This window comes from Microtus oregoni, unplaced genomic scaffold (assembly GCF_018167655.1).
Source record: "Microtus oregoni isolate MIOR12 unplaced genomic scaffold, Mior012 000004F_ref0000308, whole genome shotgun sequence".
In the NCBI taxonomy this organism is placed as follows: Eukaryota; Metazoa; Chordata; class Mammalia; order Rodentia; family Cricetidae; genus Microtus; species Microtus oregoni.
This window is the reverse complement of record NW_024543063.1, coordinates 44,115,615-44,186,965: the sequence shown is the minus strand read 5'-3', so window position 1 is coordinate 44,186,965 and position 71,351 is coordinate 44,115,615. Positions and strand designations below refer to the sequence as shown.

General features: G+C 49.4%; 1 protein-coding gene across 1 annotated transcript; it reads left to right on the top strand.

The window, feature by feature from the left end:
* Positions 1-16,323: 16,323 nt before the first annotated feature.
* On the top strand, positions 16,324-41,927 carry Calb2 (calbindin 2). The gene is made up of 11 exons (XM_041650332.1): positions 16,324-16,519; positions 27,339-27,415; positions 30,034-30,123; positions 32,294-32,374; positions 35,163-35,219; positions 35,813-35,890; positions 36,338-36,393; positions 36,675-36,714; positions 37,012-37,065; positions 38,073-38,144; positions 41,249-41,927. The coding sequence occupies exons 1-11, from the start codon at positions 16,426-16,428 to the stop codon at positions 41,363-41,365; spliced, it is 816 nt and encodes a 271-aa protein (XP_041506266.1). The 5' UTR covers positions 16,324-16,425; the 3' UTR covers positions 41,366-41,927.
* The last annotated feature ends 29,424 nt before the right edge of the window (positions 41,928-71,351 follow it).

Here is a 71,351-nt window from a genome sequence, read left to right as displayed (position 1 = left end):
AAAGAAGTCGGAAAAGGGGGATCTTTTCCCCAAGCACACAGCAAATCCACGAGGGTTCCCACCGGCTCTGTGGATGGTCTGAAAGTTAAAGTCCCCAAAAGTCCCAGGCCCCAGTTGGCCTCATTGTCAGGAGGCTGTGGAAACTTGAGGGGCTGGACAGAACTGAACTAAATAAACCATTGGATGCAGTTTTGAGGGCTATATTCAGACTCTTTCTCACCTTCCCTTCTTCCCTTTCTTCTTCCCTCCCTTCCTCTCTCCTCTCCTTCTGGGCCACCATGAAGTCATCAGCTTCCTCTGCCACGCCCTTTTGCTGTAGCATTCTGCAAGTCCACAGGCCCAGAGCAATGGAGCTCGACACACATGGATGGAAACCAGAAGCCAAGATAATCTCTCTCCCTTTTTGTCATGGTGACAGCAGGCTAACAGAGCCTCAACCCAACCAGCTAAAGGCACAGCCCTGTCCTGAGAACTCTGATTTCTCTGAGGCTGGGAGACATGAAGAAGCATTCTTCTAACTACAATCAAGCATGGATGAAGTCAGGACCAGGCTATGCATGGAACCGAAAGCATGAAGAGTGGATCTATGACAGGAAGAAGGGCCCCAAACACATGGGTCTTGCAAAGCTCCCAGGGCATTCTGGGTAGCAGCCCTGATGGCTCAAACAACATAAATCAACAACATCCAACCTGGTTTCTTTTTTGAGCCTCTTAAGGCAGTTTGTTGTGGGAATAAATCTTGCCTCCAAGATACACAGCAACAAGAAACATGACCTTATTCTTCTTTAATACAACTTAATCTCTATTCTGATCCCTCGCCACTCTAGAGGACAGATGCGAAATCTTGGCTGAATTGAGGACATCCAAATTCCTCTTCCCTGCGATGTGTGTGTTTGATCAGGGAGCATGGAAGGCTATGAATACAATCTGGAGCTGGTTGTCCCCTCCTCAGACTCAACCATCAGCCCACCCGTCTCATTGCTCCATCTCACAGAAGGCAACATTCATCCTGACCACAGGTTGTTCAGGGTCAGTGGCCCTCCATCTGGATTGGAACCAGATCCACAGCACTGACATCACTATGATGGCCAGGGTCAGAGAGGATTTGGTGACTTTCATGCCTCAGAACTAAGGAGTTTGGCCATACCCACTGCCTTCGGCCACACCTCTTGTCCTTTCCCAGACTTGATCCAGGGAGCAGAAGGTAAGGTCTTCTTTTCAGTGAACAAATAATGTCTACATGCCTGTTGCTTCTTCCCCCAACGGCCCAAGGAAGCTTTATTTAGAATGGTCTGCAGTTATATATTGTGAATTATCCAATATTCACCCATCCTTTTATAGATGCTACAAGTCCATTTAGTTCACTAAGCCCAAGGAGGTTTTAAGCATGAGAAGCTGGAAGCATTGCTCTTTTCCTATGTGGTTGCATCCCTTACCATGTTGTGTAACTCCGGAAGCTGTGTGCATGTGACCTGGATGGATTTAGGCAGTGCACGACCTGGACAGCTGTGTATGTGCATATAGTTCTTTGCTAACAAAGCAAAACAACAACCAAAACTGCCCTGAATCAGTCTAAAGAGGGTGGGCGGGCATGGGCGGTTCCTTGGAAATTTGTGAACGAATATCAAAAGCAAGAACGACTTTCCCCTCTCTGTTTTACCTTATGCTCTCTCCAGTCTTATCCCCTCGGCAAACCAAAGAAAACCTCAGCCTGCCTCATCTGAGCCTGAGTAACTTAGAATCCAAGAGGAGAAGCTGGAGGTATCTGATGTGGTCAGGAAGAGCCTTAATCCCTCCCCAGGGCAGAACGCACTGAGGGCTGGTGTGGGCTGTAAGGTAGGCTCTCACTGATAAGCTCCAGATACCTGCAGGATCAAAAACTGAGTTTCTTAAAATGCACCTGGCTTGCCTATCCCCAGTCCCCCAACTTCTAAAATGTATTGGTTGCCATGGCAGCCACTGAAATTCTTATTCAGAGAGATGTTGCTTCCTCGGACACAAAGGCTGCTTTGTCCAGAAACCATCCACAGAACCTGGCCTGAGAGATGGAGCTTAGATCCTGACATCCAGGCACCGGGTGACAATGAACAGGTTGACCTGCCCAGAGATGTTTCCACTGATGCCCACAGTGTCTGCTGCACCACCGTTGAGTCTCCCACTCGACAATACCAAACCCCCTTTCTGTGTCAGGCAAGGCACTACGAGGTACCAAGTCCCTGTGCCACCAATACATTTGGTCAGGGAAACTGAGGAGGAAACAGAATTAGAAAGTCACTTTATCAAAAGTGTGAGAGAAGGCACGTGAGGGCTGCCGAGGCTCCAGACAGGGGAGGAGGAATCTGGATGCTCTTCCGATGGGAGCTGAGCTGGGACCTGAAGCTTAGTGCTTCTAGTGCAAAACTCATTCATTACAAAAATTTGACTTTTAAATAGCAAGGGTAAATGGTCCTGTGGAGGGCGCCCCACTACTGTGTTCCGTGGGTGAGGCTGTGGAGGAAAAACAGGGCAAGGTGGAGAGGGGACCAGGTCAGTGAGATGACGGAGTCACGTCGTTCCCCTGCCATTGTTATAGCCCATGTCACAGATTCTCTGTGAGACATCCAGGGTTCTCATCATTTCAAATTACTGACTGTGAACGTGTATCTATGCTTGCTTCTTTACTGTGTCTAAGAATTCTGTAGAACATCTCCAAACGTTTCTGATTTCCCCAAGCATACCCCAAACCCCCAGTTCCACACAGAAATATGTAAGGGAACTAGCCAAGACTCAAGCCCACCCCTCACCATGGGCATGGGAGAACTGGCCCTGATGGCGTGGGCTGGCAGAGCTGGCTCTGCTCCCTGCCTGAGGGGGGCAGCCCCAGGGGCCCAGACTGACCAGCTGAGCTACTACCTAGGCCCACATCCAGGGTCTTGGGTTGACCCATCCTAATACCTACTGCATCTGTGACCTGCTGGAGTGTGTGAAGGAACGGGTCCTGTGGAATGATATCTGCAGGATCTCCATGACTTGGGTTGGCCAAGGGATATCTAAGAGGAGCCTCGGTGAGGGTCCAGTGATGATTGCGCGTCAGAAACCAGAGACCTTGAACCACACCAATGACTCTTTGCAATGCACAATGCAAGTAAAGCTGATTGGACAAGGGGTCTACTGTGTGGCTCACCACTGTTCCCAGTGCCACTAAGACAAATGAAGAGGTATTGGAGAAGCAAGAAAGTCAGAAGAGCAAAGAAGTTTTTTTGTTTATTTGGTTGGTTTGGTTTTCATATTTTTTTTTTAATTTTCTTTTGTGGGGGATGCTGCAAGTGTGAAGGACGGAAATATGGGAACTGGGAAAGGAGTGGGATTAGGGTGCATGATGTGAAATTCCCAAAGAATCAATAAAAAAAAATATGTTTAAAAGCAAAAGACAAAAAAAAAAAAGCAAAAGACTCAAGCGCAGAAGCAGCTCCTATGTTCGTATTAGAAAACGCGGGTAAATGCTCCATGCCTGGAAATAACAGCCACGATAGCAGCTCCCTAATGGCCACGAACTGGCAGATGAGAAAGTCAGAGATGTAAGTCATCTGGAGCTTTTCAAAGTCCTCCCAGGACAGTGTGCACAGGCAGGGAAAACTGCTAGCATGTCACGGAACCTAAGCAAGTTCACACAACTGCAAACCTGAAATATACGCAGAGGCAAAGGAAGTTGAGGAGAACCAAAATGTTGGTAACAGCTAACTCAGGGGTGAGATCATGGAAAACTTTTCTTTTGCTTAATAGCATTTACTACAGTGGTCAGAAAGGATGCACACGTTTGTCTGTGCTTGCGTGTGGGGCCATGTGTGTGAGCACACAGACCTGGCCTTGAGGCTGGCAGGTCGCCGGGTAGGGGGGCGGGGTTGGATTCCTCTTTCCCTCAACATGGGTAGAAAAGTGGATTTTGTTTTCAGCCCTATCAAAGTCAAGTTCGGGTTGGAGACGATAGCCTGGCAGTTCCCTGGCCCAAGCTTGGGAAATTCAAGGCCTGCTGGTGCCTACCTCCCTTTCCAACAGAGACTTCCTTCATGTGGAGAACTGGGATGGGGGAGGGGCAGGGGCTGTAGAAGCAGCACATTGCCCAGGGTACCAAGGCATCAGGGTAATTAGCTCCACTCTTGTCAGAGGATCTGCTGCTATTTTTACCATCTTTCTGACACATGAGCTTGGGAGAGGATTCCAGGAGTCCTGCCCTGTTGCCCAGTTCTTCAGGAAGGCCACGGAACCACCCAGAACCTAGAGGAAGATACCCATCACCCATCTGTATGCAACCTTTATTTCTGAAAATGGGGGTAGGGTGGGAACATCATCTGGAGCATTCCCATCTGTGCCCCTGTTGTGTTTAAGTGAGAAATAGCCCCCAAGTGTTTGAACACTCGGTCACCAGCTGTAGTTGGGCCTCAGGGTTGGGCCTAGAAGAAAGATTTAGACCAGTGGACGCAAGCCTTGAGGTTTCTTAGCTCCACCCAGTTTCTGCCAGTTTCTGCCACTTTCTGCCTCCTGACACAATGTGACCAGCCTCCACGGAGCTGCCTCACCTTCTTACAGCTATGCCCCTCCCCGCCATGATGGTTTGTATCCCCACAAACAGGCCAAATAACCCCGTCCTCTCTAAGTTGCTGCCTATTCGGTCACAAGGAGGAGAAAAGTTAACTAATACAACATCCTTCTCTGACACCCAGAGCCACTGACTGGGCCTGACTAAACCCCTTCCTCAGGGGGCATTTCAGTACAGTGACTTCAGAGCTAACCTGCTGGTCTTGCCACTCTTGAGTGTGTGACCTTTTTATACCTCCATTTCCTCATATATGAGCAGAGGGATATATTAGAGAAGCGGGCTTCTACAGAAGACTTTTGTCTTCAGCTAAAGGTCTGCAAACTGTGGTCCTCGGGCTAAATCTGGCCCTTGTGTTTTTATAAAGTTTTATTGAAAAACAGCTATGCACATTCATTGACAGCACAGCTGCAACTTCCATTATACTCCAGGGGCAGAACTGAGTCACTGTGATAGAGACCACAGAATAGCCCATCGAGTCTGGAATGTTAATAGAGAAAGCCTATTAACCCATCTTAGGTCAGATTCTTCCAGAAGTAGAACTTGAGATTTGGATACAAGTGACTTATCAAGGGAATGCTACTCAGAGAAACCAGTAAGGGACAGAGGGAAGCAGACAGATAAAGAAAGCAGGCCAAGCAAGGTCATGGGTTCATGCTCTTAAAGTCCCCAGCCCTGTGCCAAGAGCACCACCAGGCAAAGAGACTCTAGGGAGAAGGCAGCAGCGTGCATTAGAAGATCAAAGCCCACAAAGCTGGGCCAGAACAGGGCCCGGAGGGGAACTGGGCAGAGCTCAGACAGTGTTTACCCTGGGTGTTTGTAGCTGCTCCCATTAGTGAAGCTTGTCAGGCAGGAGCCAGGGTGCCAAGCACTTCGGGCCATTCCAGGGCATGCTCCTCACCACCCTCCTAGAATCAGGAAGTAGGTGATGCTGGGAAGTAAATGAGATCGCTGGCAGGTGCTGGGTACCAGTCTCACAGAAGGCACTGACCAAGAAGACGCTGCTGGGGTTGCCTGTGGACATGAAACCTTGTAGAGGGCAGACCAAGAGAAAGGAGTACCAATTTTCCTCGGTGGGTCTCTGCAGTTAGGTTGACATTGTACAAAGCCATTGTTTATACCGCTTGTGGAACAAAGACCAGATGTGGGCATCTGTCCAATCAGCTGGGGTCTGGAGCGCTGAACTGAGTTATGGGCTGAGCAGAGCCTCTTCTCCATATAAGACTGATCTTCAACTCCAGACTTGGGAGAAAAGAAGTGACAAACTGGGCCTGCTGGGCAAAGTCAAGCAGCTCATACCCAGCACATCTAAGACCTAAAGTCATAAAGCCAATTGCCACCAGGCCAAAGGCTGATGACAATAGGTAGGTTGAATTCCTGGGTACTACCATTATGGAGAGATAGCCAGACAGTGGTGCCCATTGCTGGGATTTGATCATAGACTTGCTGTCTCTCCAGCACCATCTGGTCTACCCAAGAAGCCTGATGATGCAGAGGGGCCTTGAGTTTATATCAATCTGCCTTCAGTGGCTGGATTTCCAAAGAACCTATTTATCTTTTTCTTTTGGTCCTGGGTCCAGAAGCATCTAACTTTCTTCCTCTAAGACTACAACCCTCACACCCCCCCAAACACACACCACAGTACCTCACGCTCTGCCACTCAAAGCCACATTCCCTTAGTCCAATCTCCTGGGAGAAAGAGGGTGCAATGCATTAAGTCACCAACACCTTTGTGTGAATGTTCTCATCAGATTCTTCCCTCTGCAGTAGCCAGGTGTTAAGAAAGTCCCAAGCACTGAGAAGGAAGGACACTGAAAAGAGATGGGAGTGGGGAGGAGAGCACAGAGCAGAAGTCGTTCCTGCTGAAGCCGATGCTCTGGAGAACGCCTGGAAAGGGCCGGAGACCCTCTGTGGCTCTTTATAACCACCCTTCTTCAGGCCTAGCAAAGACCAGTGGCTTCTATGGTGTGCTTTGTCCCCTGTACCTGGGGGTCTGCTTTCAAGCGTGGAGGCGGTGATGGTGACAGATCCGCTGGTGTGCAGGCCAGCCACTACCGGAGCAGGCTGCCACAGAACACTGGCCTTCGGGTTCACACCAGGCCGCCGAGAAGCAAGCCCAGGTGGGCTCTGCCTGTCTTCCCCTCCCTGCCCACACCTGGCACACGTTGGCCCATGTGCCATCCGCCCTGCCTCTGAGGTACCGCTCTGAGATCATCAGGGTATTATCATTATCATTTGACTCAGACATAGCACCCTGTTAACAAACTGAACAGCACTCAAGTCTTACCGAGTACTTAGTCTTTGCCAGCACTAAGCGTACTTGTCATAGCCACCATGCGGCAAGCAAGGCAGGCTTCATGGCAAGGCCTGACATTCGTTAATTACAGAGCTGCTATCCAGCTCAGACTTACGCATGAGGAAGCAGAGTGGGGAGAAACTGGTGACACTCGAGGCCACAGGGGCAGAACGCACAGGTCTGCCTGGCTCTGAAGCTGGCTTCTCTGCTACCCTTCCACAACAGTCTGTTGTCTCTCATCTCAAATGCACCCTGCAAGGTCAGACAAGGACCCTGGCTAAGCTCTGCAAGGGAGGGCCCAGGTCCACGGACGCACAGCTGAGGACTGGTGGTGGCATGCTTTGCTGATGCCCCGCTCACAAGCACCAAGCTGGAGCCACCATGCCATGCAGGCCGTGCATGATTCTGCTGCCTCCGAGACCAATGTCCTAGCTTCAAGGGCTGAGCACTAATGCATGGTGAGAGATGGATTTCAGTCTGAAGGAATGTCTTTGTCGCCTCTAAAAGCAGAGCCCAAGACAGGATCTCTTATGCCAGGAAGAAGGCCCCCAGGGACACCTATAAGGGCGTAAGGGACAGAATCAAGAGGAAGTCTGGTCTTTTGCTGATCCCAAGGGGGACTCTGCATCATGAGGCGAGGGACCAACCCTCAACCTCTCCTATCTGTCAATCATTTGCTAAGGACTTTCCTGCATGGGAGGTGGGAAGGGCATTTTAGGCTAAGTGACAACTCTCTAGAGACTACGGCTGTAAGTCTCAGCACCCAGCATGAGGAATGCTGGCAGCTGTTGAAGGACCTGGGTAAAAAGCCATAGGCATCTGCTGGGAGCAGGGGACTCAGAAGGCAGGGTCCTCACTGGCTTCAACTGCCACAAACGTCTAGGCCCATCCCTTCCCTCTTCCCCTTCTTCCTTACTTGTAGATCTTGTAGCACTGGACCAGATGGGCTCAGGTTTCTGGCTCTTATTTCTGGCCATCAGCAGTCACAGTTAGATCCGAAGAGCAAAGGGAGCATCCAGTTTGAACTCTTCCAAGCTGGGGCCTGCTCACCCCCAACCCCTTCCGGCAGTCTGTCTGTGAGGGGATTCCCAGTGACGCACTCAGGAAGGTAGCATCGAGCAGCAGCCGGCCCCAAGCCGGGCAAAGACATGGCCAGGCTGTTCCTCCTCACCAGCCGGAGCTGTGGGCCCCCAGCAGGGTGAGCAGCTGCCCTCCCTAGGCAGCCCAGGCAGGCTCAATGCCCAGCCCTCGATGGCCAAGAGCCGAGCTGGCCAGGTCCACACGAGAGGTCTTTTCTGTAGCTTCCAGAGGGGACCCCCGCTCCGTGTGCTGTAACCTCCTCGTCCTTCATTCTTCTGTGCTAAATTCATGTTTTCTATGATTATTCCCTAAGCTCGGACGGGCCACAAACTGAGAGCCGGGGAAGAGTGAAAGAGTAACACACATAAGGTCCTTTCCTGCGTTCCGGGTCAGGAGGACTAAGAGCAGGGCACTGCGTGCTCTTAAAGCGGCTCCCAGGAAAGGAAACTGGATTCCTCCGGTTTCGCATAGATCGGATTTTCCTCCAGGGTCACCACTCTACAGTAGGGACTCAGTTTAAACTCGCCCGCTAGGCTGCTTGCCCCCTTATCCACCTAAAGAAAATCTTCTCTCCATTGGGGAGGTTAGAGATGTAGAATTGAAGGCCACGGTACCTTCAACCTTGGAGCAGTCTCCGCTCTGCCCGTGGAGGGGAAACCACTAGACGGACCTCTTAGCAAAGGCTGGCACAACCATGCCTGGCCACATCCTCAAGGTTTTGGATTCCCAAACTTGCTTCTCCCACCCAGAACCCTCCTCCGAGCTCTGAACCTACTAAGTCTTCCTGCCTGGTCCACACTTCCCACTAGACAGTATGTTCATCAAAATTACATATGCCATTGTTGTGTTAGGATTGATTACACAATAGAGGTTTGTCTCTCCCCACTGTGGAGACTGGGGAATCTAACATCAATGCGTCGGGGGGATGTGGTGTCTGCTGGGAACCCATGGTTTGCAAATGACTCCCTTATGGCCTCATGTGGCAGAGAAGAAAGAGTGGTCCTGGGTCCTCCACATCATCTGATAGGGATGTTAATCCCCTTCATGGGGGTTTCATCTTCATGATCTCATCACCTTCTAAAACCCCAAAGTCCAATCAGGAAGCCAGGAGGGATGCTGTTCAACATAAGCGTTTTTAAAGGCCATCAGTGTGTGTTCCAAGGCACATTAGTTCAGAGCGAGCTCCAACTCTACATATCCAACGTGACTAGGGCTCTCCCTCCCAAACAGGTCCACCCAGTAGGCCTGCCCATCCCAGATGGCCACACTGGTGGGGGTATGTCCCTCTTCCCCAGCCTCTGATGCCCAATCCAATGTCAGTTCCCATTTACTACCCAAACAGATCCAGACTGCTTCAGCCCAAATCCACTGGCCCCTCCCAAGTCCAAGGCATAGCTGCTCCCCGAGACAACAGAAGGGGTCACCTATAGGTTGCACTTAGGCGGCTCTCTACTCATCCCTGAGAGTCAGAGAGAGCCTTTACAATCGCTTGTTCATGCTATTGATTCCTTTTTTTCTTTCTTCCAACCCTGGGCATTGACCCTGAGGCCTCATCAGTGCCTGGCAACGTTCCAGTTCCGAGCGATGATGTCCCCGCCCACTCCGCTGTTTTCAGCCGTGTATGTTCACTATATATGTGTATTTGCTATATATATTTTTAGCAATAAGGATATTCTTTTTGTTGCTTTAAAAAAGGGCAACCCTTTTGTTGCTCCTGACCGAAAACCCTTGGCAATTCCCAGTCCCCTAGGATCTGGTCCTACCTCTCTCTAGGATCACCATCTCTCCAGTTGGTACATGCCAGGTGCATGCCATGACCCTGCTGCAGCCTAGTCCCTCTGACTCACCTGCATCTATTCCCTGTATGAAGCTCCCATGCCCAGGTTCAAATCCCCAGAGTTCTCAAGCCTCCGTCTAGTCAATCCACTCTTGGGGAAGCTCGGAGATTTGAGCTCAGGTTCAAATCCCTGCCACACACCGTTCCTCTCAGCTCAGCAGTCTGGTCTGCTCAGTGTCTCCCCCATTGGACTCTTATCTGTTTAACCCTTGAGATAACATATCACTCTGTAACCCATGCTGTCCTCAAACTCACGATTCTCTTGCCTCAGCCTCCCAGGCTGTGGGATTGCAGTCAACTCCCTTCTGGACTTTAACTTTGTGAAGAGAATAACAATCTCTGTTTTATTAACCTAAATTAAACCCTGAATGTGTAGTACATTGCTGGGCACAATGTAGATGGTAACTAAATAATTTTTATATAGCCTGAATGAATAAAATCTTAAATGAGCTCATATAATGAATGAAACATAGCCCTATCTTTTAAAGTCTTGTTCTAATGTTCCTGTTGCTTCCTGAAGAATTCTGGAAGTGGGACACTGACCCTCTAGGGACACTTTTCCCATCCTGGGTATACAGGTCCAAATTCCCAGCCACCAGGAAGTTCCATTCTGGCAGGAAGTGGAAGAAATTTGTTTGCAGATCAAGCCAAGGGCTCCCAGCCAGGTCCCCAAGCAGAGCCAAGCCAGCCTCGCACCGGCCCACAGATTGAGGTTTGCTCACTATCGTGTTTCCTTTTGTCTCGGCCTAGGCATTGCCTTCATCTGCCTGCTCCTCTGCCCCTCTTCATCCTCTCCTGGTCTGGAGAGAAGTTCTCAGCTGTAGCCCACGGCAGGCAGACAGGCTCTCCAGACTAACAAGGTGAGTCAGTGGGCCTGGGGTCCGGCCATCCTGGCAGCACACACAGAAGAAAGAGCAAGAGGCTCTCTCCTCTCTGTGCTGGTCACTCTGCACACCGAGTTTCAACAGCCCTCCTGTGTGACTTCTCCTAGTGTTTCCTGTCTGTATAAAAAGGGACCTTGGAAAGATTACTGAGGACCAAGATTATGTAGGATATTAGGTCGCAACTTACTATGACCTACAAGCCAAATACAGACCACCACTTGGTGGGGCGAACGTTTTATTAATACAGATCCGTGCTCTTTTTACTCATTTGCCTATGGCTATGGTTGCACTATAGTGACGGCATCCCTATAATTCAAAAAGCCAATAAATACATATATCATAAGTATATATGTGTGTGTGTATAATCTGACCCTTCACATTTATTTTTTATGATTTGTGTGTATGTCTGTGTGTCTGTATGTGGGTATGTACATGTGAGTGCAGTGCCTGTAGAGGCCACAAGAGGGCATTGTTTCTCCTGTAACTGATGTTACAGGACATTTTGAACCACCCAATGAGACTTGAAAACTGGATTCAGGTCCTCTGCAAGAGCAGCAAGCATTCTTAACCACTGAGCCAAAATCTCCCTTGATCAAGGAATCCTTGCCTAGGTCAGCAGAGACCACAATCACTGGCTACAGGAGGGGCATGAACATAAACTCATTTGACCTCAGATCCCGTCTCTACAAGAGCAACAAGTGCACTTAACTGCTGAGTCATCTCCCCCATTCTTAAAAATGCTAGGCCAACCCTTATTTTGGCACCCCTACCTTTTATACTTGACATCATGTGCCTATGTTTCTGCACATATGTCCAGGTGCTTGTTGGCATGGGAATGGCTCTCATGAAAATGTGAGCTTGACCAATCTGACTCATTCCTGGGGAATTTGGACTCAGGAAACCGAGAAGCCCCATCTACTAGGGGAATGGCTGCTATGGGTTTTGAGGCTGGTGGCGATTTGTGAAAAGAGGTGTTCCTCATTAGAGGGAAAAGTGGAGTCAGGGGACCTGTGAAGTGTAGCCTTGCCTGGAGCTCTGGGAGAAAGGAGAAGGAGGCTTTGGTTCCTAAGTGTTCCCCAATGCCAGCTTCATGAGGACAGTTGTTCTCTTCCTAGATCACCTGGGCATTTTGGGTTTGTATTAAAAAAAAAGGAAAAGAAAGGAAAGAAAAAAGAAAGGAAGGATGGAGGGAGGGAGGGAAGGAGGGAGGGAGAGAGGGAAGGAAGGAAGGAAGAAGGGAAGGAAGGAGGGAGGGAAAGAGGGAGGGAGGGAATGAAGGAAGGAAGGAGGGAGGGAAGGAAGGAAGGAAGGAAGGAAGGAAGCTATAAGAAGATGTCATCACTAGGTATGTATTGACTCATGCCACTGAAAGTCCTCATGAACTTCAGGTTCAGCTTGATCCAGCAGCTCAAGTGATGTTGCCTGTGACGCCATGTTTTTCAGTCCTTCTGTCTTACAAAAGACAGCTTTTGTAAGGATGGCTTGATCCTCCACTTCTGTTCTTTGTCCTCTCCCGTCTATGGCCACTCTAGAGTCTTCAGGATGGCTGCAGCCATTCCAGACCTCACAGCTTCGTGCCAGCTTGCAAACCGGGACACAATCCCAGCAGCTCTTTCCCCTTAGGACCTGACCCCTTGCCCATGATCTCTGAAGCAGTGACTTGGGCTGGCAGAGATAAGTGTGCTATTTGGATCAGACTCCCCATCGCTTGCTTCAGTTTTCCCACTTGCAATGTTCGTCCCATGTGTTGACTCCCCTAAAACTCACAAAACCTTCCAAGGCAATAACCTGGGGTCACAGGCATCCAGGAGTTAAAAATGTCCTGTGAAATTCAGAACCCTGAGCTCCTGACCCCTGTGTGCCTGCCTTTTACAACAGGAGTCACAAACAGTCGCTGACTCCGCCCTATTGTTGTTCTTCCACCACCTGTCACCACCTTCACCACCTTCTGACCGAGGTCCCTTGCACATTGGCAGATGTTTTTTGTCCAAAGATCCCAGGCTTTAGACTGGGTTACTCAAAAGTCCTGTTCCTACCTCTGGGTTTCTCCGGACTCTATTCTCCTCGCCACCTCGAGCTGTTGCCATGGAAACTGCTGGGCTCCTGCATCCCTTTCATCTTTCCTTCTGGGAAGCAAGTCCAGCTCTCTGGCACCATGGTAGCCAGGCCCGACCATTATAAAGACCAAAGAGGCGGTGTCTGAAAGGAGCATTTGCAGGGAGAGGGAGGAACCAGGGCGCACTCCTGAGTTTTCTTTGAAGTGCTCCAAAATAACACCAGGCCCACCGAGGACCTCTGCCAATTGCCGCAGCCCACTCCGGCTTGCAAGGTGTTTGCCATCCGAGCTCTGGCATCTCGTAGTCACCTTCTTCACTTCCTGGGGACCTGGGACAGAGGGCTCATGGGGGAAAATCTGCTTGCCGTGTCCTTGTGTTCGTGACAGCCCTCAGAAGAGACAGTCATTGGGATGGCAGAAAGGATGCGAAAAACAAGACTTAATCTGCCCGTTTTGGAAAAGAAAGGATCTCTCACTGGAGGACTGGAAGACACTGGGAGATGCTGTACACAACACTGGTGGCCAGGGTCTACAGACTACTTTTTCGATATTGCTCAGGAACATGGATGGCATTTGACATACAAGAACCCTAGTACCCGAATGAGCCAAAGTGACCTCAACACCACACCCTGCTAGACCCTGCTTAAGAGCTGGTCCCTCTGAGCCTTGGTTCCTTATCTTGAAGATGGGTCCAAATCTCATACTAAAAATCTGAGAGGGCAGCTGTGTGAACTGACAAAGTGTGATCCATTACAGGCACTGGTGAGGACATATACAGACACCAACATCCACCACTGCCACCACCACCACCACAGCCATCAGCATCGTAGCTGGTATAGATCTCACACAGAAGCCCTGGAGGAAGAAGATCTCAGACACTGGAAAATATTTATGAGTCTCGGTTCCTTGAGAAGCAAGCAGAAAAGCACCATTTCCCTGTCGCTGCTTAGGATACAGTCATTGGCTTCCCTGGCTCTGACCTTGCTTCACCTTCTGAGGCTGGGCAAGGCAGTCGAGGGTGCTTTCAGGCCTCCGAGCAGTGCAGAGTCTCACAGTGCCCCTTTCCACAGTGGCCCCAGGATCTGGAGGGGTTTCCTGCCTCGGAGGAGCCAGAAAAGAAATCATACCCAGGAACCCCTTTCCGGTTAGTGACCTCAAGTGGAGACAGAGGGAGTTCTGATCATGTAAAACAGGCAGGAGTCTGGCTCCAGGTGTGGGCTGGGGCTAGTCTTCCAGGATGTCAAGAAAAGTTCCTCTTAGCCCACATTGATACCTCTATCCACTTTTCCATTTAGCCCTGACCACACACAGAATTCTTGGTGGCAAACCCTTGACGAATCATTCGTAATCCTTATCTTGATGTTTGAGAGGAATCAGACTCTGTCTTGGGTATTTACAGAGCCAGCAAACAGCTTCAGTCTGCACACGGGACCTGGGAGGGACTAGGAGGGAACTCAAAGAAAGGAATCCCAGTGGCAGGTGCCAGAGCTGGGAAGACTGAGCCCAGCCCCTTGGGTGCCCCAGAGTCAAAAGCTGCTATTCTGGAAACAGTGTCTGCCTCAGTTGCCCCTGGACCTCACCTTAGTGTTCAACCTTCCAGGAGCCAGTAGCAACTTCACTGGGGGACACAGAAAGTTAAGACTTTGAATCTGGAATCATCTTCAGAAACTTGTGTTCAGGGCCTGGTTTCTAATTCAGCAGTGTTCGGAGGCGGGATTTGGGGAAGGGAAAGTGAATGGCGGGAGAGATCTGACCTCATGGATGGGTTAATCCATTGGCGGATTAATAATTGATTATTGGAAGGTGGTAGAAGCTGTAGGTAGGTGGGACCAGTTGGGAGGCAGCAAGTCACTAGGGTGTCAGTGGGAGGCTGTGTCTCCTTCCAGCTAGGGTTCCCTTCTCTCATCTCTCTCCCAGCCTCACTTCTGGGCCAAGGTGCCCTCCATGATATTCTGTCTCACCACCACCCATGAGCAACGAACCAAATGCCCACAGACTATAAAACCTCCGAAACCATGAGTCAAAATAAATCTCTTCTCTCTTACCTTGACTTTCCTGGCTGTTTTGTCAGTAGTGGACAGCTGGCCAATATTCTCATCAGGGAGTCCTCGCCCAGCTCACAGAGAGCACAAGCACTGGCTGCATGAAGGACGGGAGCACACACTCCTTTAACCCTCAGAACAATTCCAAGATGTCAACACCCACACTTCCATTTTACAGACTAGAAAAGACGAGGCACAAACAGACTGTGTAATCCGAACAAGGTTGCAGAGGGCTTTTGTTTGTTTGTTTGGTTGGTTTTGTTTGATTACTTGTTTGTTGTTTTAGGAACCAGACCTGAGGAGCTTGATTCTAGAGCAGCTGTTCTTTAGAACTGAACCTTTTTCCCTTTTCATAGGCAAGGCTCAGGCAAGGGACCTAGAGCTTGGTAATTTCTGAGCCGTGGCAGCAAGGGAGCCTGGTATACCGAGGCCTCAAAGGCTAGCTTTTTCTGCCTCTTCTGCTGTTCCTGTAAATAACCTCAGATACACTGGGCGAGGGCAACGCAAGAGCACTTTGGGAACTTGGTCTCTAGGTTGCCCTCTGAGGTCAACTCAGAGCTGCTCCCACCTGACCCCAGGAGTCAGCCCGCCCCTCTCTGCCCCGCCCCCAGGCTCTGCTCTCCCCTAGCGACCTGCTTTTGATTCTCACCTCCTTCTCTTTCGCTCTCCCTTCGAAAGGCAGCTCCGCTAACACTCGTTAGCAGGTGTTAATGAGCTCCAATTCATGTCTGTGTCCTTCTTTTCAGGGGCGGTGCTGCTGTCGCTCTAAAGGTACCGTGTCCCCGAAGCTAGCACACACCACAAGGCTGAGACCTTCAGAGGTGGGGAGGCTTGTGGGAACGAGGCTGTGACTGAGGGGACTGGCGGTGTGCTTGCTGTCTGTGGGGCTTCCGTTTTTGTCTAAGAGAAGCTCCGAGCATTCCTGAGTTAGAGTTCAATGTTCTCTACCCGCTGGAGTAGCCTTGCACCTACGATCATGACCTAGGTGGGTGAGGTTCACACACGGAACCATAGGCTCCAGTCTCCACTCCCTGGACAGTCAGTCCTACCAGAAAGTCCTGACAGAAAGCCCAGAATGTGGCAGATACCGGAGGGGAAAAGAGAGGTACCCTACAGGGAAGTACCTCCTCCATCCCATCTGAGTCCTCCCTGCACCGTGCAGATCCCAGCTGCCCACCTACAGTATAAACCTTGAAAACTCTTTCCTTCAATTTTGTCCTCACCCCACCCTTCTTGAAAGAGTAAGAGGGCGTGGAAAGGGTTCTGGGTTCAAATCTTAGCTTTGCTACGTTAGTAATATTACTGCTGCGGCTAGTAACTGGATGTCCTCAAGACAGAGAGAAAGGAAAGAAGGAGCAGCCTCTCCCATTTCCACCAAAAAGTCTGAGGTGTCCCCAGCAGGCACCCAGGAGTCTCCTAGAAGACTCTCTCAGAGACCCCCAGGAACCGCGGCAGAGAAGCCCGGGGCCTCCGCCCGTGCAGCGCCGCGCCCTGCGCGATTCCCTGAGTGTGCGCGCCCCCTGCTGATGGCCCGATGCGGTGCAGCTCCGGGCCGCCTATAAAGGCAGCGTGGCGCGCAGCCCCAGAGCGAGAACCAGAGCCTAGCGGCACCGGGTGACAACGCTGAGCGACTTAAGATCTCCAGGAGCGGTTTGCCATGGCTGGCCCGCAGCAGCAGCCCCCTTACCTGCACCTGGCCGAGCTGACAGCATCCCAGTTCCTGGAAATCTGGAAGCACTTTGATGCAGACGGTCAGTAAATCTTCCAACTTCTGGATCTGTTGACCCCCCTGGGACCTGAGGTTAGCAAAGGGGTCCTTGGCATGACTCAATGTGGGCAGGTATGCTTTGCCCTCCCCCAAGGGGTTTCTTCTGGTGGCAGAGCCTACTGGGGTCTTGAGTTTGGGAAACGCCCAGCTGCCCTGGTGGCAACTGTCAGTAAGTTTTCCCAATGCAGGGTGCCCAGGGCCCACATTCTGAGCAAGTCGGAGCTTTCCCAGAGAGGAGGCCCAGGGGTGGGGAGGCTCCCCAGGATTCCTCTGCCCCATTCCCCACCTTTCACTTCAAGCTAACGCTCTGCCTCCAGCCCTGTAGCCACAGGTCTCCGAACCCCATTTATGTTGCCCCTTTTGCTCCTTACCCCCATCGTCAGTATAGGAGATGGCGATAGCTGGGTATCCTGAAGGGAAACTCGGGGGTCTCCTCTGAATCTGGGGGCCCGGTTGGCCAGGAGCAGGAGTAGAGAATTGGTTTGGGGGGGGGGGCTCTTAACAAGCCAGGAATTTACCCTTCTTCCAACTCCACCAGTATGTGGGTGTGGTAGGGAGGCCCCTGCTTCTAGCCCCCAACCTGCTGCCTGATAGTAGAGACTCAGGTACCCTGAGTGACTGTCTGTGGGTGGGGGTGATTTTCTTAAACACCCCTGTGACCAACACTTTGCCCTATGGTGGTCTTCACAATGACCAACCCAAAAAGTGAGGTCGGGGTGAATGGTTTCGGAGGTGACTCCCACACCTGAGATTCCAAGTATCCACAATACTCGAGTATACAAAGAGCACACATACCAACACCCCAACCCCTCATCTCTCCCCTGCCCCCACTCCCAGCTTCTGATATTACTGTAGACTTTTCCATCATTCAAAAAAAAAAAAAAAAAGAGGGAAAAGAGCCATTTCAATTTACTCTCCAATGCCCCGGCTAAGCTGAGAACCCAGAACGAACTAGCATCTCAGACCTGTTGGCAGGGTGGCAGCTCGGGGTGTTTATCATGAGACTGAGAGGGAGGGGGTGGGAAAGAGTCTTATCAGTTGATAACTCCCTGATCTCTCTCCCTCCTGTCTGAATCCCCTTGGCAGAGTATGAAGGCGGGGGCCCAGAGAGCCTCTCTGCTCCCAGTGCTGTGGGAAGGAAAGGGTTAATGTCTGAGGTTGCCAATAGGTGAGGGTCCATTTCCCTGGAGGCTACAGAGACTAGGGACTAGGTGCCTAGGTATCCAAGGATAGGACATAATCTGCCTGAGCATTCCTAAAGGCAGTGGCTCAGTTGCTCGATCTGAAAAATGGGACCGAGGAGGGGGTGTATCTCATTTCCCTGCTCCTGCCACCCAGGACTGAAAGGGCTCCAAGAGCATCATTGCAGCCTGCCGGCTTTGCTTCGCGCGAGACATGCTTTGGCCCGTGTATCTGTGCCAGAGACTTGAATGAGTCAAGGAAAGTTACCAAGCTGTGAAGGTTATGCCACTGGGCTCCCTCTAGATGAGTCAGCTATAAACAGCCGACTTTTCCCTGGGGACAACCAGTAGCCCTCTCAATCATCGTGAAAACCTTGTTTTAAGGTCTGTTTTAAGATACCACACTTAAAAAAAAAAAAGGTTGCCCCCTTTTGCATCCCACTCTGGGATGCTTCTGGGCACATGCCTCTTGGGTAGAGGAGGAAGCTGACACAGGGCTTGGTGATGCTGGCTTCCAGCTGGGGCTTAGGTCCCCATTCGAGGGGACTCCTCCTGGCGTAGGGAGAGTGGACTTTTGTAGAGTGTACATTGGCCCACGAAAGATCCTCAGCCCAGCTTTGGAGGTGGTGGGTGATTCTTTTAATCCCAGAAAGGGATCCTTGGATGCACCCACACACCTCCTGGAGAAAGTCCCAGGTGGAACCAGAAACAAAAGCAATGTGACTCGCCAAGTGCCTGTGTGGACAAACTGGAATTCCACTGAGGAACCTAGAAGTTTGGGGCTGCCTTTCTCTGTGCCTCTATGGTTGGCCCTCCCCTTACCTCTTACCATCCCAAGGCTGCAGCACCTAACATCTCATCCCCTGAGCTGCCTGAGCCTTAAGGATCTCTTACCTGCGCTGGCTTTTGTTTGAGACTTAAGGATCCATTACGAGAGGTTTGCTGCTCAGTACCTTAAAGACCCCTGGGACGCTTTCCGCAGCTCACAGGGTCCCTGGAGTGAGCTCACTGGAGCCCAGTTAATGAGAGGCACCAGGGAGAGAAGCCACCTCCCTACTATTCCAGACTCTTGTAAACAAAGGAGGCACGTTAGAAAAGACCTTGATCCAGCAAGAGAAGAACTGGAGGCTGGGGCTGGGGGTGGTGACCCTTACTCAGCCCATTCCAGACAGAAAGAAGGGGCACTACCTAGTTCCTTCATCCAAAAAAGAGTGTTTTCAAAGAGGTCACTGGCAGTGGGGAGGGAAGGCAGGCATTTGGGGAGTGGGGAACTGCAGGAAATGGCCAGAGATTTCTTCTAGTTTCCCCTTACAAGCCTGGCTCTCCCTCACTGACCAAGGGTAGGCACTGGGAGTCTCTCTACTGCAGTGTCGGGCATCAGTGAGGTGGCAGCCAAGCCATCCTATATCTTTGCAGGCTCTGGGGCTTTCCTACATGTCCCCTTCACACTCTGAGAGACACAGTATCTGAAATATTCACTCTGCTGCTTCCTGGTCACTTTGTCAACAATTTTTTAACTCTGTAAGATCCAAGTGGCTGTGAAGCCTGGTAGCACAGGCCTATACCCGGGTGCTCAGGATGAAGACTGCAGATTCAAAGATTTCCTGGAATACAGAGTGAGTTTCAGGCCAGCCTGGGCAACGTGGTGAGACCCTCAAAATCAAAAGTAAAAAGAGATGAGATGAGGCTCAGAGACGCACTGTTTATCTGAATGTTTATCTAGCATGTACCAGGCTCTAGGTTTGACCATGAGCAACTCAGTAAGAAAGGGGAGGGGGGGAGAGGAGGGACAGAGAGAGCAAGAGAGAGGGAGAGAGGGAGGGGAGGGAGAGGGGAGAAGGAGGGAGAGACAGAGAGAGGGGGGAGGGAAGGAGAGGGGAAGGGAGAGAGAAAGAGGGAGGAGAGAGAGAGGGAGAGAGTTGGGGAGAAGAAGGAGGAGGAGAGAGAACCAGGTGGCTGAGGGCTGTATGCCCCAGACAGAGTGCACATATCCTCTCTGTATAGTTCTGACAAATGCTACCAGGTTCCTAGTCCACAGGTAACCTGTGAGGAGCCACGTTGTGGCTCAGTAGAGAAATAGAGGGGCCCTGCCAATCTTCTAGAAGCAATCAGAACGTAGAAGAGTAAGAAGAGTACGCTGCCAGGAGCAAGTCGACATCCATGGACCAAGAGAGGTTCCACTTGGTCCAAGCTTTTATCCTATATAATATGTAGAATATATTTTGTATCCTATATATAATAGAGGATCTATGTGACCTATATAGTATAGTTGAATGTAGAAAGGAATACAAACAAAAAAGCCTATTAAAGGAGTTATTTGAAACTAAACCCCCCAAAGTGGATTATATTCAGCTCTGCCGTAGAATAGTGCATCAAAGGGAGACGGAGTCTGTGCAAACATGGGAAAGGGTCCCCAAAAGTGTTACTTTTAAGACTATAGCAAAACTCAAAGGTAAGCTGATTTCACTACGTAAGAAGGAAATGACCTTATGGACATTTTCTATCCCCAAAGAATGTGTACCTAGCTACAGGTACGGAGACCTACTTAGCGTCTTCTGGGCTTTATCCACTTTAGTCGTGATGAGCTAACATCTCAAAGCCTTTCCTAAGGACTGAGTCTTGTTCCTTATCAGGTGGGACTCAGAGGTTCCCTTCACTGAGGACTTTGGAAGTTAATAATAAAAGGGACCATACATACAATACTGACAAGGGCTCTTCCCCTAAAGCCAGTGGTTCTAACAGAAGTGTCCTGAAAAACCACATATCACTGAAGACCAGAACCAGATGCCCAGGCAGGCCCTCCTAGAGTCCCCCACACTGCCCACTCTGTTTCTAGTGGAGTGCATGCACACACACACACACACATACACACACACACACACACACACACACACACACGGCAATGCGGGAAGACTTGTGAAAACAAGGCTACCAAATGCACAGTAGACATGAAGTTTTGACACATTGACTCCGATGTCTACAGTTCAACAGAACTACTATTCTTAAGCTTATCATAGACTCATAGAAACCACTGGAAGGGGCTGTGGAGATGACTTCATGATACAGTGCTGGCATCGCGAGCACGGAGACCTGAGTTTGCCCCTCAGAAACCACATTTAAAAAAAATCAGATTACAAGATTGCACTTTTAACCCCAAGGTGGGGCTAGAGAGGGAGAGCACCCTGGAACTCACTGGCCAGCTTCCGGCCAGCCAGAGACCCTATCTAAAATAAAACCCACAAAGCAAAACAAATAACAAATAGATGGGTGACGCCTGAGGAATGACACTCAAGGTTGACCTCTGACCTCAGCACACACACATACACACACATACACACACATACACACACACAGATACACACACATGCACACACATACACACACATACACACATACACACACATACACACATACACACACATACGCACACACACATACACACACATTCACATACATACACATACACACACATACACACATACACACACATACACACACATTCACATACATACACATACACACACATACACACACACACATACACACATACACACACATACACATACACACATACACACACATACACACACACATACACACACACACATATTGGGTCTCAGTTCATTACAGTCAGTGGGGTCTAGGTCTGGGGACCAAGGTGTTATACGCGTGAAGAAGGCTTTTTTTCTGTAGACATTTCGGCAGGGCTTGGCATCAGCATTAAAGGCGTGTTGGGAAAGCCTCCTGCCTCACTTGGGGCAGCTCCTGTGGACTGCCTAGTCCCCGGGTCCGTTTGATCATCGGGCTAATTGTTTCACAAATGGTCCCCTTTGGTGTGGAGTGTAGACAGTATATCAGCTCTGAGCCACGTATCCTCTGGGTAGCCATCCCCTTGCCTCTTGGACTGTGATTGCACCAGCCAGGTAGGGAAGATGGGTCTGTGAACAGCTGGGGCTTCCCCGAGAGGTAACCAAGGAGCAAGGCTGGGGTGAAGTGTTTGTACTGACAAGCTCCTTCAGCCGGCCTTGCCCAGGCAGCCACCAGCCCAGATGCCCTGTGCCCCTCCCTTGTTTCATCTTGCTTATTCCCACTTCAGGCATAGGTGGCTTTACTCGCTAAGGCCCTTGGGGAGGTTGCTGGGGCTCAGGAGACCCCTCAGGGAAATCTTCCTCAATTCCCACAGAGCCAGAATTAATAGAGCAGGCAGTAGACTCTTCAAGAACGGGGCCTCGGCAGTGCTTGGCCGGCTGGCATCCCCCCCTGGTGGATTGCATCAGCTGCCCTCCTGTGCCCAGCCGCCCCATCTGGAGCCTCAGGCTCTAGCCTTCTCCCCTCCTGGTTGGCGCTCTGCAGTCTTACCTCTTGCTCAATCTGCCCCTTCCTTCTGGCCTCCGCATGCCTGGGACTCAGCCCAGCGTCAGGCTGCCAGCTGTCCACAGGTTCAGGGGACCCATCCTAGCTCCTGAGCCCCATTCCAAAGTAGCCCAGCCCGAGAGTAGATTTAAATGGGAGTGTCCAAACATTGTCCCATGAGCTGCAGATCTGAGGCATCCCCCCACCCCGCCCCAGAGCCACTAGGAGAGGTGTGGGGAGCATACGTGTATATGTGATGGATAATGAAACCCATGCAAGTACAGCTATGAACAGACCTTATCCCCGGGATGAACAAAAGGACACTGTGGCCTCTGTTAGCAGTGTGATGGAAACCCCAACACCAAGTCCTCTCCTCCAAGGTGGGATTAATAGCACCTGTAAGGTGGGATTAATAGCACCTGTCTGTCGGTGGGGCAGAAACCTAGAGAGCAAGGCAGAAAGGAGAAGGCTCCTGAGCACACTTAACCACATGCGATCACAGAGCACCTGAGGCCTGGTTAAACCACTCACCCAGAGGTGCAGAAAGCAGAGGGAGGGGCCTATGATTCTGCTCCTTCTGGGGATGGGGCTTAGGAATTCAAGGTAATATCTCACATCCGCTCTGTGGCACTCTACAAATCCGGCTTCGGCTTGGAGCCTACATGTCTAACCAGTTCCCAGGTTGCCACCAGTCCACATACCATGCAGGAACAGCCAGCTCTTCCGCGGCACTCTAGAGTTACCAAGCAAAACTTCACTGTAACAAGATCCCCAGGTAATGGCTCTACACCTCCATGTCTGAAATGTACTACCAGCTGTGGGAGCTCGAAAGGCTCCCGCACTGCATCAATTAAGTCAGAAAACACCTGGTGCAGAGCCCAGGCAATGGCGTCATTGTCAAAGCTCCCCCAGTTGAGAACCAGCACCCTAAAGAGGGTGGTGGTTGTCAGAAACCTTTAGGGCTGAGGAGGTGGGGAAGTGAAAAAGTGATTCCTTCCATTTATAGATGTTGCAGCTTCCAGGATGTTTCCAAAACGTCACTTTGTGTGGTTCTCCTGATGGATCTGTAAAGCAGAGAGGGTTTGAGCAGTTTGGCCCGCTTGAGAGAGAAACTGAGGCCCAGCGGAACTGACTTGTTCTAGATCAAGGGACAGTCCCTCCTTCTCCTTGGGTACCTTTTGCCTGCTCACCTCAGAAAATCTGTACATACAAACCTCATGGGGGAACAAATAAACCTTTCTGGGGTACAGCACTGTTCAGTCAAGAGTTTCCAATCCTCCATGGGCAGATTGATAATAACGAAATGTTATCTGTCCTTAGCTTTGAGGTATACGGTGCTGAAATACAGAAACAAAAGTAGACTCAGGAAGGATGCAAGGTCCCTGGCTTCCTCTCAGCCCCTCTCTCTTGTGTTCATGGTTGGAAGGAGGCTAGTAATGATGGTTACTATGGTAACCACATCTTTATCAGTGCCCATCCACATGAGATTTGCTTCTCCATCCCCCCCACCCCCCAAACTGTAACAAGGTCACAGAAAAAGCAAGCCTCTTGCCCAGGGTTTAAATCTCCCTAGAAAGATGTTGGCCAACTGCTCCTGTACCCCAGCCTTCCAGGAAAGGGCCTGCTCAATGATGGTTGGGGGTGGCCTTAGAGGGAAGGTCTGCGCCCCCAGTGGTGGAAATCCTTCTTCTGGATCCACCTGTGTATCTGCCCCCCACTTCTCACTCTCCACTGCCAATGGCTCGTCTGGCTTTTTCAAGGCTAGTCACATCCCCGTGGATCATTCTGTGCTTTGTGGGAACAGGGCCATGTCTGCAGCTTGGAGCTGTAGTTCAATCTGAAACAGGAAGGCCTGCTGCATGTAGCTCAATTTTCTCCTTTTATTCAGGCACACTGCACGTGTGGGAACCCTCTTGCTGGTCTCTGTATCCAGGAAAGGGGCTTCTTGGTGCCAAGTCACCATCTCCACTCCTGGCTCCCTCTCCCTGCCTCCAAGTTTACTCTTCCTTCTCTCTTCTTCTTCTGATTGCCTGGGACTTCTCAGAGAATTCTTTCTTACCCATCCTGCCCTAAAATCCTTGGGAAAATCACCTCTATTCGATCACATCATCAATTAGTAGTCCAAAACCCAAGTGTTACTAACATAGAGCAGAGGCAAGAACACGGTGGTGATGACGGCTGACACGTTTCGTTTTCTCTTGCCGTCTTTGTTACTGATTTTGTTTGTTCCATGATGGGGCCTCACTACACAGACTCAACTAGGCAGCTCAGGCTTAAATTGGCAAAGTTACTGGTCCTTCTCATCCAGGGAGCAACTCCTGATCCTCCTGCCTCAGCCTCCCAAGTGCTGCTGTGGGCCAGCACCCGGCTTAAGTTCACTGTTCTTCAGCTGCCTCTCTCAAGCAGTTACAGAAGGAAGCTCTATCATTATTCTCATTTTATAGCTGAAGAAACTGAGGTTCAGAGAGGTGATGCTCACAGTCTGGGCATCACAGGAGGAGAAACCGGCATTGATCCCTATATGGGAAAGGCCAGCCCCCCCTATGCAGCAGGTAGAGGGGCTGGAGAAATGACAGAGCATCACAGACTGTGTGAAGCCGGGCCCAGGTGAGGGCTTTTGGTAAAGGCTGCTATGCAGAGCTGAGTTAAGGCTATTTTTCCTCATGTGGTTGCCTCTCGTTCCTGTTCCCATCAGCCAACTTGTAACACTCCCAGGAAACACATACTCATCCACGTACCTGACCTGGGCCCCGGCCCCCGGCCCTGTGGCCTCTATATCATGAACCCTCATAGTATCATTCATGCTCATAGTACCAGCTCTAAGTCCCCCATTCCACCCACCCTAGCCTCGGCCTTCTGGAAGCTGCAGATGGCCTCGGAGCTGAGCTCAGCTTCCTACCACACTGTCTAACCTGTAAAGCCTCCCAGGAGAAGAAGAAAAAGTGTAGAGACTAAGGCTTTGTGCTCTTAGTCACAGGGAAGCTTCACCTAAGCAATGGGACAACTGTCAGGTCACAGCAGGAGAGTAAAGTCACTGGGCACCAACTCGGTGGCTAATCACCAAAACCTCTGTTTCTTTGCTTGGAAAGTTCCAGTTCACCCCACCTCACCCCAGCTGGCCAACAAGCCCCATCCTCTTGTGAATTTCCAATTCTCCCGAAGCACTTTGTAGAATATCCTAGAAGAAAAGACAACTGCCTCATCCCAGAGGAACCCAGTAATCACCTTTTCTTTGGGACAAAAATAAATGCATAATTCATCTCGCGCAGTTCTCTCGGCACGATATTTATTGAAGCATTTTCTCCAGGAAGCATGGCCTCCAAGGTTATTCATTTGGTAGTCAAGACCTCAGGGGCACTAGGAAGAGAGGCCAGAGAGATCCTCCCACCCCCATGCTCCGCACAGAGGCCAGGGCAAATGCTTCCATGTTGCTCTTCTGTTAAGTCTGCAATTCCATATGTCCTTGAAGAACGTGACCACTTTCTTAACGATTCAAGTTGGACCTCCTCTACGGGGACCTTGCTCTCCTGCTGTTGATCAGATGTGGAACTTGACTTCAGTGATTGGCTAACGCTGCCACGCAGGGAAACCACCTGGGAGTCGTAAAAAGAAGCCACAATCTTAGTTCACACCCCAAGCTAGTAGTATCAGAATGTCTAATGGTGAGAGCCAGACATCCATATTTTTTTAATGATCCTCAAGGGATTCCAATGTGCAGTAAATCCTGGAGCTGCTGCCTTAGCCTTGTCTGAGTTCCCTCCTTTAAGAGCTAGCACAGACCAGTGACCTTGGCCGTACGCTTAGCTCTGCACTGGTGTCTGGGTCATTCAGGCTCCAGTTATAAGAACCTAGATGACCCCTCCCTACTTATGTGATCTTCAGACAAATCGGGCTTTGACATTTAGAGCTGCTTCTGGTCATTGCACTTTTTCCTCGGGTCCTTTCTCATCTTGCGCTTAGACGCCAATAACTGGGCTCAAACAACACTGATATTGGTGACGCACCCATAATAGGCTGTGTGGTTCGCATACAAAACCCCTACTTAGGAGCTGGGGAGCTGGCTGCAGAAGCAGAGGACCTGAGTGTGATCCCCGGCAGACAGAGCAAAACCAGATGTAGCTGTGCTCATCTGTAGCATTAGAGCTTGGAGGGAGAGACAAGTCGATCCCTAAAGTCACTATGGCCAGCTGATCCAGCCAAGATAATCAGATCCAGGTTCAGAGAGAGTCCTTGCCTCAAAAAACTAAGGTGGAACATGATAGAGGGAGACACACAACACTGACATTTGTCTTCATCTGTGCACACAACCCCCACACACATACATAAGTATATGTGTGCTCTTCCCCGCTTCCGAAAAATCTCAGGCAAGCCACATGGCTATAATCTTACCACGTGGAAGGCAGAAGCAGTGATTTGAGACCAGGCTGGGCTGCAAGGTGAGACATTGTCTCAAACAGCAAGAAGCAGAACTATTGAATTATAAGAACCCAGTCTGCAGATGAAATGGGTTAAATAATTCTCTTCCATGGTTCCCTTCTGCATTTGTTTCTCAGGACTGCCATAGCAAAGACCACAGATTGGATAACCTCACACAACAGAAAGCCTTCCCAGTTCTTGAGCCTAGACATTTGAAATCAAGATTGGGGGGGGGGGGGCTTTGGGAGAGAGAATCTGTTACATGCCTCAGCTTCTAGAGGCAGCAGTAAGCTCACAATAGTCTTTAGCTTGGAAATACATCACTCTACTCGCTACCTCTGTCTTCCCGCTGCCTTGACCCCGTCATAACAAGTGACAACTATAAAGATCTTACTCCCAAATAATGTCACACTCTAAGGCTCCAGGTGGGTGTGGGAAGAACACTCTCTGACTCTAAACACCTTTTCAACCCCAGAAACCCAATTCTTCCCCAGTTCCAGGCCTGCCCCCTGCTGACAAGTCCTGATGCAGATGACACTTCCTGAGGAACCTCCAGCGCTCAGTGCTTGCTCATGAACAGCAGCTGTCTCTGCCAGCTGGCCAGATGTGCGTCCCTCCAGGGCACTGTAGCTGCTGGCTGAACAGTCCAAGGACACTCATTGTTAACCTCGCACACATGCCTGCCAGTGCCCCGAGGACAAGGACCCATACTTAACATGGCCAGCCTAGACACCTGTTTGCAGACTAGCAGGACAACGTTTCCCAGGGTGTTGGCATCTTCCTCCTCCCCTTAGTCTTACTATTTAGGGCAAAGGTTAATTCTTTTCCATTTGTGTTCATCTGTCTTTACAGGAAATGGGTACATTGAAGGCAAGGAGCTGGAGAACTTCTTCCAGGAGCTGGAGAAGGCAAGGAAAGGCTCTGGCATGGTAAGGCTCCACTTCACCCCTGTGCCTGGGGTTTTCCGTCGTCTTGACCTATCCAAGTAGGAGAATGGCCTGTCTTGTGCTGCACCCAGTCAGCAGACCTGGAGTCTCTTTGGTCTTAACACTTAAGAGTCTTTCATTTGTAAGGATATAAAGAAAAGCTGGGTTTTCCCCCTCATCTCAATCTCCTTGGGTGTCTTAGAGAGATAACCATCAAGAAAGCCAAGAGTTGATAAATCCCCCAAACTACATGGGTATGTGTTTATGTATGCATGTATATATCTTTTCCAGGGGACAAAGTCCAGAATCCCGAAGGTTTGTAACTCAAGATGGGGTTCTTAGAGGACCTCAAACACCTACAGCCTAAATGACAATGTCTCAGCCTCAGCACTGTGGACATCGGAGGCTGAATAATTTTTGTCGTGAGGGATGTCTTTACATTGTAGTGTGTTTAGCCAAACCCTTGTACCCACCCATGAGAGTCAAGTCATGGCAATAAACATGTCCTAAATTGAATGTGATGTTGCAAGCCATTAATCCCAGCACTTGGGAGTGAGAGGCAGGCAGATCTCTGTGAGCCTGGGGCCACCCTAGTCTACACTGTGAGTTCCAGGACAGCCAGATCTACATAGTGAGACCCCCGTCTTAAAAAAAATTTGTCTGAGACATTACTAAATGTCCCCTGGAAGAGAATGAGGATCAGAAGCCAGTATCCTAGACCAACAAAGGTTGGCTCCCCTGTAAGGACCTGGAGAACAGCTGATGTCCTAGACATTATCAAATGTTCCCTGGTGGAGAATGAGAAGCCGAAGCCAGTATTCTAGACCAACAAAGGCTAGCTCCTCTGTAAGGACCTGGAGGAAAGTCGAGGGCTTCTCAAAAGTCTCCTCTCAGCCCTGACCATACTGTGTGCCCTGACCATATTGTGTGCCCTTGGGATGGTGGAGTCGTGAACTCTGACCTGTACACAGTGACTCCAGTTCATGACCCAGCCCCTATAATAGGAATGTTATTTCCTCCAGTACCAACCTGGCCCTGCTGAGTTTGCTAAAACCTCCTGGGAGAGTCATGTGAAATACCGAAAGCTAAAGTGGCTGGGACTGGCTTGCTGTGTCCATGTCTAGTCTGGAATATACAGAGTCAACTCCTTCCTACGGGTCTCATTGTCTCTTGTCTCTTTCTTCCCAACTGCCGTCTTGTCCACTACTTACTAGTAAATCTGGGCTCTCTTCTTAAGAGAAATTCACTATGTGTGAGTTCCAGGCTCAATGCTCAGCAAAGCAACCCAGCGAGAAACATGCATGCCAAAGCCACAGGCTTAAGAGAGCTGGGGGCGATGCCGGGTGCATTTGTCAACAGTTCTGGCATCATCCCCCATTGCTGGGATGATGTGAGCACGGGTTACAGGAACCACAGCTTCAGAACGGACTGTGGGATCCAGGACTCTGCAGAGGAATGTGGGGAGTCGAGACAGCCAAACCCAAGCACCCTTTTCTTAGTCATCCTCCTCCTCGGCTGGCGTAGGGTGACTGCTGAGTCTGTCCATGGCAATCCCAGCTGCTCTCATCCAGGACTGGCTCCCAAAGCATCTGCCATGTGGTAGGAAAAAACTGACTTTGGGAGCTGGAGGGAGGCTTTCAACTTCTACCCACATTTATCTGGGTGACCTTGAGGGGAACCGCTGCATCTTGGATGCAGGGATGACTTGCCCACTGGGGACCATGGTAATCCTCGCATAGGTTGCCCACATTTATGCTAAGCACTTGCCATCAAACCTTGCATAAATAAATACTGGCCGACAGATATTGGTAAGTTGAGATCAGGTTCCAAAGGCGACACAGAAGGAATCCAGAAAAGCTCTCAGAATTTGTAGAATTTCTCTTGGGCCAATTCGAAGGAGCCTGAAACCCCAGTGGAAGTCCTCGGGTAACTGAAGTAGAAGTGCATATATACATGGGGTGGGGGCTGCAACATTGACGAAGGATAAGAAAGAGCTCCTTGGTGCAGATGACAGCTCAGCCGCACCCCAAACCAGGGAAGGGTTCCAACCATTAGGAGACCACTGTGTTTACGTAGAGGGGCAATGGGCTAAACAACCTCTTAGTAAGTAATCTATTTTTCTATGCTCGGAATAGTGGAGTGGAGGATTTAAATTTTCCCTCAGCTGTGTGATGTCCTCACGTTCCTTCTGGCAAGAATTCAGATAGGAATGCTGCAGGACCGCGAGCTTGTCTTTGGAGAGGAAAATGAGCGGTTCGTTTTGTATTGGTAGAGTGGCTGGAACCTACTGTGGAATAATGGGTTGAGCTGGGTTATGCTAAAAGCTGTAACTCGCGTCCGAGTGTTGGAAATCTGTCCAAACCCCTTATGGAGCTGTGGCTCAACCCGTCTCAAGAGTCAAAGGGTGCATCCAGTCACATGGTACAGAATATGATGTGTCCTGCCTCCCTTTGATAGTCCTATGAGTGAGATCTAAGGTTGAGACTGACCCTCTGAGCTCTGGCATCTCCGGTTCCTGAGTCATGTGTCCAGGACACGAAATGACTCCCAGCTCTGCTTCACCGAGCCCCTCACCGCTAGGTAACATGGCAGCAAGATCAGCCTCCTCTCTCTGTCCGCAGATGTCAAAGAGCGACAACTTTGGAGAGAAGATGAAGGAGTTCATGCAGAAGTATGACAAGAACTCAGACGGAAAAATCGAGATGGCAGAGGTGAGAGCCACGGGGCTGGCTGAGGGCCGAAGTCCCTGTGCCTCCCCTACGCTCAGGCACAGCCTGAAACATCCCCACCCGAGCAGTTGAGCCAACCAAGCAGAACAAACGGGGCTTTCTCTGGGTGTCACCCGAGAAAAGAGGGAAAAACAGAAGTTGCAAATGTGTGATAAGCCAAGCTTAAGACAGCGGGAAGACTGATTAGCAGAAGTAGATACCTAAAAATCAAACTTAACGTGTATTTTATGTAGATAATTTACATGCATAACATATTCCATGTAATTTCTACATGCTTGCATGCACACACATGCACACACATTTATAGCCAGACTTACACATAAATATGTATGTCAACTATGATCACTGGTTTATGACCCGTGGTCCAGAGGTCAGTATGACGGTGGTAGCACATGAAGAACCTAACTCTTCCAGGATAGAGATTGGTTCTAATGATACCGTAGACCAGGTGCTCTACAAGCCAAGTTTGAGACAGAGATTCTGGGGTTGTGGCGTGTGGCAGAGTCTAGAAAGGAAGAGAGGATGATTCACGAAGGACAGAGAGAGAGGTAAGCGGGGATACCACCTCTGCCTTGGCCTACCTCAGCTAGAACTCTCTAGATTGTACCATAGACTGTGCTTCACCCGGAGGCCCAAGTCAGTACGTCACTGGGTACAGGCTGCTCCATCCAAGGACTGAGGGAACCATAGACCTTCCCTGGGGGGGGGGGGGGGGGCTCGACGACACGGGTACAAAGGGGGGGGGTGCAGGGACAGGGCAGTGGGACACGAGGACGGGTCGGGGGTACCACACGGGGGGGGGGGACGACAGGGATGGGGACTAGACAGGGGATAGGACAGCTCCAGTTTAGCTGAAGGCAGTTCACCTGCAGGGGAAGTTGTGTCCTGCGGGTAGTTTCCCTTCAGGCCACTGAGGAACAACACTGTAACCCAATTTAAAAGGCTAAACATGCTATACATGCCCATGTTGTAAATCTCAGGGTCAGAAGATATTTTCTTTAATAGAAATAATCTATAAGGAATGACTCGGGGTTGGTGGGTATGGAGTATCGGCCCCTAACTCTTCCTAACCCTTCAATGCTGCCTGCGACTGGGAAGCAGCCCAAAGAGAATGGGTGGGGCATGTGTCACTAGAACTTTACAAACAAGGCTCGGGTCACGCGTGGCACTTGGCAGTGGTTTACTCTTCCTCACCTAAATCAAGAGATGCTACTAACGAGTAAGACCGTGGTCAAGGTTGGCTCTAGTTCTGCCTCTCTTGGCTCTGTCCCCTGCTCCAAAATACCATTGTCTTACCCACTCTTGTGGCCAGATGGCTGGATATTCCAGAAATCACATCCACAGACAACAATGTCCGTTTGTAGACTGTGTCCCTGCTTTAAGTACGAGGAAATCTTTCCCACAGTCCACAGCAGCCCTCCTCTCACATGTCATTGGCTAGTCTGAGTCACGTGCCTATTCCAAAGCCAATCAGGATTAGTGATTTAGTTAAACTTGTTAGGATTTGCCTTAGCCCTGGGTTGCTGGGAGAGAAGCAAGGGGCAGGGGAGGGAGAGGATGGAGAGCAGTTACGTAGGCTGCCAGCTGGGTTGGATACAAGGAGGGTATCTGCAGTTTTTAAGAACGGAATTGTTAAAGTGTTAATTTGCAGTCAATACAACAACATCCCTTTGGGATGTTAAATTCTTCCAGTTTAGACTTTGGACGGTGCCATTACCGTCATAACCCAGGTACCTGTAAAGGCCCCCTTTCCTGGAGTAAGGCAGGCCATCCCAGGCATCCATCCACCTACCTGCGTCAGTTTGCACTTCTTAAAGATTTTAAACACTCGAGGAGGGCCATCCCCTAAGTGCTCTTTCTAGTCTGGGTGGCCACAGTTTAAAGGAGTGCTCTTTTTGTCTGTCAAGCCGCCCCTTACCATAAAGACTGGGGTAACCTGGGTTCTCTTCTTAGAACCCTCTACCCCTTAGAAGAGCTGCCAGCTTCTGTTGTCAAGGCAGGAAATGATATAGAGCTAAATGTGACTTCCATAGCGCCTGTCGGCAGCCATTTCCCGTCCTTCCTGTGGGAAAGCCTGCTCCGCTCCCTGTGTCGTGTCCCCCGCCCCGTCCCCCCCCCCCCCCATATTGATGTGGTTTTCTGTTTTTCCCAGCTGGCGCAGATCCTGCCGACTGAAGAGAATTTCCTCTTGTGCTTCAGGCAGCATGTGGGCTCCAGCGCCGAGTTTATGGAGGTGAGCCTTCTCTCTGCTCAGGGAGACCTGCCTTCCTCTTGGGTACAGAGTATCCTCAGCCTGTCTTGGTGCGTCCTGAGCATGTGTCCTGAGGCATTGTTTGCAAGGGTCCATTTTTTTTGTCTATAGAAAATGGATAAGGGGATGTAGCTCAGTGGTGGGTGCTTGTCCACCATGTGCAAGGCCCTGGGCTCCATCCCTAACACTGAAGGAAAAGCAGGAAGGGGGAGGAGGGGAGGATGGGAAAACAGGGAGGAAATAGGAAAGGAAGATAGGGCTGTGTCTACCCATTCCTTTCTTTATAGAGATGCGGAGATTGGTCCCTGTTCCATCTCTGGTCTGGGAGTGGGGATGAAGGTAGCTTTGAAGAATCAGAGATGCTTAAAAAGAAGCAAATTCTCTCTCTGTCCTCCTCCTCCTCCTCCTTCTCTCCCTCCCTCTCTCTCTCTCTCCATTCCTCCCCCCTCTCTCTTTCTCTCTCCCTCTCCGTGTGTGCGTGTGTGTGAACGTGTGTGTTAGTTTTTCTCCATGTGGTTAACACGATGCTATACTCTTGCATGCCTTTGCTCTTCTAAACCTGGGAATATCTGCAGAGCCAGCGCAGACACACACACACACACACACACCTCCTGGGATCCCCACCCCAGAACCACCCCTTCCTGGGGTTAGCCATTCTTTCCATTCTTGGCATCTCCAAACATGAACTGGTCCCTCAGAAGCCCTGCAGGGCTTGTGTCCCCCGTAGACTGCATCCCGCACAGCACACCATTTAACATCTAATTTTAGGAACACCTCAGGACTTTCCTTGAGATGCTACAAAGCCCCGGTCTCTCTAACTCCTTTCTGCAAATGAGAATCGGGTCAGCTTGGTGGAAGGGAAAGGAAGTTGAGAACTTAGAGCCCAGTGCTTGCATAGAGCAGAGGTGGGCTTGGAGAGGCGGGGGTAAACCTGCTGCAGGATTGTGGTTAGGACAGCGTCTGGACACTTTGCCCTGCAGAGGACTGGGTGACAGCTACCCAAGCTGTATGGATTTGCTTGTGTTTCATAACTTGAAAAAAAAACAAGTCTAAATGTCCTAGTATGCAGTGAAAACCACATCTTTTTTTTTCCCGATAGAATTAGGATTCAGTGGTTCTCAACCTTGCTAATGCTGCTACCCTTTAACACAGCCATGTTTTATTGCTACTGCATAACTGTGATTTTGCTACTATTTTGAATTCTAATGTAAATATCTAATTTATGCAGGATATGTGACATGCCACCCCCAAAGGGATTGCAACCCACAGGCTGAGATCTGCTGCCCTAAATTGTTTCCAAGTTCTAAAACTCTTGCCAGCGTGAGATGCACCTGTAGAGAGGTGGAAACATGCTGGAGGGAAAATTTAAGGAAGAGATCTGACCTTTCCCCCCCCCTCAAGAAACCCAGTGTGGATGGTATTTGTGTATAGATTTGGAGCCAGGAATGATGAGCAGAAAAGTCAAAAGAACAAAATTTGAAAGAAACCTAAAAAAATTATGAATTACAAAAATAGACCAAAGACTTGGGGAACAAGGTTCCCTGGGATTCTTTGCCATGGACCCAGGCAGTACCTTCCATGCCCTCTCTCCTCATCCCCTACCTGATGGTTTCAGAGCCCTTGTCTATGGGACCCGTGTTCTCAGAACATGGTAAGCTACCCGTTGCTATGTAACAAATTATCCCCTACGCGTAACACTTTCATGCAACAGAGACCTGTTATCTAACAGTGTCTGTAGTTCAGTCAGCTTCCCCAGGTGGCTCTGGTCTAGAATGTCTTGTGAACTCAGTCAGGATGCCAGCCGAGCTGAAAGCCAGAAGATTGCCCATCTTCATGGTGGCCAGACACCCGTGTCACCCTGCTGAGACTGTCTATGAAGGAGTTAAAGAACTCTGCCGCTGTGGTCAGCAAGTTGGGCCCAAAGAAGAAACTCAGGCCAGAGTGGGGAGACTAGAGGCCTAGGTCACATGCTACCCTGGAGATGGCGGTCGATATTCCTTAAACCATATGCAGTGAAAGTGGAAGATGGGAGATCTCAGAGAGGGAGAAGGGAGGAGGGGATAAGGAAGGTCGAGGGGTGGTGTCTGGGGGACAGTCTAACACAGACAGCGGCATTGCCGAGTCTGCTTCACCACTGAGCACATCTGTTGAAGGCATCATAATGCAAGGATGGAGGAGCTCCTGCTCCTTCCAGAGTTCTCCTCATACCCCTGCCTCATCCCTCATTCCTCGTACATAAAAAGAAAACCTCAAACCCAAAACAAACCTAAGCTCCATTAGGTCCTTCTTACGTCCCTGAACAAAGCTGCCTGCTTAGCGCTTAGAGAAGGTCAAACCTAGTTTACAGCTTGATCCGAAAGAGGACCCAGGGGCCAGCGGAATGGCTCCATGGCTAAGGGTGATTGCTGCCAAGTCTGATGACCCGAGTTCAAGCTCCAGAGCCCACACGTTGAAAGGAAAAGACAACTTCTACAAGTTTCCCCTGGCTTCCGCAGGCACGCAATGATGTACACACCATACTTCCCCCAACGAACAAAACAAGCAGCAAATATAAAAGAGGGCCTGAGCCTATCTCAGATTTAAGTAAGAGATCTCATCCGGGCCATTCCCCCCCCCGCCCCCGCCTTTTCTGTGTAGTCTCATGTCCTCCGGTAGAGTGAGGACCCTTAACATCCTTAGACACTAAGTCCCAATCTGTCCCATTACAGAGAACAGGGGAAGGTGGCAGGGTTTGACACGTGTTGTGAATAGGTTGGCGTTCCCGTTGCAGGCTTGGCGGAAGTACGACACAGACAGAAGTGGCTACATCGAAGCCAATGAGCTCAAGGTAAGATTGGTGGCCTTAGCTGTGGTGTAGAGGACACGGCGAATGAGGCTGAGGCCAAAGTCTTGGTGCATCTCGAGAACCAGGGAGGAAGGGCCTGTTGGCCGAGGAACATGGGTTTGTAGTCCCTTAGGGGTACTCCATCCCGGCACAGATGTTGAGCTTCAGAAGACCTGTGCCTGCAGTGGGGAGCTACAGGACCAAGCATTTAGCCAAGCCACCCTCTTCTGCATCCTGAGCTCTAATTCAGGTACCCTTGAGGAAATCCCAGGAGACTGGCTATCTAACTTAAACATCCACCCCATTTCCTCTGGGTAATCAGTGATCCTTGGGCACAGCTGGGCCCTGTGTACTGGGTTCTGATGTGGGAATCAAAGCCAGTCTCTATCACCTATTCTGTGGGCAAGGTTGTATGTGCCAGGAGCCAGCCAGAGGCCTTTACGGTTATACCGCACATGATAAAGGATTTAAGAAGAGAAGTGTAAAAGCTATGTATTGGTAGAGCTCAAAGATTAGCTTTGTCTAAATGAATACGTAAGTGAATGGGTGAGGGACTGTGTGAGCAAGTCGGGCTCAAGAGGCCTTTGGTGTTCCAGGGGTTCCTGTCTGACCTCCTGAAGAAGGCCAACCGGCCCTATGATGAACCGAAGCTCCAGGAGTACACCCAGACCATAGTAAGTGTTAGCATCGCCCCTTCTGGTGTGGGCTATGGGCTCCCAGCCCCAGGGTCCTTCCTCTGCTGATGGGTCAGGCCTATGTGCGATGACTCATGGCGGCAGGCATAAGTTCATAGCTGCATGCATCCTTGGTGGTCCTCGTTTGAGTTGATCCCCAAAGCACAGTGATACTGGGGCAGGGGTTCTCTGTTTCCATGGGAACTGATAGAGCTCCAGGAGAGGATGAACATTGAGAGGTGGACCTTTAGTGATGGCTGTTGTATCTCAGCACCCCCAGAAGGGGAGAGATAGCTGGTACTTAATCCTCACTGTCTCCCCCAGTGACTGACTTGGGCCTCGGTGATCCCTAGCTTCAAGTGATCCCAGTGGAAAAGATGGCAGGGGGAGGCCCTTAAATGAGAAGGTCAAGCAGATAACCCCGTCACCTCTTTCTCTTCCCAACAGCTGCGGATGTTTGACTTGAATGGAGATGGCAAACTGGGCCTCTCCGAGATGTCCAGGTAAGTGTTGTCCACCCTGGTTTCACTTTGAACAGGCCTGTGCTGCTGTCCCTATATGAGCCCAAAACAAAACCAGCTAGAACTAGAAATCTTGATACCACACTTTGTCCATTTCTTTTATTTATTTATTTATTTATTTTTAACATCCCAACTAACTCCTGGTTATAAAGTGCTCTGTGATCATGTCCATGGCTACAGATATTAACTCTCTACCCTGCTCCCCTGAGTGGCTGCTGCCCATGGCATGTCCTCTAATCTCTGCTCTAATGTTGTCTTTCCAGACTCTTGCCGGTACAAGAAAACTTCCTGCTGAAATTCCAGGTACCAATGTCTCTGTTTTCTTTTGGCCTCTCCATCTTCTCATCTCTCTGGCCTCCTTTGCTCCAACAACACACACACATGCGTATGCATGCACACACACATGCACACACATGCGTGCACACACACGCATGCGTGCACACACATGCGTGCACACACACGCATGCGTGCACACACATGCATGTGCACACACACACAGAGACAGAGTCATGCGGACTTATATGATTTCTCACACATTAACCTCACTCCCCCATACTTACATTTTGGGGATTTGTCTCTCTAATTCTTTGGTCTTTCCAGGGTATGAAGCTGACCTCAGAAGAGTTCAATGCCATCTTCACATTCTACGACAAGGTGAGAGGGAAGAGTATGGGGTGGGAAAGCAGAAGCTTGTCACCTGTGGTGGCAATGGCCAGAACTGCTTGGTCCGTAGGAAGAGACCCACTTTCCAAAGGGGTCTCCTGGGCCCGTGGATTCTTTCTTCTGTTACGTGGGAAGGCAAATGGCACTCTTTGCTTCCTGACCTACAGGAGTCCACAGATCTGATTTCTTACTAACGTAATAGAAAACAGGTTTTGGGTTTGTGTGTTGGTTTTTAGCAGTTGACGGAGGAAGGCGGTGCTCAGAGTCAGGGCGTGGTCATGATATGGCAGTAGAGCCGTTATTTGTTTAGTTGCTTTGGTTTTTCCATCTTTTTTTTTTTTTAAGATTTGGTTTCAGTTTTGACACAGAGTCTTGCTGTGCAGGCTGAGATGCCTTTAAATTCTTCATCCTCCTGTCTCAGATTATCGAGTGCTCGACCAACAGGCTTGGGGGTGTTTGTGCCATCATACATAGCTCAGCCAGTTGTTTTCTGGAACTTTGGGGGTGAGAATCACCTCCTAGTCCAACCCCAATCTTACCTGGCCCCTGCACGTGTTGCTCTGGTGGTCTCCTTCCTAACGAGAGGGTTGGCAGTTGACTTAACAATTAATTCAGTTAACTCTAAGCTTCTGGGACCTCATTTATATCACAATGCAAATGAGAAACACTACCAGAAAAGGAGCTCAGGAGTTTGTACTAAACGATGGACTGGTGTTGACAGAAAGTGCATTATTCTCTCCTTGTAGGATCTGAACACTTCTCTTTGCACAGAGAAATGGGAAGATTAGGCACACACAGAGAGACGCACACACAGACACACCGTCACACAGAGACGCACACACAGTCACACAGAGACGCACGCGCGCGCACACACACACACAGACACAGTCACGTACACAGGCGCACCCACAGGCCAGGTGGGGGAAAGAGCTGTGATCAGGGTGACTGGGGCTGGAGTTCAGAGCAGGGCGCTGACAACTCTCTGCTGCCACCCTCAGGATGGAAGCGGCTACATCGATGAGAATGAGCTGGACGCCCTCCTGAAGGATCTGTACGAGAAGAACAAGAAGGTGAGGAAATGAGCCCAGGGCTGGGAGAGGCTGAGAATGAATTCTCTCATCTCTGATCTGAGGTGACAAGGCAGTGGCAGTTTGTGGGCTGGACTGTCTTTGTAACCATTTTTAAAGATTCTTGGATCCAGCCAGTATATCCATCACACTGTGTAAGCAGCAGCAGGCCTGCAACTCTCATCCTGTAAAGCTGAAACCCCACACCCATAGCAACCCGGTTCTCCCATCTCTAGCTGCACTGCACATCTGTCGGTATCACTGCCGTGTCAGAGTTCTCCCCCTTCAGAGCTGACACTTGCCTTCCATGTGTAAATCGTTCTGTCGACCCGTGTTGCTTCTGTGTGCTGACTGTTGTGGTTGATGACGCCATGAGGTGGGGGCCACGCTGATGTAGCCCACAGGGGTAAGAACTGTTCCAAATTCATTAACTGCAGAACCTAGGACCGGGAAAGAGGCTAGAAGGGAAATAATGAAGAGTTTGTTTCTCTCAAAGTAAAGACTGAGAAAACCAGTTTTGTGCCTGGTACTGCCTCTTGGGAATCCTCCAGAGCCGTCCCACCTCCGAACCCTGGGTGGGAGGGATCGGGTGGAATGGCGACCAGAAGGCAGGGGCCTTTACCGACCGACCGCTGTCTTCCTTCACCTGCCAGACGATGGCTTTCCCAGAGAAAGTGACTGCTGCTTGCTTTAATTAGACGACAAACGTTCTGCAACTCCTCGAGCTGTCCATCCGCCTTGGCTGCCAAATAAGAGCTAAATTTAATGTTCAATTTCAGGAAAAAAAAATCACTGCAGCCTCTGGGTTCATTTTCTTTCCTTTGCGAGGGTTTTTCTGGTCTTGTGGCTTCACTGATTTCATACTTCATTTACATTTTAATGTAAGTGAGAAGGGTTCAGATGGTTCCTGGAAGAAGAAAGCCTTCCCCAGAGCCAGTCTTAGAGCCCAGCAAACCTCTTTCCTGACACTGTATCCCAACAGAAAATCATTTATGTAGCCATATGCGCTCCAGTGAATATTAGGAGGCTGCAAGAAGAACCATCTTTGGCTTGAATCACATTAATGAAGTATAATTAGTTCTTATAAGGCCACGCCTAATGCTTGAGGTTGGTAACTCCGCACACATGTGTTATACCTCAGCGGCCTGCACTTCATGGGCATCAGCTCACCAGTGTGAAGAACAGAGCACAGAGCTGCACAGGTCAGCCCCAGTGGTGCAGACAAAAGCCAGGAGTCAGGTGCTAGGATCTGGAAGCAGCCCTGAAGGCTGGAGAAGGGGGTGTTAGTAGAGGCTGTTGACATGGGAGCTTTCCATGTGTGCCAGGCCCCAGGCTTGGCACCTGGACGCGGAGAGGGTAAATCAGAGGGAGATCTGCGTCACTAAATCTCAGCACCTGAGCTGGGCACGGAAGAGGCCGTTTGGGGTGAGCTCACACAGCAGGTGCAGCCTCGTTTGAAGGGTGCCAGCTTGGGCTATGATAAGGTCTCTAAGCAGATTAATATTGGGGACTCTAGAAGGGGCTAAACTTCAATAGCTCATGGCATTCCTAAGGCTGTGGTAGCAAACTAAGGCCTTTTCCAAGTTTTGAATGGAACCCCAAGACATAAGAACTAGGCTGTCCATCCCTGCCATACTCCCCCTGAAATTGTTTTCAAGTTTGGGGTTGATAACTGAGGCACATGTCCCTCTCACTGTGTACATGACCTTTCCAGGAACCTCACAACTTTAGGGAAGGTGTTCCTCGCTCTAGAGAGGCTTTCAGAATGGATTCGGATGGGGACAGTGGCGTAGGACTAGGGATCACTGATTTGAGAGGTTGTCTCTGAGCTATGTAAGGCAAACACTGACAGCTGAACCCTATGAAAGAGGAACAGGACACAGGGAGGTTAGGGAAGTAGGTTGAGTTTGAGGTTCCGGGACTGAAGATATTTTTGATAAGATGATCCAGCCTTTTAGTAAGAAGCTTAGCCTTTATCCTTCTATTTTCTCATCATCAAAACTGAGATAAGGACCCATCAACATGAAAGGGGAAGTATATTTTTAAGGTATCTGCCAATGTTTACAACAACAAGAAAAAAAAAAGAATAAGGAAAGGGACCTGGGGGTGCAGCTTGGTGGTACAGTATTTGTCTAGCATTAAAAAAGCCCTGGCTTTGAATCCCAACAGAATGCAAAGCAGTATTAACACTTAAGAGGAGGAGAAGAGTGGAGGAAAGGGGGAGGGAGAGGATGAGCCGGAGATGAAAACAAGAAAAGACAGCCATTCCGCCGTTGCTAGGGTGACCTTGCTGTATGCCAGACCCACGGGCCATTTGTATCCTAGGCAGTTATTATGATGCCTGTTTAACATAAGGACTCGGGTGTTGATGGTCCTGTTTACTTTAAAAAAAAAAAAAAAAACTGGCCTCCGGTCTATATGCACCAAGGCATGTGTTTATGGTCTCTCTACCTCAGTGGTCCCCAAAGACCACTGGAAGCCTGTGACACAGGAGAGCTGGTGAGCTTTGTTGCTAGAGGAGACAGAAGATAAACAAACCCTCCTTGTTTAAAATGGAGGCAGCTTAGGGACATATGATCCAGGAGGCCTGGAGACAGGGCCAGGGGCCTTTCCTGACCTCATCTCCATTACCTAGAGACCCACGTTTGCCCTGAATAAATGGAGTTCTAGGGAAGTGGAAGGGTAGAGTTGACTCCTACAGAGACCATAACTGTCACCCCTGTACGCCCCCCCCCCCCCTTCTCTGAACCCCTCAGCACAAGTGCTAAGTGTATTCATTCCCCAACCTGGCCATCACCATCCCTCCTCCAGGTAAGGGTTATTGATGTTCCCATTTGACAGCTGAGACAGCTGAGTCCCAAAGAGGTTGACTGTTTTTCTCCAAACAATGCAACATGGAAGCGAAAGAGAGAGGCCTTTAACCCATGGCCTGACTGCGAAGTCCTTGCTTTCTGTCCCTCTAGGCTGTTTACCCTAAGGTGAGGTGAAAGGAAGGTTCCCACAGCTCAGCGTTTTTGTGAGTTGTGTGTATGGCAGTGGCAGGGACAGGGAACTCCTCTGTGTGAGGCCACGCACCAGGTCTGCGCTCACCTCTTTCTCCCTCCTAGGAGATGAACATCCAGCAACTCACCACCTACAGGAAGAGCGTCATGTCCTTGGCTGAGGCGGGGAAACTCTACAGAAAGGATCTGGAGATTGTGCTCTGCAGTGAGCCCCCCATGTAAAGGGGTGAAGGGACAGGGGCTGCTTCTGCACCTCCCCTAAACCCTGCCCCCATCTGACATGCCTTCCCAGACCTAGTAAGCAAGACCAACCCTCCCCACCCCTGCAACCTGCGCACACCACCTTGTGGAGCAGGAAAGGAGAGCGGGTGGCTGATAGCGTTCCTTCGAGCTGCCCCAGCCCAACCCTGGCCGGATGGACAGTTCTGCTTGCCGTGATCACCAGTCACGTGGGTGGTGGGTGGGGGCAGGGGTGGAGCTCCCCTAGTCTCTACGCTGTGATGCATGAGCTCCTTCGCTGTATGATTTAGGCTTCTGAGTCCAACAGAATGGATTCTGTCCTCTTGCTGCCCCTGACCTTTGCCCCAGGCCACCATCAACCCCGAATTTCCAGGTTCTGCCCACCAGCTTGCTAATGATGTAGCTGTCCTCTCAGAGTTCCTGTGGTGGAGGGCGATTGCCCTCTTGTGTTCTTGACTTGTGTGTTCCTTTAATCCTGGGGATTCCTGTCTTGTTTACCAAAGAAGAGTTTACAGAGAATAAAGTGGAAATGTTCTGCCGTGGACACTCACCCACTTCTTGTCATGGGCAACATTTCTCTGTGACGCCACAGGGGTGGGAAGGGCACCAAGGCTACCTGATTGGGCTTAGGACCCCCTAAGACTCCCTAAGGCTGTGGTGGCACATGCTTGGAGGATCAGGAGATCAAAGGCATCCTTGGCTACATAGTGAGTTTGGGGCTAACCTCAGAAACAGAAACAAGGCTGTGGTGGAGATAGCTTGGGTGGCCAAGCACACGCTTCGCAAGTGACCTGCATCCGATCCCAGAACCCATGTCAAAATGGCAGGTGCTTGTAACCCCAGCATGAGGGAGACAGAAACAGGAAGATCCCTGTGGGGTTCTAGCCAGTCATCCTAGATCAATCAGAAACCTTGCCTGTAAGGATGTGGGTGGCATTTCTGAGGATGACACCTAAGGTTGTTCTCCAGCTCCATGGACACACACACACCTGCACGGACATGAACACACACAACAACATGTTGTTTTTTAAAAAAAGACCTCAAAGCACTATGGCTCTCATTTACTATCCTATTGCTCTGATAAACACCATGACTAAAACCACACACTGAGACAATGGGGATGTTCTATCAGGAACCCACTAAGGCCAGCTGGCCTGGGTCTGAAAAAGCATGGGATAAAACCGGACTTGCTGAACATAGCGGACAATGAGGACTACTGAGAGCTCAAGAACAATGGCAATGGGTTTTTGATCCTACTGCATGTACTGGCTTTGTGGGAGCCTAGGCAGTTTGGATGCTCACCTTACTAGACCTGGATGGAGGTGGGTGGTCCTTGGACTTCCCACAGGTCAGGGAACCCTGATTGCTCTTCGAGCTGATGAGGGTAGGGGACTTGATTGGGGGAGGGGGAGGGAAATGGGAGGCGGTGGCGGGGAAGAGGCAGAAATCTTTAATAAATAAATAAATAAATAATAAAAAAATAAAACCAACTTGGGGAGGAAAAGGCTTGTTTGGATTAAATGTTACAGTCAATAGTTGAGAAAAGTCATGATAGGAACTCAAAGCAGGAACCTAGAGGCAGGAACTGATACAGCTCAGGAGCTACTGTCCAGGGGTGACACCGCCCGCAATGGTCTGGGCCTTCCCACATCAATCATTAGCCAAGGAAATGCTGCAGGATGCCCCAGGCCAATCTGATGGAGGAGGCAGTTCCTCAACGGACAGACTCCCTGGGTGACTCCAGCACACTTGTCTTCGCCTGCCTGTCCCTACACCAAGTGGAGCCGAGCCATTGTTTGTTTCTTGTTTGCTGTGTTTCTGTAGCTCAGATTACGTGTGGTAGCAGTGTCTAGTTCATGGGCTGCTTGCCTAACTCCATGTCACTATGCTGATATCCACTTAACCCTGGAAGAGCCATGCTGTGATTCTAGTCCACAGTCAGGGCAGCTGAAGATGAGTACTGAGAACCGAGCCTTACGGCCCATGGCCAGTAGGGAAGACAGCCAGGTATGACTCCACTCCACAACCGACCCACATTCTATGCCACTGTCCCCCTTTGTAGTAGAGAGACTGTGATATGTGGCAAAGCTTTTACTTTTCTCCTCAAAGTGAACACTGCCCAGCAATGCCTGATCAGAAGCACCTTGCTGTAAGGTCAGCTTGGCCTTTGTGGTCACAGAGCTGTTTGAGATCCTAGGATGGAGAGAGAACTACTTTCCTAATGGTCTAATAAATTCATTTTAATAGCACTGCTTTATTTAATTCCCAGAAATTCTGAGACAGATTCTATACAGGCAAACAAATTAAGGATCAAAGACTCCGAGTGGCTCGTCCAGGATGTTCTAGCACCTAAATGGCAGTTAGAACTCACACTTGGCTGGTCACCTGTGGAAATGGCCTTCTGTTTACTATCCAGGCGCCCATCTGGAGCAACAGACAAAGAATATAGCCAGGTGAATCAGATGTAGCAATCACTTCCTTCTCAGCCTCCCCCGTTTCTGAGAGAACCCAACCCTGTTCACAGATTGGATGGCCCAAGCCCAGCAAGCCACACGACTTCTATCCCCTCCCCTGTACCTGACTGGGCATGTGTGGCATCTCATCCCTGCTGGGCTGTAGGAGTCTGCTGGGATTCGAGGCTGAGACTCAGGCTGCAGGGCAGGAGGTGTCATCTTGAGCTGGTTAGATGGATGGTTCTGAGGCTAGAGAGGGTGCTGTGGTTGAGTTCAAATGCTTGGAAGAGCAGGAACGTGGACCTTGGAAGGTGAGGATAGTTGGCTAATTGTGAAGAAAATATACAGAGGGAAACAAAGGTGGGGGAACCAAAGCCCAAAGGAGGCTGGCAGGGAGGAAAAAAAGAAACTGGAGAAAGAAAGGGAAAAGGTGGTGGAATGGAAAGAGGGAGGGAGGGAAGAAGAGAAGAAGAAGGGAGGGAAGGAGGGAGGGAGGGAAAAAAGGGCAAACGTGGCATAAGGCAAGACACCTAACATCATCTCGGATCCTCTGGTCTTCGGCTATCATCTCTGTGGATGAGGAGCCATCATCCACACTCTCTGACCTTGAGCACTCATCGCTCTGAGCTTCAGACCTAAGTCCCCACCCCAGGCAAGACGAGTGGAGTAGATGCCATAGCTTGGGGTCTGCAGGGCGTAGAACTGGGTCCTGTCTGCTTGGCTGCAGCTCTGCACCAGCTGCTAAGCCCTTTGTGCGGGGCTTGCACTCCCCTGTCAGAGGGAAGAGTCGTGCTCTCCTGACAAGGTGGTCTTTATAAAATGAACTCTGTTGATGGACCCTGGGCAGAAGTGTCTGCTCATCAGGACCAAAGAGAGGGACGAGTGATCCTGCAAGTGCCCAGTGCCCCCTGTAGGGCGCTTCAGTCTTTTCTGTGTTGAGAAGACCACAGCAAATGAACAGGGGCTGGGGTAGCATATGATTCATTTGGACCATTACTCTCCTGCCAAAGATGCCGTGGGAATGGGTGAACAGGTTTGCCCTCCTTTTCAACTGTGTAAGAGCCCCAGGTAGGCAATCCTAGCTAAGTTCCACAGCCTGGAAAGGCAAGAATGCCACACCTCTCTTCCAGAAGAGATGCTTCAAACTCCACGTAGAAAATCAACAGAAAAGCTCCACTCAGACTCGGCCTTAAAGACATATCTCTCAGCATGCTTCCCTATTGAAAACGTATGGAAAGACAGACACTGACCCATATAACTCTACTGTAGAGGGGAACCCTGGGAATAGGGCTCACCCTGGGAAGCTCTTAGCCCCTAGGACACTGAAGTTCTCTGAGACTAAGGGTATAGCTCAGGAGTAGAACAGTTACCTAGCATGCATAAGAGAATCTTAGCTCAATCCCCAACAACACTGAAGGGAAGGATGGAGAAGAAGGAGAGAGGGTGGAGAGAGAGAGAGAGAGAGAGAGAGAGAGAGAGAGAACACCATTTCTATGTTTGGGGTGTATCCCCCTGGAACAGATCATGTATTTAAGAAAGGAAGGCCTTCAGAGGTAATTAGATCAGGTAAAGCCCTGAAGAAGGAGCTCGGTGATCCAGGAAGAAGATAGGGGTTAGGGAGAGGGCTCATCATGAGTGCCTAAGTTTGGATCCCCAGCACCGTATCAACAGCCAAGCACAAGTCTGTAATTCCAGAGCTGGGGCGGTGGCTATAGGCAGCCCCTGGAAGCTTGCTGGCTGGCTAGCCTGTTTAACAGAATCAACGAACTCTGGGTTCAGCGAAAATAGACTTTGTCTCATAATCATCGTCATAATCATGTGGTAAGCAATCAAGAAAAATGTTAACCTCTCCATGTGCACATGGATATACGTGCATACACGTGCACACACATGAACACACACATACACCACATACATTTTTTAAAAAACGAGAGAGAGACCTAAGGGGCATACTTGTGTCTTGTCATTTGGTGTCCTCCACCATGAAATGCAGTAAGAACGTCCTTACCAGACGCCTCCAGAACAATACGCGGAGTAAATCTTTTCTCTTTCCAAATTACCTAGTCTGTGGCATTGAGTTATAGCAACAGAAAACGGACTAAAACATTTTCTAACTCTTAATTTCCTCCACACAACTGACACAACTTACCCGGCTTCTATCATGGAGGCCAGCAGAAATTGCCTCCTAGGGGAAAGAAAAGGACCCAGAGGCAGGGAGGGGGAGAATGGCACGCAGAGCATCCCACGATAAGCTGCAGTTAGTCACATCCTATGCCACTCAAGGCCAAGGTGCGAATGTTTCGGGAGGAAAGCCACGTCACCAAGAACTCTATGATGTGAAGACCCCTTATGGTTCTTTGTCTGAAGAAAATGCTATCTGTTTTCCTGCCAACCATGGAGAGCTGGTAAAAAGACAAAGATGGGGGAGCAGTCCTGGTAAAGGGGAAAGCATGGCTCTGACCCCTCAGATGACCCCATAGCAGAATTTCCTTTGGTGTGCTCCAGTGCCCTTGAATGAGTGACCAATTGGCATTGGCACCACCACTTCCTCTGGGAACCCCTGGCTGGCATCCCAGCGTCTGGGTTGGAACAGACACCATGTATTTGCTCCATTGTCTTCATTCAACACACATTTCTTGAGTCTCTTCATGATGCCTATATTCAAAGGTAGAATGATTGGGATAATATAATAAAGAATAGGAGTCATAAGGGCTTTAAAGAAAAGGTAAACATGAGAAAGGAGGGGTGGTGTCTGAGGTTCTTGAAAAGGGGAATACTAAGGCAGATACCTAAACAGTGAACTGCAGGGAAGGAGAGAAGGAGAGCTGTGTCTCAGAGGCAGCAAGTGCAAAAGCTTGGCATTCTTTGACATGGGCAGAAAGGTCGTTATGTTGGCGAGAGGAAAGAGAGGACCTAGAGAAGAAGAAGAAAGGATGGAGAGTAGACCGCACTGTGGAAAACAGGTGACACTGAGTCGTGGGGTATCTTGGAAGCCATGATAAAAGGGGCTTTGAGTTTCGTTGGAAATGTCAAGGGGCGACAGGAAATGGGTACCATCAGAGAGGTGGCAGTTCGTTTGGAGGCGGCTTTGGTGTTGGCATGGATGGTGCTAGGAGGCCAGAGAGAAAACAGAGAGACAAGGGAGAAAGACGAGGCTCTGGGACAGCTGGGTAAAGCTGGTGGGTTACAAAATGGCAGAAGAAGGCATATTAAATATCAGCTTCCTGGGACCAGAAAGATGACTCGGGGGCTAAGAGTGTGCACTGCTCTTGTTGGGGACCCAAGTTCAGTCCCAGAGCTCACGTCTGGTGGCTCACAACCACTTGTAACCTCAGCTCCAGAGGATCTAACTTGAGTTCTAGCCTCCACCAGAACCCGCATTCATGTGCACATCCCCACACATAGACACATACAAACACACATAACTCAAAATCAGTCTTAAATATCAGCTACTGGCACTGTAGAAAACAGAACCTTGCTAGGCAGGGGCTAGAAAAAAAAGACACAAATTGATCCTGAATCCTAAGACTGTTGGCTTGAGTAGCTGAGAGCCTATTGCAGAGTTGAGTCTGGGAGGAGAGCGGGCTTGATGAGACAGGGAGAGGAATTCAAACTTAGAACCTGTTGCCTAGCTTCCTGTGGCTCCATCAGGATACCAACAAAAAACAGGTGGCCCATTTGCATTAGGGTAATTTGAGGAGGAGTTTTGGTTTACAGGGGAACTATTTACCAAGTTGTGGGTGTGGTAAGGAGGAACTGTAGGTGTGGAGTAACCGAAACTAGTGCTGAGGGCTGATTCTCACACCAGGGGTAGGAGATGGGAAATTGGAGTAAACAGGATGAGACTCAAGAGAAGTAGATTCAAAAGTCTCTGCCTTCTCTGTTTACTTCCACATTCCTACCCCATATGTCAGGGGGACTACTCTTCTCCACCGTGTAGATTTGCCTCTAAAGACATGCATTTTTGGTCATTTCATTTGGGCTTCAAAGAAAGGGTAAATAAAATGGGCAGTGGTGGTGTATGTCTTTAATCCCAGCACTCTGGAGGTACAGGCAGGCAGATCTCTGAGTTCAGGGCCAGCCTGGTCTACAGAGAGAGTTCTGAGGAAGTCAGGGTTACACAGAGAAATCCTGTCTGGAAAAAAAACCCTAAAATCCAAAAAGTGGGATGGGGGATAAGTAGGGAAATTTCACCTTGGCCACCTCTGCCCTTTGGCCCCTGAGTGATGAGATGGGGGAGGAGAGACCCTCTGACACCATCCTTGATGCCTTCTTACTCTTCCAGTGCTCTGAAGTGGGTGCTTGCTTGTACGTTGCAAATTCTTTCTCCTCTGTGTGTTTTCTGAAGAATCCAGGTGACTCTAAAATCTTTAGCCGGGCGGTGGTGGCGCACGCCTTTAATCCCAGCACTTGGGAGGCAGAGGCAGGCGGATCTCTGTGAGTTCGAGACCAGCCTGGTCTACAGAGCTAGTTCCAGGACAGGCTCCAAAGCCACAGAGAAACCCTGTCTCGAAGAAAAAAAAAAATAAAATAAAATAAAAAAAATAAAAAAAAAATAAAATCTTTAAATCCCCTTTTGTTGCCATAGAAACCATGTACCACAACCATTTGAATTTTTTTTATTTTCACTGTCACTACTGCAGATAATCCTCACAGGAATTGTGATTGTCCCTGCCTGCAGTGGAGAATCCGTGTTCCATTTCCCTCTGCCCTTCTTGAATAATGGATCGACCCAATCCCAGAATATTCAGGTTGTTTCCTGGGGCCATCTCCAGTGACAATTACTAATTCAGCCCAGGTCCCAAGAGACAGCAGATGGTGCCTTCAACTTGCATCATTCGAGGGGGATTTGTTACAAAGGTCTTTTATAGACATGTGGGTGAGATACAGGGGACTCATGAGTTCTGTGAAGAACCAGGGACTTGAACAGTGAACTTGGCTGCTAGTGCTTCAGGCCACAAGGAATAATAAGAAGAAGCAACCAGGAACTGGAGGTAATACTTTTCTATAGAGCATGTCACATTGGCTCGAGCACACAGTCAGTCCCGGGTTAAACTCTGTCTGGGGTGAGGGTCAACTCCAGGGTCTCACCTATGCTAGCGAGCATTCTCCCACTATGCTCCACCTCCTTCCCCAAGATAACTCTGTTAGGGTGAGTACTATATTCCCAGTCTACTTACTGGCTCTTGTCCATCTCCTTTAAGGGTTCCACATTGCCTGAAGCCAGGGCCCAGGAACCTGTGGAGCCCACACCTACCAACCTCAAGGACAAAAAGCAAGGGTGGGAAGGGTGGAGACCAAAGAAGAAGGGGACTTGAAAGATGTCAAGCACATTCAGTCAAAGAGAAGTATCCATAGGCATGTGACTATATAAATTCGGAATTCTAGAAGGAGTTGAAACGGAGTTAAAATCTGCCAAGCATCCGCAGAAAGATGGAGTCAGGGAGATAAGCCCACGCAGGAAGTTACAGAAGGGAAAGCTGACAGCATCCCTTAACCTCCTGTGGCCAGAGTCCTGGAAAGAAAGACACCAAGAAGGGTGGATTCCTGAAAGGCCAGCGAATGAGTCCCGAGGTGGAAGGCATGATGGAAGGTCTCAGATATTGTCGAGATGCAAGGGCTGAGATTATGATTATAAAGCAGCTCTCATTTCCTTGCCCACAGCTTCCAAAAAGTAATGGGAGCTCCATGAGGTGGGGTTTGTGTCCTTGGGGAAATGAATGCTGGGAGCAAGAGCCAGTGAGTGAATGAGTGATGCCCCTGTCAAGGTGAGGGGATGGGTGGTAACCCGAGCTTAACTTGGAAGAGCTCATAGGCAGAACAAAACAGTGCAGTCAGGAACCCTGAAGCATCTGTCTCTCAGGGTATGTGCCGTCTTTGTTGTTAGGCAGGTCTTCGAGCAGAACATGGATGTTCACATCTCCAACCAACTCAGGCCAAAAAGAGAATTGCTGGCCCGAAGCCAAGCTGTCTCATCTTTCTGGGAGCTCTCCTACGACAGCCCGAACTGGCGATGGAAATGCTGCCAGGCGCTCTTCCTGTCTCTTGTTTCTGCTCTAATCTGCTGACTTGATCTCCTCAGACGAATGTCTTCCATACAGCAGGAAACATGTCCACCACTGGCCACACCCCCAGTGTCGAGACTATGCCAGCACATAGTAGATACCCAATACGCATTTGTTGAATGAACCAATCGGCTCCGAGTGGAAAGAGGCACTACATTCACCTTAGTTACAGCATAGAATGTCAAAGGTTCGACCCGTCTTAGATGTAATCTCTGGCTGGTCAGCCACAGCCAGCAGGTGTAGCCCTCATTAAACCTGAATGGATGGGATGAGAAAGGAAATTCCAAAGGAAGAATGCAGGATTCCATTGCCAGAGAAGGAAGGTACACAAATCCCCATGTCGTAAAAATATATTTTATGATTGCATTGGTTTAAAAAAATCATTATTAAGATACACTTGTAGGGTTTGACTAGGAGGATTTATTTGAGTTCAATATAAGGTGGGCTTTGAAGAACTGATTGGTCCATGGGAGTGCTAGCCTAATCAATAGATTAATCCACTAATGCTCTTAGTTGGTCTGTGGGAGGATGATGGAGCCTGAGGGGAAGGAGTTGGTCTCTAGATGGACAATTTGTCTCTGGCTCCTCCCGCTCCCACTTGTTAGCTGTCTGTGAGTTGAGTGACTTTGTTCCACCACACACGCTGTCGTGATGCCCAGCTCCAAGACAAGCCCGCGGGAATGGAGCCAGCTGACCATGGACCAAGACCTCCGAAACCATACCCCACCCTGCCCAAAAAAGGCTTCCTCCTGTTTTTTTCCCCAGGTATTTTCTCACAGCCATGGCGCACTGACAGGACACAAAAGCATTTTCTTTAACCTGAAGGCCTGTTTTTTACTTCAGATTAAAAAAAAAATCAGGCCTGTCTTAATTGGGTCCTCTTTTGCTGTGATAAAACACTGACCCAAAGCAAGTTGGGGAGCAGAGGGTTAATTCCATCTTACACTTCTAGCTCATTACTGAAGGCAGTTAGGGCAGGAACTCAAGGCAAGAACCTGGAGGCAGGAGCTGATGCAGAGGCCATGGAGGGGTGCTGCTCACTGGCTTGCTCAGTCTGCTTTCTTATAGAACTCAGGACTAGAACCTTCCCAGGTGTGGCACCATCCATAGTGGCCTGCCCACATGGTAAATTAATAAACAAGTCCATAGGCCATTGATGATGTAGTTCCTCGATCGAGAGTCTGTCTCCCCAGAAGATTCTAGCCTGTGAGAAACTGACAAAACCTAGCCAGTACACGGCCATCTGGGGGGGGGGGGGGGGTTAAAGTCACCTGATCGGAGAAGGCAGCCTTGAGAGCAAATGGCTGCCACTGTCGCTATGGGGTCTAACTCAGAGCAACACCGTGTGTAGGCAGGGTGTCTTGACATGTTGAGGGTTTATTGGCTAGAAATACTTCCTAGTTGAACACAAGCAAGAACGTAGGAAAGGAGGGCCCCAGTGGCCAGCCGCAGAACGTGACAGCACACAGTACCACGAAGTCCTTCTAGTCCATGCTCTGTTCAAACCTCCTTCATACTCAAAAACTTTATAAAACCCTGAATATACAAAATAAAAACAAAAATCAAACATTTACTAATAACGGACGGTTTATTTTTAAGCAGTTCTTTGGTGTACATATAACTTACTGTTTATTAAAAGTGAGAGGAAGTTTGCATTCTGATGAGATGGACGTGCTTATCTGATATCATACAATATGCCTTTGAAGGCATATTAATTAGACCCATGCTGAGAACTGACAGTAGGAAAATATTACAAAGTCTTTTGTTTTCCATAACTAAACTATTGTGTTTCTATTAGAGCAGATATCTTTGTTTACACAATAAAAACAGTGCAATCCATAACGCACAATAATCTCAAGTCTGAGCCAAGAGGTGTTTCAGGTCTCTCATGGCAGACAGTATTCACAGCACAAAATAACACGTATGGTATTTTTGTTTTGTTTCAATCTTTTTTTTTTTTTTTTTTGGTTTTTCGAGACAGGGTTTCTCTGTGGCTTTGGAGCCTGTCCTGGAACTAGCTCTTGTAGACCAGGCTGGTCTCGAACTCACAGAGATCCGCCTGCCTCTGCCTCCCAAGTGCTGGGATTAAAGGCGTGCGCCACCACCGCCCGGCCAATCTTTTGTTTCAATCTTTTGAGACAGGGTCTCACTGTGCAGCCCTAGCTGGCCTGGAACTCACTATGTAGACCAGGCTGGCTTCAAACTCAGAGAGATCCGTCCACCTCTGCCTCTCGGGTGCTTCCATGAAAGGCCTGCACCATCGTGTCCAGCCCACGATATAGCTGAGAACCCCTGCTGCCATGAAGGGACACGGGGCCACAGGTAAGGGCTGACAGAAACACCGGGAATTGCGTGTCCAGTTTGGAATTGTAGCCCATTGAGTGTTCAGAAGTATTTTATCATTGTCAAATGTTTTAACTCTGCCTTCCACTCACGTTCTGTCACCCCATGTGGGGTCACAACCCACAGGTAAGAAACTTGACTCTGAAGGACTCACCTGCTGGTGGCCAATCTTCTGAACACTGATTCCATGCCGCTTCGTCTCAGAACCGAGGGCTAAGAGCACTGTTAGGAGGCTTCGTGGGTTACAGCCAGTGCAGACGAGGTTTTCAGAGAACTAGGCAAGGAGATACTATTATAAAAGGGACCGGGTGAACAGGCCTTGAGTCCTAGGGATAGCCCTGACCAGGAATCTTGGAGAGGCTAGCCATAAGAACCCGTGGCTGCTGCCTTTCTAACCAGACCTGTTTCAAAGCTGTGCAAGAGCTCAATATGCTGGGAGCTCTTTATAAAGAAACCGCGAATCTCTCGTAAACACGGAACTCTGACTGCTCTACTCTCGCCTCAGCTCTGCTGAAGAGTGTAACCATTACATCACTTTCCTAGATACGGTAGCCCAGAACAACAAAGGAATTCGCCTAAAGAAGTAAGGCGGTGGTAATGTCACAATCCAACTGGGCAGGCTTTACCCCAACACTGTGCTCACAATGGCTAGACTTCTCCGTGTAATGGCAGGGAGTCTGTTGGTTTTGCAGGTATTTAGTGAACACCTTTGATAAGACAGACCCTCTGTGAGTCCTGGGGACACGGAAATAAGCTGATCCCCACACACAGGACTGCTGGGAACATAAAAGATTGAGGTGAGGAAAGCAGCGACTTGGCATGGTGGGGTGGTCGTGGTGGGCTGAAGAGAGGCACAGGAAGAGACTTCTGGCTGAGGCAATAGAGCACCTGAGACGTCCACACAGCCCCAGGTAAGAGCTAGCCTGTCTCCTCCCAGGAGCGTCAAGTGGCTCAGAACAGAAGTTCAGAACCTTAAGAGCCCCAGCTCAAGGAATCAGGGGAAATATCTGACCAAGGGCAGTGCGGGCCTGTAGCCTGGGTGTGGGCATTACTTACCCTCTTGCCCTAGATGGCACCGTGGCTCACTTCCCTCCTTTTGGTTCTAACGCTAACTTCTCAGGGAGACCCACTCTGATCAGACTGTCCCCAAATCTGCATTCCTCACTCCATAGCTCTTTCCGCCGTTGACACGTGGATGTGTGTTTTGCACGCTCGCCTAGCTAGGGTACAGATGCCTTCGGGCTGCCCACTCGACTCGCATACCTAGGGCACCACTTTCTTCCAGGGTTCCTCCTACATCTATCGCCTTTCTCCTCTCTGGAACAATCGAGTCTCTAGGGCTAGGGAGGGTGTGTAAAGGTCAGGATGACGACACACTCAATCTCCCTGTGTTCTGAACACTGTGAAAAAGACATTACTCTTGTGGCCAGGGAGAATTAAGGTTGGGGGGGGGGGGGGGCGGTCAGAGACAATGATTCGATTTCAGAGTCACTTCCAGTCCCACAGCGCCCAGGCCCAGAAAAGGAAGTATCTGCACCTATGGTCTTGACATAGTGACAGGGGAGGTGAAGGGGTTAGGACCAGAATGCACCTGTGATCTGACATAGTGACAGGGGAGGTGAAGGGGTTAGGACCAGAATGCACCTGTGATCTGACATAGTGACAGGGGAGGTGAAGGGGTTAGGACCAGAATGCCCTGAGGTGAAGACGACTACACCAGCCAGAATCCAGAAAAGACAGGGAATCTCTTCCCTGCTAGAGCCTTAGAAGGAATGGACCTGCTGGTGTCTTCCTTATGCCCGGGGAGACCTGTTTGCAGGCACTAGCCACCACATACCCCATCATTGTGCCCAGCAGCTTCCCCAGGACTCACAGGGACCCAACTGGTTCCAAGTTCAGCAAGCTGTTGTACCTCTGCTGACCTGCAGCCAAAGTTCCACACAAGATGTCACCTCCTGTGAGTCCACGTTTTCTATGATTTTAACAAAATACCCAAAGCTAAGTACATTACAAAGGGAGTAAAAGCTGGAGGTGTCCAAAAAGCATGGTGCCAAGGCTGGTGAGATAGCCCAGTGGTGAAGAGCACTTATTGCTCTTCCTGAAGACCTGGGGGCCTGCTTCCCAGCACCCACACAGCAGCTTACGACTACATATAGCTCCAGTTCCAAGGGATCTGAAGCCTTCTTTTGGTTTCCATGATCACCAGGTTTGCATCCAGTACACATGTACACGTAGGCAAAACACTCACACATAAAAATAAATCTAAATTTTTTTTTAAAAGCAGCATAGTACCAACATCCTGGTGACAACTTCTTGACCGTGACACCACATGGCAGAGGAGGGACAACGAAAAGGTAGCATGCAGGCACCACGCATCGGGTGGGTGGGTGGATATACTCACTTTATAATGACATAGGAACAAAAATGAACTTACTCAAAAAAGACCAACATGGATCCATTCTGTGGGCAGTGGACGATCCCTCAAGGACCTAAGTACCTCATATGAGGTCACAGCTCCTGCATCACAGTAGCACCACAGTAGGGAGTAACTTCCCTGGATGTGAGCCTTGGGGAAGTACGTGAAGACTCATCCAAACCATAACCCTCCCGCTGAGGATATGTGGACACCCCAAGGGCACCCTTGTCTCTTTCAGTGGCGTGGACCTGAACTGCACACACCCACCCCATGGCAAGAGCAGGGGAATACTGAAGAGATATGGGGCCGAGGAGGTGCCCCAGGGCCTGACAAAGTGTGCCAAGTGGTTTCCATTCTAAGACTACCATCCTCTGGCCAGACTTCCCTTCCTGGACCTCAGGTTCCCAACCCTATCTGTATAGCATGGGGCTTGGAATGAACGATACACAGGGCCTTTCAAATCAGCACGTCCTAACACTTCACTGAAGAGTATGTGTGAGTGACTGGCAATAAAAGATGATTGACACCATTGGACACTGGGGGAAAGCAAAATTAAAACCACAGTGAGACATACACATGCACACCTGTGGAAAACAACGATCACTTTCAACTTTTTATTTCAGTTCACAAAGGCAGGGTCTATTTAATTGTTTACAGAGGATTGGATGAGGGGGGCTTCCCCAAGGCAGCCTAGGAATAAATAGAACATTAGCAATCGTTTAAATAATAAGAGATCACATTGGCATTCTCCTAGTACTTCAGTAACATAGTCCTATACAATCACTTCTCCCCACACTGCATCGTGGGCCACATCTTCTTATAGCAAGCAACTGGCTTCTGGGTCAGGAAGGTCATGGAATACCACTTGACATGGAGCTATCTATGTCGGTCTGAGGAACCGTGCATGGTCGTCCACCAGGAGGCTTCTATCTTTTCTCCTGAGAGACACAAGCTACCGAGCAGAGCCACCTGCAGGCAGAGACCTCACAGCTGTGGTGAGGTTCTTACCAACATCAGCCATATCAGAAAGGGAGAGATGGGCAAGAGAGGACCTTGACACATCGCCAGGGACTTCCTGGCAAAAACACAAAGATCCAAACAGATTTCTTGACACCATTTTGTCTGTACAAGTTGAACTTGAGGAATCCTGGGCATCTCTTTGGACCTGGCAGTTTTCTTTGTATAGATCTTACAATAAAAGAACAATCTCTCTGCCTTTCCTAGCCCCACTGCAGGTTCAAAGCATGTCCCAAGAGCTAGTTTCTTGCTGGGGAGGCAAGAGCTGAACCGCTGTCACAGCAAGGGTAGGGGTTAATCCATGGCCACAGGCGCTGGCTAACGAGCTGTGCTTACCATTGGATTGATGACATTCAAAAGTAAACAGACCCAAGAGTGCTGAAGATAAGTTCCCCCACAAAATCTCAGGCAATTGGGTTGGAGAGATGGCTTAGGGGTTAAAAGCACTGGCTTCTCTTCCAGAGGGCCCACGTTCAACTCCCAGCACCCACATGGGTACTTACAACTACTTATAACTCCAGTTCCCGGTGTCTGGCATCCTCACAGGCAAAACACCAATGCATATAAAAATAAATAAACCATTTAAAAAAAAAACCTTAGGCAACAAATGTGCACAGCATTACTGGTCGTGGTCCCAAAGTGGAAGCAATTGAAGTTGCCACCTACCAGTGAACAGAGACCAAAACTACACACATCCCTAGAGTAGGTGCAGCTTAGTCACAGAGAGTGCAAAATACTGCTGCAGGCATCGACACAGGTAAAATTCCAAATCTGGACACAAGGTGAAGAAAACCAATCACGCTGAACAAAATAAAATGAATATTTACATAATATATCCAGAATAAGCAAGTACATTCACACAAAAAAAGAGTAGGCATGTCCTTGGGTTACAGATATAAAAAGAATATGAAATCTCACTTTGGAGAAATATTCTAGAATCAAAATAAGAGATAAAGTAGTAAGTAATATTTGTATATTACAATAATGTGCTAAAACCCATCGTTCTATACTCTTTAACAAGGCAAAGAATATATCAGGATTTTTATAATGGCCTATGTAATGCTGGTTGCAAAATAAACAGTAAAATGAACATGTATCATTTAAACTTGAGGGGTTTTATATGGGACACTGCAAATCTCACATAAAACACTAGAAAGGATTCTGGTAAGGCACAGAATGTCTACTAGCCAGAATGAAGTTTTAAACACAAACAATAGGGATCACTCAGGAACCAGGGGTCAAAACCCATCAATCCCAAGCAGATTTTGCAAAAATTTGATACATCCCATAGCTTCTTTCCAGCCCTTGTATTATAAAACCATGAGACCCAAACTTACTTCCTAAGTTTTCATTGTTCATAGGGCCCTTTCATACTGCAGACCAAACTGTCCTTTATCTAGAAAAGGGAGTCTACATGGGTAAAACTATTTTCCCAATAATGCTAAAATGATATTGGCGCTGACATGAAGCATGCTCATCATTGCTCTTTGCAAATGAGTTCATAAGTATTTTCAGTGCCTCTGTTTAAAGTTCCATTGGTGAATATTAATAGCTTTAGCCCATATAAACCAAAGCTTTTTGGGTCATTTCAGTAAGTTTTAAGTACATGGAGGGAGGAACAGTCACATCTTAAAACAATGTTGAGTAAGAAGGAAGACACAGAACACAGCCTATGTATTAGAGCTGCCTAAACACAAGTGAGGCTCTTTGTTAGAGCATTGATTAACTGCATAGCCTTCCTTGAAGGAGGAAGGCATAGCACTGAGAAACCCCATTCAAAGAGAGCAGAACAGGAAAAAGGCCTGACAAAGACAATGACTGCTATGAACTGCAGCGCGTGCTGAATTCAGCCCTCTGCACTAGAATCCCACACCCTTCCCCAAAGGAAAACACTATCAGTGACTGGTGATGCTGTAGCTGCCGGTGACCATGACAACAGTGACGCCAAAGACATCTTGCTCCTGGATTTCTGGCATCATTACCTTCCTGAAGATGCCCCATCCTGAAGGATTTTCTCCAACAACCAAAGTGAGAAGTCACAAACAACCTAGCTTGTTGATAAAGGGCAGAGAGGAAAACGAGACTTGGCAGAGACAGACCCAACGAGTCCAGAGTCGGAGTCAAACATTTCCGGGGACTGTGCCTTGAAGTGCTCAACTGGACTGGGAAGATGGCTTGATGAACAAAGTGCTTTATGACAAGCACGAGGACCTGAGTTTGAACCCTAGAAAAACCACATATACAGGCACGTTCTTTAGAAATCTATCTGAGCAGTGGGAAGAGAGAGACAGGCGGGGCCACTCTCCAGTCAGCTTCACCTGCTCTAGCATGATGAGGTCTAGGCCAATGAGAGACCCTGTCTCCAGAACAAAAAATGATGACAGTTCCTGAGGAATGGCACCTGATATTAACCTCTGGCTTTGACTTTGTATGTGCAGATGGCTACTTTACGCAGGCCATTGGTGGCTCTATGAGAACACCATCCTAGCCGTATGGTTTCTTGCTTCCCCAGGGTCACTGCTTGCCATCACTCAGAGTGGTCGCTGTTTGGCAGCTGTTCTCAGTGGAGCATTGGTACAAGCCATGCATCACACTCTGACAGGCCAAGGACTGGGGGACCCTGCCATGCAGAACCCCCTCACAAGTAGGCAGGCCATCCTAATGGGTTTCTCTTCTCCTGAATTCCATACACAACCTTCCAGACTCCCCTCTTGCTCCTCCCCTGTTTAGAAAACCTTTGTGTCTTCTGCTGTGTTCCTTTTCCTTGCCCTTCAATCCCAGCCTTTGGCTGCCCTTCCCCTCCTTTAGGAAGCTTCTAGGCGCACCCCTCCACCCTGACGCCAGCACACTTCTTCTCTGACATGGCCCTTCTTCGGAATCATGGCACTGATTTGTAGAACCCAGTGCTAAAAGTGAATCTTTCAAAAATCATCAAGAACCTCAAAATGGCAAGAACAAGAGTGCTGAGCTAAAGCCAAGGCACATGTGCCACATGTGACCACACTGGCACACAGGCCGTCCCTTCGGGCCAACATGTGACCACACTGGCACACAGGCCGTCCCTTCGGGCCAACATGTGACCACACTGGCACACAGGCCATCCCTTCGGGCCAACATGTGACCACACTGGCACACAGGCCATCCCTTCGGGCCAACATGTGACCACACTGGCACACAGGCCGTCCCTTCAGGCCAATTGCCCTTAAATATGGAGGGAGAAAGGAGCCCTCAACAAGCTGCTTGAGACAAAGCAGGTCAACGGTGCCTGTGCCAGCAACTTACCCAGGCAGAGGACATGCTGCCTCAGAGGTGGCTAGGGAAAGAACCCAAAATCTAAGCATCTTCCTTGTGTTACTGCTATATGTGGCTAGAGCACAAAATGCAAAATGACGCTGAAGGTTAAGGAACAGAAAGATTTCCAAATATTCAAAAAACACAGTCAAAAGTCTCGAAGAATCCTTCCTGAGTACAAATCCAGGTTTCAGATCATAAAGAAGCATCCACTTGACCAGTTCATTGGGGTGGGTGGCCGTGACTCCGGAGCACCTGGAGACTTGGGAGCTCGAGACAGGTATTTCGGGGGCATGGTGGGTGCCAGGAAGGGCTTCCTGTTGTTAGAAAAGGCAAGCCAGTGTGAAGTGCTGGGCAATCTCTCTCCAGTGCAAATTCTTTCCATCTCTGGTTTCATGAGTCATTGAAGCCTTGCTCCTCAGATGGGAAAAAGGTGAAACCACTTCACTGGGAAAGAGCTGAAAAGCCACAGGCTGGGTCGGGGGGTGGAGGAAGAGGAGAAGGTAGTGTAGGTGGAAGGGAAGGTGGGTAGGAGGAAGGAAAGAAACTATCTAAAAGATTTGATGCCACAAGTTCTGTGGCATTAAGCCCTCCCCCCCGCCCTGCCAGGGTGTTCCTGAGCTAGGAGTTACACAAATGTTTCAACTTCCTTATGTGACATGTTTCCTGTCACCCGTGCAAAACACCCGCGCTCAGCATCCTCTGCTCCAAGAGTCTAAAAGATGCTGAATCCCATGGTGACAAAACAAGACTCAGACAAGTCGGAGCATGGTCCCCAAGACAAAATATTGCTAGCCGTGACTGCAGGCAGACAGCCCTCCACCTGCCCAAAGGGAAAAAAGAGGCTGCCAAAATTACACTAGAAGACCAGCAACTCACAACTCTGCCACATCCACAAAGTCAGAAAGAACGAGAGAGGTTTGAAAAAGAGACTGTCTTCCGGTTTTGTTTCCAGCTGAGGGGTGGGGTTGGGGGAGGTGAGTCACCTGGAAGAGCAGGACAAGAGGCTCCAAAATTCCCTACACCGCTAGAAAACAAAGGCAAAAGCCATACACAGCCTTCTCTGGGGACTGCTAGAGCAAGGCCTATTGGTGGACAGGCAGCTGATCAGGAAGGAGAAAGAGAAGAAGCTGCTTGAGGAGGTGAACACGAACCAATGCCAAATCAAAGACCCGGATACCTAAAGACGCAGAATGCCCAGAAGTCATCTTCCTAGCCCTAGAGTTTAAAAGAGTGCTTCCTGAAAAGAAGGGGCTAGGTGTCATCAGGAAGTACATTTCCTATAAACACATGAAGGAATAGAGGGAGGGAGGGAGAGAGGGAGGGAGGGAGGGAGGGAGGAAGAGAGAAAGAGAGAGAGAGAGCCTGCAGCTAGCCCAACATCTCCAATCAACTCAGAGCAGCAGCAATGAGCAAAGATGTCCTGAAGACAGCACCCACCACCACAGAGTTCTCTTGACCTCCAGAGCAGGGCAGCACCTTGTCACAAACAGCAACCAGCCACCATGCAGGGCTTTCTCTTCTCAGCGGAGTCCTATCTAGACCAGCAGCCCCCAACACCATATCCTAAGGTCACTGGAAGCCTCCAGCATAGCACATAACCTGACTTGGTCCAAGCTGCCTACCCCAACAGGGGGCAGAAAGCTACATGGCACAGGTGATTCTGTGATAAGGATACCCACTCCACCAGGGAGGCCACACTCCAGTCAGCAGAATTTCTTTTGCCTTTTTTCAACTCAATCCATGGTTTGTTCCCCTTATAGCTCCTTAAGGAAACATAACTTATGCTTCCCAAAATTAAATCTTCTGCTTATTCAAAACAGTGTAGAAACGTCAAATCAGTGTAGAAACGCCATAGGTTGAGGCTTGGGACTGAAAAGTTAAAAAAGAACGACTCTTTGACCAGTCTAGAAATATCCTTCAAAAATAAGTTTCTTCCAAGAAACAATGAATCAGACTGCTTTGGCCTTTGCTCCCACTGGGAATCTCAGCCCTGCAGGAGGGCTACCTGCCAAGGGACACCCACCTGATACCTCTTCTGAACTTTGACCTGTGCTTATTGAAAGACTTTCTTTATTCGGAGAAGAGCAAAAAACCTTTGACATGCGCTAACATGTCAAAGAGAAATACCCCATTCCTGAACTGACAGAAATGAGGCGAAAACAGGCGTCAGCTTGATCCTAAGCTTCCCTGGGTCCTCAGCCTCTGACTCTGACTCTTAGAGCCAGAATCTAAAACATGAAGCAGGAAGTGGGGCCAAAGCCTGGTTTGCTGTGGAGGCCAAATAAATGGTCAACCGTCAAAAGCAACAAAGGCCGCAGCACAGTCAATCCAAAAAGCAGGATGTGGACCTCAGAGCATTTCTGTAGACTTCCAAAATAAGGGAAGTTCCAGATGCCTCCACTAGGACTCCCATCTGACCTGTCAAAAGAGCCAACTGTTTGTTCTGGCATCTACTTGAAGGAGGAACCACCTCTTCTCAGGTTCATAGTTAAACAAAATGATATTCACTATACAAGAGGGTGCCATCCCTGCTCTTGTCTGGCTATATCACTCACATTTTACCAATAAGGAAAGGACCCAAAAGAGTTAAGTGACCTCCACAGCCTTTCACACCTTTGGATTTGCATAACAGGGCCTATAAGGATTGAGCAGCAGGTTACCCACTGCCCAGCCCAGATCAGGACCCAGTCATTTGTTTCCCATGGGGCTGGGACTCAGGAAATCTATCGTCCTTCAGTTTCGAAAGTGCCCTTTCCTAGGATCGAGGGAATACCTTGAGTCAGAGTACAGACATAGTGTGGAATCAGCAAAATTAAGAAATCTCAACATACAACAGCACAGCGGGCTGTAACCAATTACAGAGGCTCACCCCAAGGGGAACACAGAAATTCTGATTCTCCACCAGGGTGACTCTATTCCCTTCCCAGGGGAACAGTCAGCAAGGTCTAAAGGCGATTTCCATTGTTAAAACTGGGACAAGATGGAATGGAAGGTGCTACTGGTATCTAATGGGCAGAGCTGGATATACTGCCAATCATCCTACAATGCACAGGACAGCCTGCCTCCCCATCACCCTTCACACAAGTGATTTAGTTCCAATGTCAATAGTGCTGAGGCAGGGGGCGTCTGTTCTAAATACAGGCCATTGGACCCCACCTGAGGCAAGCAGCCAGAGCCAGGACCTCTCTGAGCAGCTCAGCTAAAAGCTGTCGACTCTGCTGCCAGGAGCAAACAGTGTAGACTCTAGAAATGCAGGCACAAGACACGAGGATCCCCAGGGCTTACTGGGATGGGGTTCGTCAGCCCCTCCTGTCCGGTCATGAGCCCCTGTAATTATCAAATGCTCAGCTATCAAGGTCAGGTACTCATTTTTCCAAGTAGTCCAACTTTTTAAAAGAACTTCCCTAACTAAGAGAAAGTTGGTTCAAATGAACTGTGTATACTCATGACCTTATTTAAACCGCCCAATTATCCCAATCGGGACCATTATCACCATATGACAGAAAAGAGGACTGGGGTACAGAGATTTAGATAATGCTTCCAAGATGACCCAGCCAGTAAGTGGCAAGGCCACAGAGGGGTCTCCCCAAGAACGCTGAATTTGAAGACTACTTATGGACCCTGCAGTGGGAACCCAGGCACCCTGGTTCCATCCAGCTCTCCATCTGGCTCACACAGATGAAGTGTGCTTGACGAACCTAAAGAAGTCAATACAGGCACTCTTGTTCATGTAGGCACGCAGAGGAATGCCATGGAGGTGAATTCCAGACATTAATCTTTGATGCTCACCGGAAGCTCATCATTGCCCTGATTTCCACAGGTGCAGGTGTTTCTAGGTTCAGTTCTCGTCAGTTCACTTCTCCCATCAGCTCCTCCTCGGCTCCATCCTCTCTTACCAGCAGACACGACCAACAGCATCAGTGGCGGATCAATGATATCAACTTACCAACTCCAGAATTCATTTATTAGTCCTGATTTGCCTGCTCAGAGGTCACCAGGCCTCATTCTGTGCTTCCTCGAAGCCACAAATCTGATATTATCTAGAAATAATGGAAGAGGAAAGCAATCATCAGTCCCAAGGTTTCCTTATTTTGCTTTGGTCAAATGACTCCTGGGGTCCCTCAGCCTCTCACTGCTTTTGTTTTTTGTTTCATAGTAGGAGGTTCATAGACCAGGCAGATTACAGATCATGCAAAAACAAAGCTTATCAGGTCAGGAATTGGTCCTGAGATTGAGAAGCCCAACACAGAGAGCTGTGCTTCTCCTTACATCCTGATGGTCATTCCTTGAGTCTCATTGCTATGGAGACCCACCCAGCATGTGATGTGGGATTCCCCTCTGTATGCTGTGAATATCATTGGTGAATAAAGAAACTGCTTTGGGCCTATAGCAGAACTATAGGGAGCCACTACGTGGGTGCTAGGGATCAAACCTGGGTCCTCTGAAAAAGTAGCCAGCGCTCTTCACTTTTGTGCCATCTCTCCAGCCTGCAGCCCATTTTAAAAAGGAGTTCAGTGTCGCAAAGCTAAGCTCCCTGCTGCTCAGCACTGTGGCACTTCACCCTCACCAAATGCTGTCCTTGTCTGATGTGCGCCCCTCTCCAGTCATTTCTTACAGTTAGGGGACTGCCACGTAACCAGAGCTGATGTAGGTGGGTCTTCCATCTATCTGTTGCTTTCATTGGTTAATTAATAAAGAAAACTGCTTGGCCTGATAGGTCAGAACATAGGTAGGCAGGGAAGACAGAACAGAATTGTGGGAGAGAGAAGGCAGTGAGGCAGACATCATGCTTCTCCTACCCAAGACGGATGATGGTTAGAATCTTCCTGGTAAGCCACCACTTCGTGGTGCTACAGAGATTATTATTTTTTTTGGGGGGGGGGGGTGTTTGAGACAGGGTTTCTCTGTAGCTTTGGTGCCTGTCCCTGAACTAGCTCTTGTAGACCGGGCTGGCCTCGAACTCCCAGAGATCCACCTGCCTCTGCCTCCCGAATGCTGGGATTAAAGGTGTGCGCCACCACCACCTGGCTTACAGAGATTATTAAATATGGGTTAATTAAGATGTGAAAGTTAGCCAATATGAGGCTGGAGCTAAAGGGCCAGGCAGTGTTTGAATGAATACAATTTGTGTGTTGTTATCTCGGGTGTAAAGCTAGCCGTGCGGTAGCCAGGCGGGACGAAAAGCAGGCCTGCTCACCTCCTCACTACACAGAACCAACATAGCTTGCAGTCTGGTGCATGTTGATATTTAACAGGCACTGCAGCCCCTGAGAAATCTCTCCTGGACTGGCTGCTTCCTCCCTATCTCTGAGCACAGGTGGCTTTGGAAATGCCCACCTCAGGGCCTTCCTCTGCATTGGGAGGAGGTTGTGTTCCTGTGATCTGATCCCTTGGGGATGATGGAAGCTCCCAAGGCAGGGGTCCAGGGCCCTTGCTAGTCTAAAGAGAAGCACCTTAGCTCAGGACGGTTTGGAATCACTCTGTGTCTAACAACAGGCTAGAAAGGATGATCCCACCGTATGGTGGTAGGCAAGCAGCCCACGCAGTGAGTGTGTCAAGATCACACAGCCAATTGGAGAATGAGACAGCAGCTAGGCCTATGTCCTTCTTCTTCTTTAGCCCCTTCTCCTTCCATATCTCAGACAGCAGGCCGTGCAGAGAAGATCCCACTGTGCTCCCACCATGAGAGGAAACACCTTAGTGCTGTGGTTATCCCCAGAGAGCATGCTGCTACCAGGACTAGCAATTCCTATCAAGAGGGAGAGGACTAGAAACCAGAGAAACACTAGCTGATACCAGGGTGCTCTCTGCTGGCTAGCTCCTGAACAAGTCAAATCTTGGATACAAGGCATGTGAGACTTCTCAGCTGTAGGATGGGATCCAGGAGTGAGATGTCTGAGGGAGAGTCTCCTTGTACAGTATACAGATCACCTCTTCTGATGCCCCAAGAACCCTGGTGGTGGACAAATCATGCCATATTCCTCTGACTGCTTCCTAAGCATACCTGCCACCAGGGTGGTACTATGGGGACCAGGAACGACAGTGTCTGAAAGCACTAGTCAGCCCCCTGTAGAACTGGAGTGAGGCAGACCAAAACAAACAAACAAACTAGTGACAGCATAGATTTGACAAGATGGACCAGCGGAGTGAGCTGGGAAAGAAAAAAAAAATGTCAAGGAAATCTGAGAGAGAGGATCTACTTGTGTCTGGACCCCCAACTTTGAAAAGAGAGGCAGATGAGAATAAAAAAAGACAGTGCTTTTCTGGGAGAAGGAGCAGACTCAGCTATCGTATTTCCTCCCTTACCCCTCCCCTGCTTCTTGCTTCCTCTTTCTTTCTTTCTTTCTTTCTTCCTTCCTTCCCTTTCTTCCTTCCTTCCTTCCTTCCTTTCTTCCTTTCTTTTCTTTCGAGACAAGGTTTCTCTGTGCAGCCCTGGCTGTCCTGGAACTCGCTCTGTAGTCCAGGCTGGCTTCAAACTCAGAGATCCACCTGCCTCTGCCTCCCAATTGCTGGGATTAAAGGTGTGTGCATGCCTCCGCCGCCACCACTGCCCCAGCTGCTTCCCCTTTTTTGCTTCTTCCCTCCTGTGTGATCAGATTTTTGTCAGCATGGCAGGTGCTGAGGTCATCTGAGAAAAAGGAACCTCAGTTGAGAAAATGCTTCTAGCAGACTGGCCTGTAGGCCAGCCTATGGGGCACTTTCTTTATTGATGATTGATGCCGGGAGGGTTCAGCCCATTGTGGGTGGTGCCATCCCCGGGCAGGTGGTCCTGGGTTGTACAAGAAAGCAGGTTGGGCAAGTCATAAGGATCAAGCCAGCAAGCTGCACTCCTCTGTGGTCTCCACTTCAGTTCCTGCCTTGAGTTCCTTCTCTGATGTCCGTCAAAGGTGGATGGTAATTAGGGTGTGTAAGCCAAATAAACCCTCTCCTTTCCCAGGTTCATGGCATTCATCGCAGCACTAGAAACCAAACCAAGAGACCACCTAGCTCACTATGTGCCTCTCCACCTCCAGTGTAGCGAGCTGCGTGGTGTCACACCTGATGGAGATGTATAATCAACTCCTGAGATGGCTAAGGCCTGACCTATGCTATGATCACACAATGATTATCAGCTGCCTGCATATGCGTGAACCTATGGGCAGTGCCCACCTGGCAGTTCGGGGTTGGCAGCCCATGCCTACTTAAGGACTGGGAGAGGTTTGCCCGGAGAGAGGAAGAGAGAGAGGGGAGAGGGGAAGAAAGAGAGAGAAAGTGAATAAAGTCCTGGAATAAACTGCAGTGAGAAGAGCTCCGGTGGTCGCGTCATCCTTGCGGGACGAGGGTGGCCGTGACACTCCCGAGTTTTTCTCTCTCTCCCTGCCATGCCTCTCTTTTAGGCCAGGTCTCTGTCAGGTGTGATTCCTACAATGTCCCCAAGCACTTATACCTCAACACCACCAATGAATTGGTTCCCCGAATCCCACATTGTCTAGACGTGGTACCTTAACACGTGGAAGACATCCCTTCTGCTTTCCACTGCAGGGGCTTCTGCAAGGCCCTTCCTTAACTCTGATAAGGAAGCTATCCTGGGGAGGCTGGAAAGGCATCAAGGGGATGCACCTGAAGACACTTTCGGTTAGGGTGAGGGGGGGAGAAGGGATGTGAGCCCCATAGGCAATGGCATTGACGGGGCCTAAGTGGGGTAAGGAGGAGAATTTAAGAGCAAAGTCAACAGGGGGCTCCGGAGAGTCCACGGGACAGGGCATGGTAGGTGTGCTCTGACCACAGTGAGGTCAAGGCTGGGAACAGGATAGGGATATGATTTTTTTTAAGGGGGAAAGGCAAGAAGATGACTCAGTGTGTTAAAGCACTTGCCACACAAGCTTGGTGACCCAAGTTGAAGCCCTGAACCTTCAGTGGAAGGAGAAAACTGACTCCTACAAACCATCCCTGACCATGCGTGCTGCGGCCTGCTTTTATCTGTGCATGTGCACACAACACACACACACACACACACACACACACACACACACTACAGTTTTTTTTAAAATATCAATGAAGAAGGAAGTAAATGGGGCAGCTCCCTGCCAAGCCATCCTAGTCCCCCGCTAGGGCTGAGAACCTAGAGCTGAGCCTCTGCAACTCCAAGCCTGGACCGCTAGAAACTAGCTAGATGTGGAAGCTTTCAGGGTGGGGAGCGAGCCTGTGCTTGGATCCCCAATACACATATAAAAGTCACAGGCATGGTGGTCTAAGTCTGTAATCCTAGAACTGAGGAAACCCAGCCAGTGAGCTTGAGATTCAGTGAGAGAAGCTTCCTCGGAAGCAAGGTAGAGAGTGATTGAGGAAGATACCGGACGTTGACCTCTGACCTACACACGCACAACTTCCACTCTCGGGGCCCAACCAAAACCCGAGTTAGATTCCACGTTTCTACAGATTCTCCAGGAGATTCCTGTGCCCATCAAAGTTTGAAGAATTTCTGTCCTCGTTACAAAAAAGGGCGTTTTCAAGAGGCCGGTTGTGTGCTATACTAGGGGTTAAAAGATGCAGGCATCAAGGCCCAGAGTGCCCTGGCTTCCCATGCCCATGCTGACGGTCCTTTCCTCAGCAGCCCCAGAGCTGGGACCAGGGACAGGATATCCTAAGTGGTGCCAGGGGCGCAGCGGAGTCTTGGAAATTCCCTGCGCTCTTATCTTGTGCCCCTCAGGAAGCCCAAAGAGCCCATGGGACCCTATATAACTCAGGGCAGACCCATGTGGTCTCAGTTAAGTACAGTCTCTCACCTGCGCTCACGCTATGAAACCCCGCTGACACCTGGGAATCGGCATGGGTGTGGAATCCCACTTGGGATCGGAAGGAGAGTGCTCTGAGACATGCTGATGGCTCAGCGCTCCCGCCTGCACCTGGGCAGACCACCGAATCAGGCTTAGGCAGGCGGGAGAGCATGGCGGATTCCTGCCGCCATACAGAGACGTGTTTTCCCTTCCTCCAACAAGAGGGAAGTCAACCTTTAGGCCAGGGGTAATCTGTAACCAGATTTGAAAAAGAAACCAAACCACCCTCTCTGGACCGCAAGCCCTTGTGACATGGTAAGAGAGGGACTGGTGACAGAAAATCCTCCTAAGGATACAGGAGGAGAAACTGCCTGTGACCATACATGCTACATACCTGGTATTCAGCAGGTGCACAAAGCCACGATGACTCCTCTCTGTTCGGACCCTTCCCTTCCCAGACAGGGCTTCAGGGACTTTGCGACATCGTGGTACTCTCTGTGCCCCTCAAGTTTCTTCTTGCCCCTTGTTAATGATAATGTTGGTTGAGTGCCTTTTCTTATCACAGCCCTAGACACAGGAGCCCATCTCACCCTGCAGGGAGGCTTTGGTGTCAGCATTTTCCCACTTTAGAAGGAAGAAACACAAAGCCAATCCTAGAGGGTACTAGAGAGGTAGAAGGGGGACCCGAAGTTCAGTGTTTTTATTGGTCATAAAGAAAGTTAGAGGCTAGCCAGGGCTATATGAGACTTTGTCTCAAAAAAAGGGGGGAAGGAAGAAGAAAGGAAGGAAGAGAAAAGGAAAGGAAAGGAAAAGAGAAAGCTCACAGGCACAGAATTTTCTCTTGAGCACAAAGGTCCCTGACTGAACCAGATGTCAGCCTAACCACAACTCTTCTCCTATAGCCTCCAACAGGAGACCCAAAAGGTACCCTCGGGGTACCTTTTCTCCCTCCAGAATTCATCCTCAGATAGTTGTGGGGCAAATGTTTGAGTCTTCTTCTTTGACCAACAGGCCCACATCACCAAAAGTCAGTGAGCTATAACCACATGCACGCCTGTCTCCCCCTGAACCTCAAGCAGCCCCACCTTCCAGCCCCTCACTCGCATGAGCCTCAGACAGATTTCCCTAAGCTCTCTCCACTGAGGCACCAAGTTCATGCCATCCAGAAGTTCATCGTGGCTGAGCATCTCCAGCTCATAGGAGCCTTAAGTGACTCGCCCTAGGTTGTGATAGGATCCTGTGGGATGTGAATATTCTCAGTGTCTCTTACCAAGTCTTGGAAGATACAGGGTTTATCTCTTTCCCAAGCCAGTATCCTTAACCAGCTCCCCTATTCTGCTCATGAGTCCCTTGACCTGCCTCTCTTCAACTGTCTTCTTACCGTTACCCTCTCTGCTCTCACCCGCCTCCTAACTGCCTCTTAGATTGTTCACTCCTGGGCATTCCGACAAACCAACTGCTCATGCTGCCCTCCAGTGGCTCAGGCCAGCCCCTCCCTATTGAGGCATGATCATTCTTTGCACTTTCTTAGGAGTTATTTTCCAGGATATGTGCGTCCCAGTGAACCACAGACTCTTTAGACACAGGAACTGTCTAAACTTCCCATCCCCATAACACTGGTCCCAATAACTGTGACCCCAAATTACTAAATGTATTCCAAGTATGGTTGGAATGGATATGAATTGAAACAAAGAATTAGTTCAGTCAGGAGGAATTTTGGTTCATAGGATCATTTAGGTTTTCAAAGTTAACATGGAAGTACTTCTTAACACAGACTCTTACCAAATTACTCACCCAACAGGGTTCTCTGGAGGAACAGAATATGTATGGGGACTTATTAGATTGGGTTACATGGCAGGAAATCAGTAGTCAACAGTGCTCCGATAAAGAAGCTAAGAACATGGTCAGTTCAAGTCCCGGTCAGAGTGCTAAAACAGCCTAGAAAAGTCGCTGATATATTGAGTCCATGTTGAAAGACCCAGAAGCAGAGTCTGAAGTCAGTTTAGGATAGCATGGACTCAGAAGGAAGAGTGCTTCAATCTGAAGGTGGTGGCGCACGCCTCAGCACTCAGGAGGCAGAAGCAGGTGGATCTCTGTTCAGAGCCAGCTGTCTACACAGGGAACTCCAGAATAACGTGGGGCTACATAGAGAGACCCTGTTTCAAAAAACAGCAACAAAAAATTAAAAAAGGAAGGGGAGAGGGAGAGAAGAAGGAAGGAAAAAAGAAAGGAGGAAGGAAGGAAGGAAGGAAGGAAGGAAGGGAGGGAGGAAGGGAGGTCGGTCGGTCTCACTCAGCCTGCTTCTACCTCCCAAAAGTGCTGTAAATTTTTTCCATTTTAGGTTTTTTCTTTTCTATATGGGAAATTAAACTCAGTTTTGCATATGCTTGGCAAGTTCCCCATACTGAGACTCACTCAGTCTTTTTTGTTGTTGTTTGGAGAGTTTTCACAGTTTGTTCTGGCTGGCTTTGAATTCAGTCCATGGGGCTCACACAGGCCTGAAGTTTGTGGGGCTTCTGCCCCAGCCTCCCAAGTAGGTGGAATTACAGGGTCCAGTGATTTTTCTCTTTTTAAATCATCTAACCGTCTCTATGGTTCTTCTACCCAAGGCTTCCTTTATATTAACACTACATGCTATTTGTATTTTAAAAGAGTGTGTGTGTGTGTGTGTGTGTGTGTGTGTGTGTGAGAGAGAGAGAGAGAGAGAGAGAGAGAGAGAGAGAGAGAGGCTTTACTACTGTGTATTTTGGCAGTACTTTTGACTATTAAGAATCCTAGGGATACCACCACATCATCTGACAAAGGGAAGAATTTATAACCATTCTTAAGACTCTGACTTTTCTAGTCTGATTACACTGTTAACTATGATCCTGTTAGCAGGCATATGTGATGCTTTGAATGAGAAATGTCCCACAAAGGCTCATGTCTTTACACCCATGGTCCCTGGTTGGTGGCACTTTGGGCCACCTTAGGAGGTGCACCTCACTGGAGGTGAACTTGGAAAGTTTATGGTCCTCCCCCACTTCCAGTTTGAGCTCTTTAGTTTGTTTACAGTTGAAGATGTGTTCTCGGAGCTTCCTGCTCCAGCTGCCAGCTGCCATGTCTCTCTGACATTGCAGGCTCTCCCTCCTCTCTTCTGGACATCATCATTTCTGATCATAGTGTTTTATCATTGTGGAGGGAAGCATGGTGGCATGCAGGCAGACGACATAGTACTGGAAAAGGAGCTTGAGAGCTCTACACATGGACCCACAAGCAGCAGGAAGAGAGAGACCTTGACTTAAGCATTTGAAGCCTCAAGGACCACCCCCAATGACAAACTTCCTCTAGCAAGGCCACACCTACTCCAATAAGGCCACACCTACATAGTGCTACTCCCTATGGGCCTGTGGGAGCCATTTTCATTCAAACCCCTTCTCTCTTTGCTTCCTGTGTAAGCAGCAGATGGATGCTTCCACCCCGCAGCTCAGCAATGCCCAGAGTCTCCGCCTCTTTTGCCTTGAGTTGATAGAAGGGAAAAGGGTCCCTGCAGGAGACTCCTACTCTTCTTCCCTCTACCTCTTTAGGCCTGGCTCAGATGGACACATATTATCCACTCACGGTGGGCATAGCTGTCTCTGCCAT

What these genes read in the sequence shown, in the direction of transcription:
- Calb2 (XM_041650332.1), top strand. Translation starts at nt 16,426, where the DNA reads ATGGCTGGCCCGCAGCAGCAGCCCCCTTACCTGCACCTGGCCGAGCTG. An exon ending in CAAGGAAAGGCTCTGGCATG is followed by an intron (nt 27,416 to 30,033) that starts GTAAGGCTCCAC and finishes CTCTGTCCGCAG; the next exon opens with ATGTCAAAGAGCGACAACTT. An exon ending in TCTTCACATTCTACGACAAG is followed by an intron (nt 37,066 to 38,072) that starts GTGAGAGGGAAG and finishes TGCCACCCTCAG; the next exon opens with GATGGAAGCGGCTACATCGA.